The sequence below is a fragment of the Nyctereutes procyonoides genome, unplaced genomic scaffold (genome assembly GCF_905146905.1).
Source record: "Nyctereutes procyonoides isolate TBG_1078 unplaced genomic scaffold, NYPRO_anot_genome, whole genome shotgun sequence".
NCBI classification, from domain to species: domain Eukaryota; kingdom Metazoa; phylum Chordata; class Mammalia; order Carnivora; family Canidae; genus Nyctereutes; species Nyctereutes procyonoides.
In genome coordinates, this window is record NW_026574960.1 from 1 (window position 1) to 62,378 (window position 62,378).

Here is a 62,378-nt window from a genome sequence, read left to right on the forward strand (position 1 = left end):
TAGGAGTAAAATAATCATGGGACAAAGGCAATCTGTAGAACATGGGTATTTTTTGAAAGTTCTACAGGCTTTTTTAAGGGAAAAGGGGTTTAAGGTTTCTCATAACTCTTTGGATAAGTTCTTTGATACAGTTAGAATAATATGCCCTTGGTTTCCTGATCAGGGTTCGGTGGATCTTTCGGATTGGCAGAGAGTTGGACAGACTCTAAAAAATGAATTAAAAATAAGAGGGGAACAACTGCCTCCTGATATATGGACTACATGGAATTGTATGAAGGAGGTTCTGGATCCTACAGACTCTATTGAGATTATCTCTTTGAATTCTAAAAGTGAAGAGTCACCACCCTCGATGGAGGGGAGCTTAGAAAATCAAAAAATCCATACTCCCCCTTTACATAAACTGTCCCTTGGAATAGATGATGAAGAAGAGGATCTGTTTGATGGTCCCTACCTTGAAGATAGAAGGGAGGAGATTTTTGTTTTAAATCATGCTGAACCTCCTCCCCCACCTTTATTACACTCCTCTGCTGTGCAAACTGAGAAGGCTCCTCGAAGCCTTTTTCCTGTTCAACCAGACGATTCTTACCCAATAAAAGGAGCTACTCCATTACAAAGAGCTCTATATCAAGCCTCACAGAGGGGAGAAGATGTATCTGAGTTTCAGTTATTTTCTGTTACTGTGCAGGGGGGACAAAGAGCATACACTGCCTTAAGCTTTAAAGTACTAAAGGACATAAAACAAGCATGTACTCAGTATGGCCCTACAGCGCCTTTTACTCTATCTATGTTAGACAATATGACACGAGAAGCGTTATGTCCTGGAGATTGGAGGGTCATTGCACAAGCATGCCTCTCCCCGGGGGACAATTTGTTATGGAAAACGCAATTCTCTGAAAATGCTGAAAAACAGGCCAGCTACAATAGGGGAACTAACATTCCTGTTGATTACATGTTAACTGGTTCTGGTCCGTATTATGACGTGGGCTTGCAATTGAATTTTCCTGAAGTAGCTTATACCCAAATTAATAGTTGTTCTCTGTCAGCATGGAAAAAGCTGCCTACCACAAATACAAGGTCACAGGAACTGTCAAAGATCAGGCAAGGTCCCGAGGAAAATTATTATGATTTTGTGGCCAGATTGTTAACCGCAGTCAGTAGAATAGTCACCGATGCGGAAGCTGGCACTTTAATAGTTAAACAACTGGCCTATGAGAATGCTAATGCCGCCTGTCAAGCAGCCATAAGACCTTGGAAGAACCAGGGAACTCTTGAAGATTATGTGCGCCTTTGCGCAGATTTGGGGCCCTCAAATTTGCAGGGAGTCACCTTGGCTGCTGCTTTTAAAGGCATCCCTCATGCAAAATTGCACGCTCAGATACTAAAACAAAATAAGAACCCAAACATGAAAATGAATCAAAAATGCTTCTTATGTGGCCAATTGGGGCATTTTAAAAATCAATGCCCTCAGAAAAAGATTTCTCAAACTACAAAAAACCCTCAAAACCTTTGCCCTAGATGCCACAGAGGATATCATTGGGCTAATGAATGTAGATCAAAGACTGATTCTAAGGGGAATCCCCTTTCGGGAAACTGGAAGGGGGGCTTGCCGCGGCCCCAACAAACAATAGGGGCCCTCTTTCCCCAACAAACATCACTCCCGTCTCCAACACCCATGACCTCCCTCGAATTGACAGATTATACCGCGGTACCCCCGCCAGTGCAGGATTAGATTTAGCCCCTGTTCATACTCACTATTTGGAGGGAGGCCAATTACCTAGAAAAATTCCTACAGGCATATGGGGGCCGCTGCCTAAGGAAACTTTTGGATTACTCCTTGGGCGTTCTAGTTCCACCATGAAAGGTTTAATTGTGTATCCAGGTGTTATTGACCCTGACTATACGGGTGAAATTAATATTTTGGCATCCCTGAAGACTGGTACTCTCTCTCTGGAACCTGGGATGCCTATTGCTCAACTAATATTGCTCCCTATAATAAAAACCTCTAATCAAGCGCTTACTGGGGAGCGAGGAAATAAAGGTTTCAGATCCACCAATATATATTGGACCAAAATGATTTCTCCTGATAAACCTCTTTTTAATCTGGAAATATACGGAAAGGTTTTTTCTGGGCCTTTTGGACACTGGGGCAGATGTTTCAGTCATATCTAATCATAATTGGCCTAAAACTTGGCCCAAAAAGACAGTTGATGTGCCTATTCGAGGGGTCAGCTTTGCCTCCTCCCCTGAACAAAGTTCTGATTTACTTACATGGAGAGATTTGACGAATGATTTACAAGGAGTATTTCAGCCCTTTATATTAGATATAGAATTAAATTTATGGGGCAGAGATGTTTTGTCTCAAATGAATCTCTCCCTTTCCAATGATTGGTCTTTTAATCAATTGATACAGCATGGATATCAGCCTGGAAAAGGTTTAGGTAAAAATTTGCAAGGGGACCCAGCCTTTATAGCCCCCATTCCTAATCAGGCCCGACAAGGTTTGGGTTTTCCCCAGGGCCATTGAATCCTCCCCATGCATTGCCTCTCAAGTGGAAAACTTCCACTCCTGTTTGGGTAGATCAATGGCCCTTAGTGAAAGAAAAAAGAGAGGCTGCTGAGGTCTTGATACAAGAACAATTAAACCTCGGCCATTTAAAACCCTCTACTAGCCCATGGAACACCCCCATTTTTGTCATTAAAAAGAAAACAGGAAAATGGCGGCTTTTACAGGACCTAAGAGCAGTCAACCGGGTAATATTTCCCATGGGGACCCTACAGCCTGGCCTCCCTTCTCCCTCTGCCATTCCGCTAAATTTTCAGATGTTGGTTCTAGACCTAAAAGATTGCTTCTTTACCATATCTTTAGCCCCTGGTGACGGGGAGCATTTTGCATTTTCTTTGCCCTCTACAAATTTGCAAGAACCCTACTATCGATATGAATGGACTGTTTTACCTCAGGGAATGGTTAACAGTCCCACATTGTGTCAAGAATATGTAAAAAGAGCTATAATCCCTTTCAGGAAACAATTCCTGAGGTATATTGTATTCATTATATGGATGACCTATTACTGGCAGCAGAGACCAGTGAACACCTGGCTAACGCCTTTTGGGTTCTTTCCCAGTGTCTTAGCTCTGCTGGACTTCAAATAGCTCCTGAGAAGGTACAGAGAGAAGCTCCATTTGAATATTTAGGATATCTTATTAGTAAACAGAGTATTAGGCCACAGAAAATCGCAGTTAGAACCTCGCAATTAAAAACTTTAAATGACTTCCAAAAATTATTAGGTGATATAAATTGATTCCGCCCTTCGCTGTCTCTCACCACTTCTCAGTTACAGCCCCTTTTTTCTATTTTAAAAGGGGACTCGTCCCCTTCATCTTTGAGACAGCTTACTCCAGAAGCAGAGGATGCCTTGGCTTTCGTAACAAATAAAATTTCCTCTGCGCAACTCCAACAAAGAGATTTGACAAAGAATGTTAACTTAATAATCTTAAAACCTGATGCTCTCCCTATGGCAGTGTTGTGGCAAACCCATGGGCCTTTGGAATGGCTCCATTTAGCTATGCACGTTTTGCATGTCATCAACCCGACGATTTCCCTTATATCTTTATTAATTGCTAGGGGACGGAAGAGATGCATCCAGTTATTTGGACATGAGCCTCATAGTATTGTATGTCCTCTTTTAACCGCCTCCATGATAGAGGATGCATATCAAACCTCCCTGGAATGGCAAACATCTATGGCAAATTTTCCTGGTCAATTTCTTTTTCATCTTCCCAATGACAAACTCCTTCAGGGTCTCTCCATCATTCCTACTATATTTGTTTCTCCAATTTCGAGTCAACCGATTAAAGACGCTCCCATCATATTTCCGGACGCCAGCAAAGACGGGCACATTGCCATTGTCTATCTGCATAAACAACATAAAAATATCATTCTGTTGTCCTATAAAACAAAATCTGTCCAGAGGGCTGAACTTTATGCTGTCATGAAAACTCTTGAAATTTATCAAGAACCCTTTAATCTCTATTCAGATAGTCAATATGTCGCCAGGATATTACCCATTCTTGCTGATTCTTTCATAAACTCTAATGATGAGGAACTTTCGTGCCTTTTTCATAAAATACAGCAGCTGCTCTTAAAAAGAGTTTCACCCGGGATCCCTGGGTGGCGCAGCGGTTTGGCGCCCGCCTTTGGCCCAGAGCGCGATCCTGGAGACCCGGGATCGAATCCCACGTCGGGCTCCCGGTGCATGGAGCCTGCTTCTCCCTCTGCCTGTGTCTCTGCCTCTCTCTCTCTGTGACTATCATAAATAAATAAAAATTTAAAAAAAAAAAAAAAAAAAAAAAAAAAAAGAGTTTCACCTATATTTGTTTCTCATATTAGAGCACATTCTGGTTTACCTGGACCTTTCGCCTCGGGAAATGACTTGGCTGATAGATATGCTCATTTATATTCTGTCATTGCTAATAAGGATTCTGTCGGTATAGCAATGAAAAGTCACTCTCTTTTCCACCAAAACGCTCGATCCCTACGAAAGCAATTTCATATAACTAGAGAACAAGCTAGGCAAATTGTTAAAAATTGCTCCCTATGTCCCCAATATGTTAACACCCCTTCCTTTGCCATTAATCCGCGAGGCCTTTTACCCAATGATCTCTGGCAAATGGATTTAACACATTATTCATCTTTTAATAAATTACAATTTGTGCATGTTTCTATTGATACCTATTCTGGCATGATCGTAGCTTCTGCTCATTCTGGTGAAAGTTTTACTGATGTTCAAAATCACCTTTTTCACGCTTTTGCTTACATGGGAATGCCTAAACGATTAAAAACTGATAATGGGAGTGTTTATATATCCCAAGCTTTTAAAACCTTTTGTGAAACATTTCACATCCAGCATACCACAGGCATCCCTTACAACTCTACAGGTCAAGCTATTATTGAAAGAGCTCATCTTACACTTAAAACTACCTTACAAAAACTAAAAAAGGGGGAGATTATGGCAGGAAAGATGAAATATTCCCCCCACATGCACCTAGACTTAGCAATATTCATTTTAAATTTTTTGATTGTGCATGATGATGGATATACACCATCAGAAAAACATTGGGGAAAAAATACTGATCCACCCCTTATGGCAAAGTGGAAGGATCCTATGACAGGACAGTGGAAAGGCCCTGACCCCTTACTTAGACAGGGTCGAGGATATGCTTGTATCTTCCCACAAGATGAGGAAGCACCGCGCTGGGTTCCAGCCAAATTTGTTAGAGATATCAAAACTGAGAAGGAAGATGAGTCGGCTGAACTTATGCCCTCCTCGGAAGAAGAAGACTCGTAAGATGAATCTGCCATCATGGAGGCAAATGAGGAAATTAACCTCGCAAGCCACAAGTTTGGTAATATCCTCTGGTAAACAACTAACCCCCTTGACTCATTTTCTGGCTTGCCTCAGCCTTCTTATTATCCCTCCCCCTGCTGAAGGAAAACTGTTCTGGGCTTATTTGTCCAGTCCTCCTGTAGCACAGCCAGTAACTTGGGAGGATCCAACCCCTAAAATTCATATTAATTTCTCTATCTTGGGGAACGGGGTCCCTAGTTTCTTCCCTTCTGTGCAATCTCCTATAAATTATTCCGGATTGGCCTTTCACCCTCCGATCTGTTTTCAAAAAGAAACCCATCCAAAGAGACTAACACTCTCTTGCTTGGGATCCGTGCCTGTAGGCAGAGTCCTAAATTATTCTACTTGGTCTCTCTTTCATGTAAAAGGTAAAATGCAATGGGCACAAAAGTATATACAGGCCTATTGGCAGAAGTTGGAAATCATTGGAGATGGGGTTCATGATTCCAAGAGTGCCCCTATTGTTATGAATCAATGTCCTTACAAAGGAAATGCATTAGAAGGAACCTATGCTTTTGATGATTGTCAGATGTATTCACCCAAGACCTTCTCTCCACATGAAGTGGACTTCCCAATATTTGATCTATCTCGATCAGCACGTCATACTTCCACCTCCACATTGGGTCCCATCCTAAAACCCCTTCGTTTAATTCCTAGCTATATGCGCATACCCAATGCGGAATTGCAAGAGCACACTCGAGCTATCCCGCGATCCATTTTATTGACTAGTACAGGAAAAGTACACAGAGATTTATGGAAGCTTTATGCTGCTTTTGACCAGATTTACACAAATGATAGCATAGGCTTTCCAGAGGCTATTCTAAATCCCACGTTCTGCGTTCGCACATGCGTGCCCCCTCCCTTTTTCTTAGTAATAGGAAACGGCCAGGTAACTGTCGAAAAAACTAAAACCTCTACCTTTTATCGACTTCATTGTCCCTCGTGCATATTAACAAATTACATACCTATAGATAAGAAGATTGATTTCAACACAAAGTTATTCCTGGTGCAACAACCTCCATATTGGATGATTCCTGTTGATGTGAGAGGACCTTGGTACGCGAACTTTGGCATGCAGTTAGCTCAAGAATTGGTGAAGAAGCTAAGAAGAACTCCAAGATTTCTTGGACTTTTAATTGCAGGGATAGTGGCTACTATTGCTCTTATTGCTTCTGCTACTGTATCTGTTGTATCTTTGCATGAAAATGCTCAGACTGCTGAACATGTAAATGAATTTGCTAGAAATGTAACTGTTGCTCTCGATGCTCAAAAGAGAATTGATGAAAAAATTGAAGCACAGATTGAAGCTTTAAAAGAAGCCATTTTATATCTTGGTGATCAATTTGTTGTACTAAAAACTATAACCCAATTGACTTGCCATGATGCTTATAAGCATATTTGTGTTACCCCTCTGCCTTTTAATGGGTCATGGGAAAATGTACGTATGCATTTACAAGGGTTTGGAATCATGCTAATATTAGTCTGGATCTCTTAAAATTACAACAAGAAATAAACGTCATTAGTCAAAGTATGTTGCATTATGAAGACCCCGGCGATTTAGCTGGTGAGATCTTAAATCAGTTAAATGGTTTTAATCCCTTCAATTCATTGAAATATTCCTTTTGGATATTTTTGGTATTAATAATCGGATTAATTCTGATGTATGTAATGTTTGCCTGCTCTTGCAGAAAATTCAATAATCAATTAAATTCCTCTAAGGCACAACTTCACTTTTTGCATTTGAAAAATATAGGGGGAGATGTTGGGAGCGGTCCCGCAGTGCGAGGCAAGGTTCCAAGTTGAGCCAAAGCTCCCTGTCTGTCCCTAGCCAACCCGCAGTCCTGCGGCGCGAGGCAGGGTTCTGGGTTGAGCAAAGGCTCCTTGTCATACCTGGCCAACCTGCTGGGGCTGCACCTAGCTCTTCCCCCTTATGGAAGTAAATGTACATATTTGCTTCTCCTTTAAAATGTTATCGAGACAAGTTCCCATAAAGTAAGCAAGAAGGTGGCCTGACACATGACCACCTTGGCAGACATTACTTAATAAACAAACTTCACTGTTTAGTCTATATGTGGCATTCCTGCTCTATTGCTTAAACAAATAACAGGTGTTAGTTTTAAAAACAATGTATGTTTGTGCGCGAGATGTACTTCTCCTTAAAGAAATAAGCTGCCTGCTTACAGAGGCTATATAAACTCTACATGCAAAAATAAAGCTTGTCCATTGCGGCCATCAGCTGCATGGAACCTCCTATCCCATGAACTTTTAGTCTCTTGTTTCTTTCTCATCCCCTTGCCCTCGGTTCCTGAATCCGGACCTTCTCGCGCCGGCCGCGACAGTGAACCAATGCATACCATTTACATTTTCCATTTTTGAAAGTTGGAAATATGAATTATCTTTTCTTAGTAAGAACTAATAGCTAGGATTACAAAATAGAGCTGCGGGAAGAGAGCTTAATAGGAAGAAGGAAAAGAGGAAAGAGAGAGCAGCTGGGAAGCTGTCCCAACCCATGTAAGGGCTTGAATTCTCTCAGATGTTGGGCTCTTTTCCAGACATCAAGAACTGTTGATGTTTTCAAGGGATAGTGTTATTTAATTAAATAGAAGGAAAGGAGAAACCAATGTGTCAAACAATTTGCTCATACAAGTTACAGTTCCATGGATATATTATTTTTAAAGTAAATTAATGTCACAATTACAAAATATATGTGTAACTAATATCTTCTTGGATTCTGCATGATTTACTATTTTGCAAGGAGAGATGTTAATGATGTAGTATTTTAAAAAATGCTTTGAAATATAATTGACATGACATCACGTAAGGTTAATAAAAATGGTGTGTTCACTGGATTCATTTATATATTGTAATACGATTCCACTTTGGGGTTAGCTAACACCTCTATCACATCACATAATTATTTATTTCACGAGGAAGAAATTAAAATCTAGCCCGTTAGCAACTTTCAAGTTTACAACATGGTATTGTGGTCTATAATCACTATTTTGTGATCAGAGCTCCAGAACTCATTTATGTACTAGTTGCACACGATTTACTCTTCTACTATCCCTAGTGCTTTGTTATTTGTTTCTTCCTGTTGTTCTCCACTACCCTCAACAGAAGACAATGTAGGAAACCCACAGGAGGTGAAAGAAGTGTTTGACAGGAAAAGCTTCAGAGAACTGATCCCAGTTAGCTCCAATTTTTTCTGTTGGGGAAGATTGCCACTATTCTCCCTTTTGTCCTATAATACACAGGCCTAGCTTGCAAAGCAGGGTGGATTTTTAGGCAATCTCAAAGAGATACAACTAGAAAAGATAGGCTCTTTAAATTTTCCAATACAATTGTGGAAGTTGTGGTTTCGTGAGAGAATAGAATTGGAAGCCTCTCAGTTCTAATTCAATCTCAATACCCACCCACTTAATTCTTTCAGTCAATGGTTCATTTCTTCTTAAATGGACAGGCAGATGGGTTTATTTGATAGGCTAAAAAGGGGTAAGAGTTGAATTTCTAGGCCAGTCCCACCTACCATTTTATTGGAAGTCAGCTGTAATTGAGCTAAAGTTGTTTTTCAGATCAACTTGGAGCAAAATATCGCCTCTCTGACAGACCTCTGGGAGGAGGTCAGATCTAGATCTGTTCAGATCTAGGTGGAACTTCAAGCTGTGACTAGAGAGCTCCATGGACCCACGGCAGAAGTTTCCTTTGAACTTCAGGATTCACAGATGGGCAGGGGAGAAAATTAAGGGGAAGACACAGATAAGCCTGATAACTCCCTTCTTGACAATGGGTAATTTCAGATTCATTGTATTAATTTCCAGGCCTTGAAGGAGGAAAAAACTAAGTACACTTCCTCAAGCCAGAAGCAGAAAGCTTGTAAGTCCCTCCTGTAGCAAAACAGGAGGGCAAAGGGAAAATCTGTTAAGGGTGAACTACATTATTGAACTATGTTAACAATGCATTGTTAAAAAAAAAACGCACACACAATGCATTGTTAAGAACAAGACAACAGGGATCCCTGGGTGGCGCAGCGGTTTGGCGCCTGCCTTTGGCCCAGGGCGCGATCCTGGAGACGTGGGATCAAATCCCACGTCGGACTCCCGGTGCATGGAGCCTGCTTCTCCCTCTGCCTATGTCTCTGCCTCTTTCTCTCTCTGTGACTATCATAAATAAATAAAAATTAAAAAAAAGGACTTGATTCTTGATTATTTGCATCCTAAAATATTGGACCTGATTCTTTGCACCTTCCCCACTGTTATGTTCTTTCATATCATATGAATTTCACATAATATAGATCATCTTTTTCTGTAATGTGTCATTGCTTTTTTTCTGCCACAGTTTTTTTTTAAAGTTAGCATTTTATTTTTTTTTAATTTTTATTCATTTACGATACTCACAGAGAGACAGAGAGAGAGGCAGAGACACAGGCAGATGGAGAAGCAGGCTCCATGCACCGGGAGCCCGATGTGGGACTCGATCCTGGGTCTCCAGGATCGCGCCCTGGGTCCAAAGGCAGGCGCTAAACCGCTGCGCCACCCAGGGATCCCTCTGCCACACTTTGAGGTGAGTTATTCTATCCCCCCCCACACACTTTTTTTCCCTCTTGTCCTTTTTTTTTTCCTGCATGCTCTACTTTTTACCTCAGAAACAACCAACCTCATTGGGTTGAAGTTTGTTAGTTAGACTGATGATTTGCTTGACACACATCTCTTTCCTATTATTCTATATAAGATCAAAGATGTTAGGATGCTGTTTTGTTTTCTTCATTTTCAGAGGATAAGTCTATGAAGCAAGGTATGTACATGAGATTCTTAGAGTGTGTGATATACAAAACCATTAAATTCCTAGGGCAATCAGTGAATACCTATCATCATGAATGCAACATTCTTCACAAATAAATTTTATAACAACCAAAACTTGGCTTTATTATAACACTATTTTTAAACCATTTTCTACAGAAAACTTTCTATTTATATAAACGATAATAAAATTAGATCACTTTGTAGGTGTTGGAGCATCATCACTATATACTGTATATCAGGTACTTTTCAGAATTTTTGGGTCATTGAGTCATTATGCCCTTAGGCTGAATGAGCACTATGATTCTTTGTTATTGCATTTAATATATAAACTTTTTTTTTGATATTGCATTATATGTGTGTCTTTAAGCCACTCACTTTTCTGGCTGTCTTAAACATGTGCTTTCTCTCTTCTCTAATTTTATGCTTTTAATCTGAAAAAGCATATCTGTACTAAGCAGAAATCTGTCTGAAGTAGGATAATAGTCACTGGGTAATATTTAAAAACACAAAGTTTGTAATGTAAGAGTTGAGCTTTTGGTACAGCTTGGACCTCTATTTTGTTTTTTTTTTTTTTCTGCTGCCTCGAGCCCCTTAATAAAACACTTGGTTTCATGGTTCTTATTAGGATTGCAGAGATTTGAAGTAGGTGACTATTTCTAAGCAATGCCCATATTAATAGGTAGATCAACTCTCAAAATGTTGTGAGGTTTAAAGGTACCCTATATGTGAGCATCTGATACATGACAGTCACATAGGGTGTGTCTGTGAGAGAGAGAGAGAGAGAGAGAGAGAGAGAGAGAGAGATGGAGAGGAGTAGGAGTGCAAGGGAGAAACCAGATCCATCCTTTCAGGAAAGAATTGACCAAAAGGGGTGGTTTGCAACTTCTTTGGTAGCCATCTCTAGCGTATTTCACTGACCTGAATCACAATTTTCAGCACTATTGTCAGACAAACAGAAATGCCACCCTCATCTTTGTTTTGTTTAGGACACATCCCCTCCATCTCTTTTATTTAGAGAATCTATTTAGTTTGGGGAATGTAAGGTGTAACAGAGTATGAAAACATCCAATTGGAACAGCGATTAATTTGATTTTAATAGTCAGATGAATTTCTTTAACACAAAAAAAGGAAAGTGCAATTGGCAGATGCTTGCTGATGATCACCTATCATCATAGCAATGTCTTACTACTGAATAATTAAAAGCACACTTCCAAACTAGAGAACCCCTTCCAATTTGGACATAAACACATACTAGGATTCAAGTACCATTTTAGATTTCAATAAAACCTTAATCAGAAATCAATATGTTAGGAACTGAAATTTCAATAGTCAAATATTCTACTCTATAATGGTAAAATAAAATAGCCTTATATATATATTTTTTTAATTTTTATTTATTATTTATGATAGTCACAGAGAGAGAGAGAGGCAGAGACACAGGCAGAGGGAGAAGCAGGCTCCATGCACCGGGAGCCCGACGTGGGATTCGATCCCGGGTCTCCAGGATCGCGCCCTGGGCCAAAGGCAGGCGCCAAACCGCTGCGCCTCCCAGGGATCCCATAGCCTTATATTTTTAAAAAGATTCTTCAACCACAACAAAAATGTATATTTTCTGGGAAACTCTCAGCTAGCCAGGGTTCATCCTTCCATTTCTGGTAGGATATTGTTAACTGAGTTTTTACTGTAACAGTGTTTCTAAGGAAGAAATTTTTACTCCTTGAAGACAGTGGGCCTATCTGCATCCTTTAAATTCTTGCAAATTAAATTCTGATTAGATACATTTATAGAAATTGTCTGATGTATTTTCTATATGAAGAGAAAGATTTTATATTAGTCTTCTTTGTGCATGTGCATTATTAATCGGAACAATGTCATTTGAAAAAGTATTTTACTTAGATTCTCACATTTATTTTAACAAAGTAAGTAAATTCTATTTGATGTTCAGTGAAACAGGCTAAGTTATGTTGTTGGATGTTTATGGTAAATATGTGCCATTTCCCACTCATCTTTGTTTAGGCAAACATTCATTTCTGACATTTATCTATCTTATTTACCAGTCACTGCTATTTATATTAGTAGGCAATGCTATTTCCTATTTAACTTTGGTTTGGTCACTATGCAAGTATAATTTTGAGCTCAGCCACCTGTTTACACATTCTGTCATACGGCAAAACAAAGCCCTTTCTAAAGTAAGTATTAACAAGGAAAGTGGCAATTGTGTGAGTGAGACATTTGGCAGTCCTAACCCTAAAGCAGCCTTAAATTAGGTTTTTTTTTAAACTGTTAGCCTGCATTAATTCCCGAGGATGCTTATTGGTAGGCAGTATAATTGAGATGCTGGTGAGTATGAATGGAGTAGCAGGACCATTATTGATAACACTTGGATGTAAGCTTTTAGCTTATAAATATTGAAAATGTGTTAACATGTATTGATGTTTGGTCATGAACCCAGGGGCAGTGGAATGCATAAAGGACACACTGAATACATAATAAATGAAGGAGCTGCAACTCTCCTGTTATATTGATGATGTACTTCTCACATGGATGTTTTTTTAACATGGAGAATATTCTCTCTTGTCAAATTTTTGGAAAGGAACTATGAAATCTTCTAGTGCACAGATTTGCCAAATTTCGGCAGTTTCCAGAAAAATCTCAGAGTAAGCTTCCAGTGAGTGTGGTGGACTAGGGATTTTAGAGATCGGAGTTTAATCCTATTACCTGTGTTGTTTTCCACCTTAACACCAGGAATCCATTTTGGACACTGATTTCAATGAGCTATTATTAGGTGAATGTCATTTTAGTGAGTGATCTAAAACTGAATGAAGTCCCCGAGTCAAATGTTTTGCCTTGTATACAATAGTAAAAGATGTATGAGAAGAATAATTTACGTAAGGAATATGGAATGTGACGTGGGAGGCTCTGTTATAAAACAGGGACCTCTCTTTTCCTGAATTAGGGGTAATCTGAAAATTTAAAGGAGATGGAATTCGGGTGAGCAAAAATAGTTAAAATATTTTTGCTAATGAAAAACAGTTATGACTGATTTTCTCTCATTTTTTAAAAAATTTTTTTATGATAGTCACACACACACACACAGAGAGAGAGAGAGAGAGAGAGAGAGAGAGAGAGGCAGAGACACAGGCAGAGGGAGAAGCAGGCTCCATGCACCGGGAGCCCGATGTGGGACTCGATCCTGGGTCTCCAGGATTGCGCCCTGGGCCAAAGGCAGGCGCCAAACCGCTGCGCCACCCAGGGATCCCTTCTCTCTTTTTTTTAAGGTGGGCTGAAGGAAAAGCTATTCAGTCCAACTTTAGGTAGTGGAATGAGAGTTTTGACCAAGGTTTTGTCTTCCTATCATTAAAAAGAATTTTCTGAGTATGAGTTTCTAACAATATGGGTAATCAGAAATTTGGAAAAGAAAAGGCTAGTCTTGTAGGATGTCAGGAAAGGGCATGAGCAAGCATTAGATAAAAAGAATGCACACAAAAAAAGACACTTAAAGGGATGAATACCCAGCTTGTCAAAAAACAAAAAAAAAAAAACAAAAAACAAAAACAACACTTAATGATGGAGTAAAGATAAATCTGTCAGTTTCTCATATGTTGAATATTCATCATATAGTCTATGCAGCTGTATCTCAGAATGCTGTTTCCATTTTTTTTAACATAAAGCAGATTACTAGTTTATTCTTAGATACTGAATTGTGTCCCTTGTATGCCTAAATGAACTGTTATAAGACAGGCCTTTAAATAGTATTTTGTTATTCTCAGTATTTTTTTCTTATTCTATGATCAGGTTTATGGTATATAGGCTACATTATTTTTGGAGATAGGCAAAAGATTATATGAAGAGCATATTCCTAGTTGGTATGCAGATATTCTGATGGATATTTATTCAGTGTTAAATAAAACTAGTGCTATATTAAATCATATGTCCATATATGTTAAGGTATGGATGTTGTACTTGTTGATTTATTAGTAGAGGAAGTGATCTTATTTATTTCTCTAGTAGGCTTGTTTCATAGGTTAATTCAGAGACTAATCATATCTTTTCAGACTCAATAACTTATGTTTCAAATTTTACAAAACTGTAACTTGGAAGTAATATATCAATTCTTATATCCTCCCTGATAATATAAGTAATATATCAATATCTTACTGGTACTTAAAATCTTATACTTCAAACTAATTTAAATGACCAATTTAAACATTTAAAGTAATTAAATATATCTATATAAATATATATAAAATACCTGACTCCAGAAGTGAATTTAAGGTGAAACTCATGAAACTGAAGCTCCAGACCCCAACTTGCACAGGTCCTTTTCCTTTTTCTTTCTTTTTTTAAATTCCTTAATTTTTTATTCCTGGTACCACTACCACAATTTACAGGGCAATATACCTGATGTAATTAAAAGAAAAAGAAAAAGACAAAGCTACAACAGATAAAAGACCTCAGGAATGTACATTTAATTGACACTACATTGCATTAATCAATAGCTGCAGCTTTTTGCAAACTGTGGCTTTCTTGCAGCTTTTTGCAAACTGTGGCTATGACAGTCCTGAACAAGAAGAGTTTCCTATTTAAGCTGCAGTAACTTTTCTGACTATGGATCATCGTTCCGCTTGTGGCAGATTTTTACAGTTCCTCTAATGCATTTGGGACGACTGTCTGAAAGTAACCTGCAGCTTTCCTGACAACTCCTCTCTTTCTCTCCTGCTAAGAACTGTAGCCCTTTTCTTCTGAAATTTTTTTAGAAACTTTTGCTACCGTATATATAAATCTGTTTTCTCTGTAATACCAACTATTTCTTGATTACCCAAGAGAAAAAAAAATTAAAAATCCTAAACATAGATTACAAAGAACATGCAAAGTCCATATGCATTTTGACTTTTATATCTATTTTTGAAGTATAATAATGAGAAAAGTGAACATATGTGTAGAGATGGCAAATTTTCACTGATGAGCAATATCCCATCAAGAAATAGAACGTTACAAAAAAAAAAAGGAAAGAAATAGAACATTACAAGCACCCTGAACCCCCCATGTAGTTTTCTGGTGTCTACCTCCTTTCACTCAGAGTAAGCATTCTCTCCTGACTGCTAAAAGCACAAATTATTTTCTCCTGTTTTGAACTTTATAGTCATGGAGCGACACTATATATATATATATATATATATATATATATATATATATATATATATATATATTGTGTCTGGCTTCTTTCACTCATATTGCTTTTATATCTACATAATATTTATATCTACATACTGCACTAAATATGCATATAAATACATATATTTATCTTTTATAAAACTCATCATTATGTTTGGGAGAGTCATCAGTATTTTCTGTGTAATTCTAGACTATTCATTCTCCTGGCCGCATAGTGTGCATTGTGTGAATATACCACATTTTGTTTATACGCTGTGCTCTTGATGGACATTTGGTAGTTACATTTTTTGGCTAATACAAGTAGGTGTGATATGACATAAAAAATTATGTCTTTTCATGGACATATGTATACATTTCTAAGAGCCAAGTTACTGGGTCATATGTTTCTATATGTTTGGCTTTAAAAGATACAGTTTTCCAATGTAGTTGTGCGATTTATACTCATACTAGCAGTGTGTTAAAGTTTTGGTTGCTCTAGATTCTTGATAAAATTTTCCATTTTTTAAATTTTAGTCTTTGCAGTAATATTGGTGATTTTTATTGCATTTCCATAATAAAAAATTTCATATTTTTTGTCATTGAGGTATTCTCATTGGTTCAGTACATTTTTGTGCACGTTTTAGTTGGATGTTTCTGTTTTTTTTCCTAGTGATTTGTAGAAGTTCATTGTGTATTCTGGTATTAGCCCTTTGCTGAATATCTGTATTAATATTTTCTCTCAGACCTTTTGTTGACATATGACATATAAGACTCAAATAACATACTGCTCACAAAAAGTCACTTTGGGTTATCCCCCAATCAAAGGATGAAGCTTTTCTCATATATTTGTTCCACCACCACTTAGGGGTCCAGGTACCATATTCTCCAGCCCTGTCCTGGCCTCCTTTCAATCCAGAAAGATTTGAGAAGTGATTAGCAAGGCTAAATTCATAATGTTTGCTAGTATATGTCATAGTCTCAGGAATATTATAGAGATTAGAGTACAGAGTCATATTTAGTCAATTTTAGAAGATTAAATTCAAGTTTGTAAGGATGAGTTGGATGTGCATTTGAAGTAAATACCATTTTTTTAGGAGATTTAGGTGGTTTCCACTCAAAGGAAGAAGTGGCTTTTAGAAAAGATGCCCTTTTTGTTAATAGACACGTGACATGTTTTATTTATTCATTTATTTATTTATTTATTTATTTATTTATTTATTTATTTATTTTTACATGACATGTTTTAAATCCAAGAATGAAAACACTATTGTTATGTTGAAGCCCAGTCCTGAAGCTCCTTGATACTGTGGCCTGTCTTCTGTTTGTACAAAATGTAAGAACCTTTCTCTGTTACTCTTCCTCACTCTTTTTTTAAATATATGTATCAGGAATGTGTTCTGCTGTAAATAGCAATTTAAACCCATGAGGGGTGATCCCTGGGTGGAGCAGCAGTTTGGCGCCTGCCTTTGGCCCAGGGCGTGATCCTGGAGACCCGGGATCGAATCCCACGTCAGCCTCCCGGTGCATGGAGCCTGGTTCTCCCTATGCCTGTGTCTCTGCCTCTCTCTCCCTCTCTCTGTGTGACTATCATAAATAAATTTAAAAAAACCCATGAGGGCTTATTGGTTTTATGAAACAAATTTAGGGGTGAGGTGTCTGAAGCTAGTATATCAGCTTAAGACGGTTGCAAGGGACCTAGCTGCATTACATTTTCACACTCTCCTCTCTTTAGCATGTAGGTAGGTCTTTGTCCTTCTGCTTATGGGCTCTGGGTCATAAGATAGCTACTGTACCTACAGGGAGAAAATATGTTATCCAGGCAGGAAGAAGTCAGAGAGCAAAAAACTAGTAGGCTAGTCCCTAGTAGGCTTCACATTCAGGTTGAAAATCTCTAGGAACTTTTGCCTGGTTCTTACAGCTTGAACTCTGACATATGGCTGCATTTGGCTCCAAAGCAATCTGAAAATTGAGATGTTTTGTTTTCTAGCTGAGAGAGGATGCAGGACACGGACAAAAAAAAAAACTGTAGAAGGGATAGGGTCCCCAGAATAGGCCACAGAACCATCACCTCCCTCCCTTCTTTCTTACATATTTTTTAAACTATTGGTTATCATTATACAAGTATTAGAGGCTTATTAAAGAATATATGAAAAATATTTAACATCCTAAACAGTCACTATAGGTATCTTGGCTTGCATTTCCTAGTCACCTTGGAAAACAAGATTGGGGTGCTCAGTGTCCTCATTGGTTTGGGAGTGTCACTGCTCACAGGCATTCCCGGTGGACAGAGGTGGGTTATACATGCAGACTTTCCATCTATATTTATTATCTTTAGTTATTTCTACATGTATCTGTTTATTATAAAATAAGTGAATTCACATTGATTTAGCCAAATTCAATCCCACGTCATTCTAGCTGTATTTTTTTTTTCTATTTGTCAGCCCTAAACACTGTGAGAAACCCGGCTCTCATTATCCTCTACTTGTTTGCTTATGTGATCAGTCTCTCTGTAACCAGTCTCTTGTCTCACCACTTTCGTCTACCATCCCTCCGGATGTCTTCCTAGCTCTAGTTAGCCTTCAGCAGCATGTGCCAGGCTGCTCCCTCTCTCAGACACGACCTTCTCTTCCTGCTTGCGCTCAGACAGCTATGCTAGGCTGCTCCTCTGCCCCCACTCCCTTCCTCCTTCCTAAAGGAAGCCCCTTCCCCTAGAGGAAGCTGAACGCTGCAGCTTCTCCCTGGTTCACTGGACCAGCTACACCTACCTTGATGGGTGCTGCCAGTTATTGTTAGACTGAATTTCACAAGAAAAGAATGGAAAGGAGAGAAGGATATGAAAGAAACCATTTGCCTTTTTGTTCTATGCTTTTTTCTGATGTTAGAAATTTTATATTTTCTTTAGGTAAATTGATTAATCTTTTTGGGTGATTTAATATATATATATTTTAAATATTTTATTTATTTGTTTGAGAAAGAGAAGACACTAGAGAGAAAGAGAGAGAGAAAAGCATGAGAGAGCGTCAGAGAGAGAAGGAGAAGCACTAGAAGGAGCCTGACCTGGGGCTTGATACCAGGACCCTGGGATCATGACCTGAGCCAAAGGCAGATGCTTAACTGACTGGGCCAACCATGCGCCCCATAATATATTATTTTTAAGTCTAAAATAAGATGCCCATAGAGATATTGAAAAATATATTAGTTTTTCTAATTTTTTTGCATTTAGTTATCTAATCAATTGCGCATTTATTTTGTCATTTAATGTCCAAGAGAGGGAGGATCTAACCATTTTTTTCTGTTATTGTAACACCACCTTCCTTTTTAAAAATTTTCTTCGTATTCTTTTCTTGTGACTTCCCTTATCGCTGTTCTGTGTCCCTCTACTTGTATTTACTTTTCCTCTTTGCACCTGTTTCTATATTCCCTCAAATCCCACCACCAGAGATCACACATGCTGCCTACTCCCCTGAGAGCACACTTTGCTTTTCCCTCTGCATTCTTCATAATGCTTTCTCTATGCCTTGCATGACTGTCAGCAAGGTTTTAGGCAATCAGGCTGAGTCATTCACAGTAAGGAAATGCCAAATAAATCACATATCTGTAAGGCCCTTCTTCAGAGAGTTGAGGGAAGAAGAACCCTCTGATTCTCTGAGATCTTCCAGTCCCAGCTTTCAGTCAGCAGAATCATTTTTCTCATTCTTCTCTGTGAGGTGACTATCTCACCTTAAGCAAAGTGCGCCTTGCGATTCTTAATAGATTTCTACGCTTGGGATACACTGGTCCAAAATGTTCCCCATAATGTTTAGGTGAAATATACCTGTTGGAAAAGGCAAGTTTAGAGGTTCCAGAAGCATTCCAGGACAGCTGCACCAGTCCTCCTTTTCCTTTCACTCCTCTTTCTCAGATAAACAGAACACGCTTACTTCACAGGTTGGAAACAGTCATGGATGTGAACCGCTTTATGCTTATGTTTCGACAAGATCCCATGAGATACCAACTACTCATTTCACTACTGCAGGTTTTATGTTACAGTATTATTCAAATTTTCAAATAAATTTCCAGTCTCTAAAATCCTAGGGCATAGTTCTCAGACCACAACTTAAAATAAGTAGGGGTTAAGCAACTAACGAGATAATAATGAGGTTTAATGAAAAAGAGTTCAAAGGACTAAAGGACCATGAGTGATTAAGTTTCTCTCCTGCTGATTCCCAAGTGAATGCATTTGTGAGGAACTTTGTTTTAGAAGGATGTTCAGGTCCCGAGTAAAGTCAGAGAAATGGCTAAAATGATGTGGTTATAAATAGGAAGTGTTTGGGGATGGGGGAGGGACCTGGAGAGCATGGAACAGATTTGTGAGCTGAGTGATTTTTGAAACTACCTTCAAGGGGAAAGTAATAAGACGACCCTATGTCATTCTTTCTGGAATGTACTGTCAACTCTTGATTATGGAAGGGAGCAGTGGAGTGGATAATTAGCAAAGAATGGATAGTTCCCTATGTTTTTCTATTAATGGGGGGGAAAGGGCGATTGGTTCAGGTTGTTTCATAGAGGAGAGAGAGAATCTTTTTTTCTCCTCAACCTTCTCATTCTAAACTATGACTTTCTCATTTCATAGAAGTACCAGGAGAGAATTTCTTTATCTTCCTATCATCACATCATTCAACACCCTGCCTCTGTACACATGAACTCTTCCTCTGTGGATGAAGTGTACCTTCTGTCCCCCTCCCACCTGCACAATTTACTCTTAAGACCCCATCCTCTCCAGCCTAGTCAAGGGGGTTAGTATAACAAATCTTTTCTCACTTGCTCTATTATTTCTTGCTTTTTACCAGATCTTTGTGATGAGGACACACATAAGCTTTAATCCATCTTCAAAACAAATAAGAGGAATAACAATACTCTCAAATTCCCTTTGCTCCATTTCTTTGCTCTTCTTTTGAGTAAAACTATGAGAAAAGGCTGTTCTATACATATTACATACTTCTTGTCCTCATTCGTCTTTGAGTCCACTTGATGACCCTGACACCACTGCCATAAACTATACCTGACTTTTATGGGGCTAAATGGAATAGTCCATTATCAGCTTGTCTTAGTCAGCATCTCAGTATCCTTTTACACAGTTAAACATGTCCTCACTCCTAAAACACTGTAGCTGATTTCTAGGATGCCCCTTTAATCTTGGTTTCCTACATCGCTATAGATTCCTCCATAGTCACTCCTTGCTACCCTGACCTTTAAAATTTGGAGAGCAATTTCTCGTTGTTCTTTTCATTCTTGTGGCTTTAAATACTATCTCTGTGCCAAGGGCTTCTTTACCCATATATAAACAGCTTGGTTTTATTTATTTATTTAACTTTCTTGAGGTCCCTGATCAAACATTGGGTTTTTAGTAAGTCTCCCCTGACCTGCCTCCGTAGAGGAGTGTACCTCCCTGCTCACTCCTTATAGCCCCTCATCTTCCTTTTCTTCCTCAGGCCTAAGCAACATCTGACATGCTGTGTATTTACTTGCTAAAGTTGAAATAGAATATAAACTTACTGAGTCAGCCTTTTTACTTTATTTACTCCTGACTCTGTCATGGAGTACCCAGAACAACATCTGTCATGTAACGGGTACTGAGTAAATATTTACTGAATGGATGAATGACTGGATGGAAATGGAAACAAGCACACTTCTTATTTTGCCTAAAGTTGTAAGGGCTAGAGTTCTATCATGTTTGTGTAACAGGATGGGAAGGACGTGTTGTGGGAAGAGAATGGAGGCCAGAAACCGGAGCCCAAGCGTCAGCTGGTTGGCACCAAACCAAACTCTTTGGAAGGGAATTCTGGTTCTGTCTGAGTGATGATGAAGTGATTCATGCAACATAAAGATGGGTGATAGACTTTGTTAGGCACCAGGGTAACCAGTTAGGATAACCTCGTGTGGTGGGGGATAGCCCCAGAGATTTTTGGCCAAAGCAAACCTGAGATGTGCCAGGTAGAAGAAAATATTTTCAGGACTCACTGGCCCTGTGAATTCTTCAAGTCTATTTGTCACAAACTGCAACTTCTTCAATCATTTATATTTTTTAAAAAGATGGGGGACTAATGTTCTTTTCTTAAGAAGTGTTTCTGGCTTACAAAGAGGCAGCAGAAAAAATAACAACACATTATATATATGAAAAGCAGCAGCTGCAATGAGATGAAAATAAAGCAATGGTATTTTTCAATTAAAAGTATTCTAATTTCAAACCTCCTGTCTCTTACTATTAAAAAAATTCTCTAAGGCAACAAGCTATAGCTATAAAAGCTCAAAATCTGTTTTAATCTTGGCTCTACTGCAAAATTAATGGATTAGCAAAACGGGGGATTACTTATATTCTCATTACTTTCGTATTTTTTATTATTATCATTTGTACATTGAGGATGCTGGACTGGAGTAGAGTTAGCAAATATATTTCATCCTTTGTGCCAACAGTGATCTATTGGTAAAGGCCTCCGAAAGGGCTGTGTGGATAAGCATTGGAGACCACACCTAGGCTCAGTGAAAAATAAAGCTGAGATTGATTGGTGCTGTCTGCCTTGGGTTTAGGAAAGATTAATGGCAGCATGTGTCTGCTGTCCTGCACTGTACAGTCTAGAAGATATTTTCAGCTCTAAAATTCAGTGATTGGGAATGCCAAGTATGTTATGTGCCGTCTTTGCAATAAAAGCAACAATAAGATTTTATATGTAAGATATTAAAACATTATTTTTAGTGTTTTTGGAGAATGTGAATATGTTTGCTAACCATTTCTCCTAAAGGTCCTGTGATTTATATATTAGTCATAGTATTTTTTACATTGTGTGCTAAGTGCAACATGGTATGTTGATACAAGCAGCATATAGAAATAATAGCACTATTTGGCCATGGAAAACTCAAGTTGGCATAATGAGTATAATTTTTTATAGATCGTAGTTTATTTTTATTTTTATTTTTTTATTATAAATTAATTTTTATTGGTGTTCAATTTACCAACATACAGAATAACACCCAGTGCTCATCCCGTCAAGTGTCCCCCTCCGTGCCCGTCACCCATTCACCCCCACCCCCCGCCCTCCTCCCCTTCCACCACCCCTAGTTCATTTCCCAGAGTTAGAAGTCTTTATGTTCTGTGTCCCTTTCTGATATCTCCCACACATTTCTTCTCCCTTCCCTTATATTCCCCTTCACTATTATTCATATTCCCCAAATGAGTGAGAACATACACTGTTTGTCCTTCTCCGATTGACTTACTTCACTCAGCATAATACCCTCCAGTTCCATCCACGTTGAAGCAAATGGTGGGTATTTGTTGTTTCTAATGGCTGAGTAATATTCCATTGTATACATAAACCACATCTTCTTTATCCATTCATCTTTCGATGGGCACCGAGGCTCTTTCCACATTTTGGCTATTGTGGACATGGCTGCTAGAAACATCGGGGTGCAGGTGCCCCGGCGTTTCATTGCATCTGAATCTTCGGGGTAAATCCCTAACAGTGCAATTGCTGGGTCGTAGGGCAGGTCTATTTTTAATTCTTTGAGGAACCTCCACACAGTTTTCCAGAGTGGCTGCACCAGTTCACATTCCCACCAACAGTGTAAGAGGGTTCCCTTTTCTCCGCATCCTCTCCAACATTTGTTGTTTCCTGCCTTGTTAATTTTCCCCATTCTCACTGGTGTGAGGTGGTATCTCATTGTGGTTTTGATTTGTATTTCCCTGATGGCAAGTGATGCAGAGCATTTTCTCATGTGCATGTTGGCCATGTCTATGTCTTCCTCTGTGAGATTTCTCTTCATGTCTTTTGCCCATTTCATGATTGGATTGTTTGTTTCTTTGGTGTTGAGTTTAATAAGTTCTTTATAGATTTTGGAAACTAGCCCTTTATCTGATATGTTATTTGCAAATATCTTCTCCCATTCTGTAGGTTGTCTTTGAGTTTTGTTGACTGTATCCTTTGCTGTGCAAAAGCTTCTTATCTTGATGAAGTCCCAATAGTTCATTTTTGCTTTTGTTTCTTTTGTTTTCGTGGATGTATCTTGCAAGAAGTTACTGTGGCCAAGTTCAAAAAGGGTGTTGCCTGTGTTCTCCTCTAGGATTTTGATGGAGTCTTGTCTCACATTTAAATCTTTCATCCATTTTGAGTTTATCTTTGTGTATGGTGCAAGAGAGTGGTCTAGTTTCATTCTTCTGCATGTGGATGACCAATTTTCCCAGCACCATTTATTGAAGAGACTGTCTTTCTTCCAGTGGATCGTCTTTCCTCCTTTGTCGAATATTAGTTGACCATAAAGTTCAGGGTCCATTTCTGGATTCTCTATTCTGTTCCATTGGTCTATGTGTCTGTTTTTGTGCCAGTACCACACTGTCTTGATGACCACAGCTTTGTAGTACAACCTGAAATCTGGCATTGTGATGCCCCCAGCTATGGTTTTCTTTTTTAAAATTCCCCTGGCTATTCGGGGTCTTTTCTGATTCCACACAAATCTTAAAATAATTTGTTCTAAGTCTCTGAAAAAAGTCCATGGTATTTTGATAGGGATTGCATTGAACGTGTAAATTGCCCTGGGTAGCATTGACATTTTCACAATATTAATTCTGCCAATCCATGAGCATGGAATATTTTTCCATCTCTTTGTGTCTTCCTCAATTTCTTTCAGAAGTGTTCTATAGTTTTTAGGGTATAGATCCTTTACCTCTTTGGTTAGGTTTATTCCTAGGTATCTTATGCTTTTGGGTGCAATTGTAAATGGGATTGACTCCTTAATTTCTCTTTCTTCAGTCTCATTGTTAGTGTATAGGAATGCCATTGATTTCTGGGCATTGATTTTGTATCCTGCCACGCTACCAAATTGCTGTATGAGTTCTAGCAATCTTGGGGTGGAGGCTTTTGGGTTTTCTATGTAGAGTATCATGTCATCGGCGAAGAGGGAGAGTTTGACTTCTTCTTTGCCAATTTGAATGCCTTTAATGTCTTTTTGTTGTCTGATTGCTGAGGCTAGGACTTCCAATACTATGTTGAATAGCAGTGGTGAGAGTGGACATCCCTGTCTGGTTCCTGATCTTAGGGGAAAGGCTCCCAGTGCTTCCCCATTGAGAATGATATTTGCTGTGGGCTTTTCGTAGATGGCTTTTAAGATATCGAGGAAAGTTCCCTCTATCCCTACACTCTGAAGAGTTTTGATCAGGAATGGATGCTGTATTTTGTCAAATGCTTTCTCTGCATCTAATGAGAGGATCATATGGTTCTTGGTTTTTCTCTTGCTGATATGATGAATCACATTGATTGTTTTACGAGTGTTGAACCAGCCTTGCATCCCGGGGATAAATCCTACTTGGTCATGGTGAATAATTTTCTTAATGTGTTGTTGGATCCTATTGGCTAGTATCTTGTTGAGAATTTTTGCATCCATGTTCATCAGGGATATTGGTCTGTAATTCTCCTTTTTGGTGGGGTCTTTGTCTGGTTTTGGAATTAAGGTGATGCTGGCCTCATAGAATGAGTTTGGAAGTACTCCATCTCTTTCTATCTTTCCAAACAGCTTTAGTAGAATAGGTATGATTTCTTCTTTAAACGTTTGATAGAATTCCCCTGGGAAGCCATCTGGCCCTGGACTCTTGTGTCTTGGGAGGTTTTTGATGACTGCTTCAATTTCCTCCCTGGTTATTGGCCTGTTCAGGTTTTCTATTTCTTCCTGCTCCAGTTTTGGTAGTTTGTGGCTTTCCAGGAATGCGTCCATTTCTTCTAGATTGCCTAATTTATTGGCGTAGAGCTGTTCATAATATGTTTTTAAAATCGTTTGTATTTCCTTGGTGTTGGTAGTGATCTCTCCTTTCTCATTCATGATTTTATTAATTTGAGTCTTCTCTCTCTTCTTTTTAATAAGGTTGGCTAATGGTTTATCTATCTTATTAATTCTTTCAAAGAACCAACTCCTGGTTCTATTGATCTGTTCCACAGTTCTTCTGGTCTCAATTTCGTTGAGTTCTGCTCGAATTTTAATTAACTCTCTTCTTCTGCTGGGCGTCGGGTCGATTTGCTGCTTCTTCTCTAGCTCCTTTATGTGTAAGGTTAGCTTTTGTATTTGAGTTCTTTCCAGTTTTTGAATGGATGCTTGTATTGCGATGTATTTCCCCCTCTTTTTTGAAGCCAGGAAGGGCATCTGTAAAAGTTGGCTGCCTGCATTGCAACCATGCAAAATGCCAAGGAGAGTGATTTATGTCCCATTTGCTGAGACTAAGGAGGAAATACACCCAGATTTTAGTAACGAAAGGTCAAGACAGTGAAACATTTTCATTACACTCTTTTCAAAAAATCTAGGCCAAAGATACGCAGTTTCCACAATTTATAAATTTCTACTTCCTGTGGCACTTTTTGCTCTAAGATCCAAATTGTGATAGCTATTTAACTGTAATATCCCTTTTTTTTCTTTAAAATGTTCATTTCAGTGCTTCTATTTGTTTCTCAAGGGTAAAAAGGTAGGCTACATCTCTTTTCTTTAACCTATCCCTATTTTGTTAAGTAAAATCATTAATTACGTAAAGTGTTTTTTAATCGGGTGATTATATACAGTCAGGACACACAGCATGGATAGTCACTGGACTTAAGAATTGGAAGTTTTAAAGTCAGAAAGAAACACGTAAATCTTTCAGGAGTCAACTCCCTTCTCTTTACAAAATTGTAAACTTGTGCCTCCAAGTTAGACTACTTGCTGAAATTTCCCATTAAGGAAATAAAAAGGGAGTAATAGAAACGATTGACTTTTCCATATTACTACATTGCTTCTAATTTTGATGACATTTGCTAACATAGAAGCTGGAAATACACGAGTTAATGGCTAGTGATCAGTCCATTTTTATCTGAGTTTGAGTTTCTTTATTTGTCCATGTTCTCAGGAATTATTTCTCACTACTTAACTCCTAACATCACTGTGCTAGGTCCCATGAAAGACACAGATAAACAAGACAGTTTTAAAGACCCTGTCCTTTTAAAGAAAGAACGTCTGAAGTTTTGATAATTCACTCAAAAATCAACCATCAAATGTAGTCATTTGAGTAATTTATGTGTTTATCATCGTTCTATTTTTGTAGTTTCTGAACACGCAAGAGAAAAGGATAAAGGAGGTTCTACTGTGTCGTGCAATCTAGTGGACAAGAGAACACATGTACAGTCATGCACGTGCCTGCATTTTAATTCTTAATTGGATGATCTTTTTTAGCTGGAAGAACAGAGCTAACAAGAAAACAAAATGATATGTACATGGACACATCATGGTCATAGTCATGGAATGTCCAGTTGACATCAAGATTCATACTTCGTGTCACACATTCTATAGATTTGGATAAATGCGTAGACGTGTATCCACCATGGTATCATATAGAGCATTTTTCACTGCTTTAAAAATTCTCTGTGCTCTGTCTGTGCATTCCCAATCCCCTAACCCCAGCGACCGTTGCTCTTTTTATTATCTCCATACTTTAGCCTTCCCTAGAATGCCAAAGAGTTGGATTTATACAGCAAGGAGTCTTTTCGGCTTGGCTTCTCTCACTTAGTGATCTGCAGTTAAGCTTCCTCCATGTCTTTTCATAGGTTGACAGCTCATTCCCTTTAGCACTGAATAATCCTCCATCGTCTGGAATCCATGCACGTGATAAAGGACAACTTGGGTGCTTCCAGATTTTGGCAATTACGAGTAAAGCTGCTATAAACATCTGTAGGTAGGTTGTTATGCAGATGTAAGTGTTCGGTCCTTCTGGGTAAACACCAGGAAGCACAATTGCTAGATCTTCTGGAAAGAGAAGGTTTAGTTTTGTCAGAAACCACAAATTATACTCCACGGTGACTGTGCCATCTTATATTCTGCTCCAGAAATGAGTGAGAGTTCCTGTTGCTCTATATCCTCGGCAGCATTTGGTCTTGTGAGTGTTCTGGAATTTTGACATTCTAATAGGTGTATTGTAATACCTCGATGTTATTTTAATTTGCATTTTCCTGATGACGAAGGATGTGGAGCATCTTTCCATATGCTTATTTGCTATCTATATATCTTCTTTGGTGAAGTATCTGTTAAGGTCTTTGACCCAATTTGTAATTGGATTGTTTGCTTTCTCAGTGTTCCTGTAGAGATTGCTACACTTCCAAATATTGTGCTTCCTTTTGTCTTGTAAAATAGATATATATTTTTTTCAATATTTATACCATCTAAATAAATACTGGGAGAAATGTTCTGTTACCAGAATGTTCATCAAGAAACAATCATTAGGGTTTGTTGGTCAGTGCCATCTTAAGTAAGAAACACTCCTGTAACTATAGAGTATAAAATAAACAATAATGGTTAAACTTAAGTCGACAATGTTTCCAATATCAAAATACGCTTTAATTTTAGAATGGGAGATAAAGGAGACATGTGGGTTGTGGTAAAGTAAATGAGAAACAGAGTGGGAAGAATAAAATTATGAGGTAGAAAAAGACCAGAAAGAAGATAATGAGTCACACACTTAGAGGATGTTTATTTGGGAAAATTATTCATAATAACACCTTGTTCTTCACTAGGCTATGGGCTTAGTGCCATCCCTTAACTTCGAAATGATAATTATTTGAATATTCATTATTTATAGTTATCCAGTGCTTCATCTTTAAACCTTCAAAATTTATTCTGAAGAGTATGGTCTACTGTGCCTAGGTAGGAGAAAAAGGATTAGAGCAATATTGCTCTTAATGTAGAAAAATTGATACTAAAGCAGTATTTGAATTTTGTAATAGGGATTCCTTCTTCCTACAGAAGATATTTCAAAAAACACTAATGAGACAACATGTTATTATTCAAAAATGAAAGCAATAATTTATGTATATCTTTCATGTAATCTAATTATTCAAATGAAGTCCCTTATAGATTTCCATATACAGCTATTGGTTAAGTTTTTTGGAACATATTTCTTTTCAATGGAAAGCCATGTAATACCATGATAAGCATTAAAATTAAATTTCATTTTACTCTTTATGTCCATGGCCACAACTTCTCACATATATGTATTTATACTGATTAAATAATATATACCGTGTAAACAGTTTTGCATGTAAAAAATAGCTTATTTTTTTGTATATTTTTCACCTTCACCTGTAGGAAGAGTATAGTCTTTTCAGAAGCCATTTCATATGGAGCAGATGGGACAATTAGGGTGAATTATTTTGTCTGGGACAATTAAGGTGAATTGTTGTGTCTGAATTTTCATTTCACCTTGATGGAAACATGGTTGTCTCTATCCTATTAGTTAAGTGTTATTTTTTCTTAGTTACAGCTACTTCTATGTAAAGTGTTTTTATTTTTATAGGATACTAATTTAACCTGAGATTTCAGTATGGCTTCAAATAATAAATTTAAACTTTGGCCCCCAAACCAAAATTTCAGGAAGTATTGTTTATTATGTTTTTGAAATTAGATATGGAAAAGTACCAGGAAAGGAAATAATTTGTCATGTCATTTTTAGTTATGTGAATAATTTCTCTCAAAGACACCAAAATACCTTTAAATTTTGGAATTGAACATGAGAAACATCTTGACACATTCTAAACAAGTACACAATAATTTGAATGTCAGACTTAATCATTTATTAGTTATGTAATCTTGAGTTTGTTACTATTGCTCTCTGGGTATCAGTTTTTCGACCTGTAATGTTGGGATAACAAAGGCTACTTGATGGAGTTCATTGTTGTAAGATAATGTAGGTAAATTACATATAGCTCCTGATATAATTAATAAACATAGTAGTTTTCTCTGCACATGATTAAAATACAGAAACTTGTTATAACGCAAGATGAAGAGCCTAAAATAGTCTAATGAATCCAGTGCTATACCCATCTAATAGCTGGCCAAATAATTATTTTGATGATTAAGCTTATACAGATATAAGCAATTTTGAGCAGTTTCAATATAGTGAGCAATAAAAAGGAAACAGTTGTCCCAATCATTGCTTTCAACTGTGCTTTGTGTACTTTTGTTTTTGCAAAGACTCTATGTTCAGTTATAATAAAAAATGATTTAAAACTAAACTCAATGTTAATTATAGCTCATCTAATCCCTAAACTTGACCCTTGGCTCAAGGGACCTGCATACTAGGACCATAATCTATTTTCCCCTCCTTTTCCCATTGCAGAATCTTGATATGAAAAAAAAAAAAGTGTGGTATTCAGTGGATGGGAATTTGCCTCCAGTATCAACATGCCCCTCCCCAAATAGGCTCTGGCTCAGCCGTTCTTGAAGGGTGGTCACACTTAAAAAGCATTAGAGAAACATGGGCAGTTTTTATCAGCTATCACGTGATTGTTGGGCACCACTGGCAGTTGTTAGGAGGATGGCAATATTCTGCCATGTATGACATACTCCTATGACATTTCTCCTACAAATACATATCAGCAGTTCTTTAGCACAAATAATATTGAAAAGTTTTATAAGAAGGTGAATAAAAATCCTAATAATTTTGAGGCGCACAGATGGGGCAGTCAGTTAAGTATGTGACTCTTGGTTGTAGCTCAGGTTATGATCTCAGAGTCATGAGAAAAAGTTCCACATCAGCTCTATACTCAGAGTCTGCTTAAGATTCTCTCTTTTGGGATGCCTGGGTAGCTCAGTGGTTAAGTGTCCACCTTCAGCTTAGGGCATGATCCCAGGGTCCTGGGATCGAGTCCCATGTCGGGCTCCCTGCTTGGAGCCTGCTTCTCCCTCTGCCTGTGTCTCTGCCTCTCTCTCTCTCTTTCTGTGTCTGTCATGAATAAATAAATAAAATATTTTTAAAAATTAAAAAAAAATTCCCTCTCTCCCCACCCACCTCAAATTGGTAAACATATCTTTAAAATACTAATAATTAAAAAAATAAAATAAATAAAATAAAATACTAATAATTTAGGGAAAGTTATATACGGTTGGAAATTTAAATATTAGAAAAATATTTTTTATATTATTGAACATCATTTGTATCATACCTTTTGCCTATATACTGAGATATTGGTACTGAGTTAATAATGTCACCTTTGTGTAATATATTTTTTAATAGCATTAGTGGTACATTATAGGATGCCATAGTGTCCCTTGAAGTTTTTTTTGATAATACTAATAAAGCAAACTATGACCTATAAACTAGTTTTGAAAATCTAACAACTATAATGGTAACTTATTTTACTAATCATTTTCAAGATATGTTTTATGATTTTATTTATTCATGAGAGACAGAGAGAGAGAGAGAGAGAGAGAGAGAGAGGCAGAGACACAGGCAGAGGGAGAAGAAGGCTCCATGCAGGGAGCCCGACATGGGACTCAATCCCAGGACCCCAGGATCACAATCTGAGCTGAAGACATATGCTCAGCCGCTGAGCCACCCAGGCATCCCTCATTTTCAGAATCTTAACAAAATTCTTCCATGTTAGGGCACCTGGGTGGCTCAGTCTGCTAAGGGCTGACTCATGGTTTTGGCTCAGGTCATGATCCCGGTGTCCTGGGACTGAGCCCTGTGTCAGGCTGTGCACTCAGCAGAGACTCTGTTGGAGAGTCTCTCTCTCTCCCTTTCCTTTTGTACCTCCCCCTGCATGCTCTCACTCTCAAATAAATAAATAAATCTTTAAAATAAATTTTAAGAAATTCTTCCATGTTGAACATGTAGTTTTCTCAACATTTTTTTTGCAAAAAAATAGAAACTCATTTCATGATGAAACTAGCAAATTAAATTATTATAAACTATTTGTAATAAGGTTTAGCATTGGGTATCATATTCCTGATTCTTCCAGTATTGAAAGTTTAAGGGTAAAAGAAAAAAAAATAATATCCATCATGGCTGCATGCAATCTTTGTGCATTGTTTCTCTTTCGTAAGCTATCACTATTTTGTTGTCACATATTTCTCTTATATACTGCTGAGGAAAAAAAAGAAAGGAAAAAAAAACTAAACTAAAAAATAAAGTAAAACTCAGTGTCCTAAAACAATAATTTTAGTATTATTTTGCCTACCATTCCTTTTGACTAAGAATTTGAACAGACTACACGAGGATGGATCTTATTTAATTTGTTGGTGTTCTGGCCTAAAATGAACGAGCTCAAATGACTAGTAATTGCTAAGATGACTCAATCAGTGCCATGTATCTGGAAACTTGGCTCCAGTGTTCGCTGAGTACCTTTTCTTCTCCATGTGACATCTACTGGTGCTGGGAAGTTCAAGACGACTTCTTTATTCATTTATCTGACACTTCTCCTGAAATAACTGGAACCGCTGTGGCAAGGAGTCTCTGTCTTGCTATATGTCCTCTCCGAGATGTCTAACTCAGTCATTCTCACAGCATAGCTGACCTATCGTGGTTCATCTTCCTATGTGGCTCTGACATCCCCAGAGTAATTCCAAGAGACCAAGGTAGGACTTACACTCAGGTTATTCAGAGTCACTTCTGCTACATTCTGTTGGTTACCGAGGATTTCGATGAGGAAAGGAACCAGGGCATGAGAAGCAAGAGATATGGTTTATTGAGATTGGAGAGGAAAGGTGTGAGAGGGGGAGTGCGTATCTTTGAAATTAGCTACTTACCACATGTACACCCCCTCTGTTCTGGCTGGTGGGGTAAATTAGTGTGTTCTTTCAATTGCCTTGTTTGACCTCTTTTCCATTCAGAAATTCTACTACGAACTGTCTTCCACCAACAGTATGCTCCTTAGCATCTTACTTTTTATAAAATCCCATTACCTGGCAGGCAGCCTTTCATTAGAGGTGCCAGTGAAATGATCCATAATATTCTATGAAGTGCCTAGTTAACCAGTGGGATAGCATCCTTTCCATAACAAATTGTGAAGTATATCAATTTAGGAGCTCTTCTCTCATTTAGTCTGTCTCTCTCTCTGATATACCTTCTTTTTTCAGGTTTATCTAGTTTTTTCCCCACTCCAACCAATACCCACCCAGCTAGACCCAGAGGCAGAACAAATATTCTATTTAGGCCAACATTTAACCTCTAGAAATGATTCTCAGAGAGCAATCCTTTTCTGGCTTCCAATAAAGTACCCTTCTACTTTTCTCATTTAGAAGAAAGTATTTTTTTATTTGTAGAGAATATTGTGCCTACCAATGGGCTGGATAAAAATCTTTTCACTTTCTTCTCTTCATCCTTCGGCTTTCAGTACTTTAGCCAACTATTGTGAGTAGAAGGGGGTTGCTTATTTTTTGTGATTATGATAGGGCCAGTGCTCTTGCCTCTTAGGCTCAAATGAGAATATACAGCTCCAGTTACAAGTAGCTTTCTACAGAATGCAGATAATCAGTGCCCTTGGTTTTCTTTTACCCATCTGCTCTAATAGTAATTCCAGAGGAACAAAAATTTTCAGTCAGTATCATCTTATGTAAAGCTCATGACCTTTTGTCTATACATTCCTGATTTATGAAAATGTTCTGATTGATTGGAGTTTTCATTCTTGGAAAAAGGTGTAAAAAATGTCTTCCAACTGTGTTATCACATAGACAGGATGGTGCAAATCAATTTGGAAGGAGTAATAACAACCAACACACATCTAATTAGATAAAATGACATGCTGATAGCCAAATTGCTAGGAGCTAGAGACTTACCGTATAGGCCTCTAGCAAAGGTTTTCTCCTTAAAGAAAATGTTATTTAAGTAATTTGAACATACAGGGTGAAAATACTATAAAGGAAAAAGAAAAAAAATATTCTTTTCACTTTGCTTTCTTTATGTAAATATAATATCATCTTATTTAATTTGTCACTTCATTTAATGTACAAATCTTCTGCTAAAACAGTCATCTCATATCATATGAAAGAGTTTTTCAAGGACTATCTTCCATTCTACTGGGACTCAAGTTTCCAGTGTTAACATGGGTAGCCCCAGTTAAAACTAGCAGGAATCGCTGTGCAGGGAATAAAGATGCTCCACTCAGTGCATCCAAATTCAGTTTATAGCTGACAGACAACAATGCATCACTACTGTCAGAAGCCATCAGTTTTAAGATGGGTCAATTTGGAATGAAGTAATGAACTTTGGCTTAAGTAAAATGGCAAATATTAACTAACAGATGGCCAAAATATTAGTCATTTCTATCGCATCTATTTATAAGTGGAAAGAGAAAGAAATTTGTGATTATAAATGAATGGGATGATATATTCACTATAACTCTTTTGTTTCCAAGTGACAGAAAGCCAATGTATTATTGTTTGGGATTAAGACTGTGAGATCGGGAAAATACAAAATAATGATTGCCCAATAAGAAAGGAAGTTTTTATCATTCACAGAAACATAAGCACTTCAGAGTCCGAATGGTGGCTCCAAAGTTCCAGAGAGCTAGCTTCCTTCAACATTTTGTACCATAAGATCAATGCACAGCTTCTACGTTGTGTACCTAGATGACCATTTGGAGCCTCACCCATCATGTCCATGTTGTATCCATGTAAAGGGAGAAAGAAGGAGTAAGACAGTCCTGTCCAGCTTCAGAAACTTGGAAAGTCTATCCTTTTGTCCAGTGAGAGTTCTACATACCTGTTCTACTACCACGGAGGGAAAGGACAAGAGCTATTGGGAGGTTAACTAGCTGTTATGTACCACTCTCAACTTAAACTAGTTTAAGTAACAATGGAAACATTAAGATGTAGGATGGTTTACAAGAACCAAGAATGAGGGGAGACAGACATTCCAAAGCCATTCAGACTCTGTCTCCCCCTGTGTATAGGCTTTGTATTTTCTTCTCAGGCTCTTCAGTTTCTGTTATCCCATACATGATTGCTGACAATGCTGAGGCTTTATGACTTTACAGTTTATCCCCAGAACGTCTAATTCTGTTTCTTACTTCCAGTTTCAAAATTCCCCCAAAAAACAAAACAAAACACCCCACAAAATTCTCTGATGGTCCTTTTATCAGTTCAACTTAGATCAGCCACAAATTTTTGAACCAATCAGCTACCACTGGTGGAGCAAAGTATTTAAAATAGCTATTCTTGGGACACCTGTGTGGCTCAGCAGTTGAGCATCTGCCTTTGGCTCAGAGTGTGGTCCCAGGATCTGGGACCGAGTCCCACATCAGGCTCCCCGCATGGGCCCTGCTTCTCTCTCTGCCTGCCTCTCTCTCTCTCTCTCTCTCTCTCTCTCTCTCATGAATGAATAAATAAATAAATATCTTTTAAAAAAATAAAATAGCTATTCTTTTTGTTAACCATTGGTGGGAAGGTAGCCAGTTTCCAGAACAAAGAGGAAATTGGGCAAAACAAATGAACAATGAATTCTACATACATAGTTTACTTACATATGCAATAATGATACTAATTAAAAAAAATCTCTTGGTAGGTAAGCTCTCAGAACTATTCTATTTGGTTTCCAATAGCAAAGGTCTTTTGTTTTTCCTTTCTAATTCATAAATCACAATGGAGTTTGATTTTCCAATTTCAATCCTGGTCATTTATTATTTTAATTGATGGGGTATTTTGAGATGTCTTGTGTTAGACTATTTGAACACGAAACACCTAATCTTCATTACAACGTGAAAAAATATGGAATCCGTGTGATATAAACTAATTTAATAGTTCAGAAATCCTGATTAATGGAAGTTTCTTTTGTCAAGGTGGACTTTTGTGGCATGACTTACTCTCTTGAAACAATAGATAGTGATTCTATAAATAGTCTGAGCATGTTCTGCAATTTCAAGTCTAACCACAAATCTGGAACTTGTATTTCTTGTATTCTGTTGACCTTTTTTGGCCAAGATTTCTGCTCATTGTATTTTTTGATCAGAAGTTAATTAGCCTCACACAGTAGGCTATTTTCTTAAGACTTTCACTGTCAAATTGAGTTAAGTTTATTAAAGATTGTAGTTTAGGGCTTCATTCTGAAGTTCATGCCAACCAGAAAAATAATACTTTTTTTCCCCTAAAAAGAAATTTTGATTTTTCTTATATATGTGTACTGTCTAGTATGCGATAAGAACCCCAGTGATCAGGATGGAATAGGAATCCCACTAAGCAGTATAAATACCATTTCTGTTGCTTACTGTGGACCCCTCCATATTCCACTCTACCCAGAAGAAGATATTATGTTTTGTAGCTGCAAACAGAGGAGGCAAGCAGGCTTCAAAAATACTTATAAATCACTGAAGTATACAACTACAATCATTTGGCCATAGAAGTATATCATATACTACTTAAGCTAATCATATATTGATGAATTTTTTAACCACCTACAATATACCAGCATTTGCACAAAAACTTTACCAGTGTTGCCACATTAATGTATGAGGACGTGGTACACACTACTGTTTGTGGAAGAGGAAGGCAATGAATTAACAAGTATTATGCCCAAACTCACAACTAGATATAAAATACAGAATCACAATCTGGACCATGATATAAGTAATTTAAAACACTGTGCTCTAAGTCATGTTCTTTTATCAATTAACAATGCCTCTCATCTGTGTAGATTTATTAACATTACTCTAATATCTATCTAAAGCAACCATATAATTGAAACTTCTGTGACCATCCTAAATTCTGTACCAGCGTCACATTGCACTTATTGAATAGATTTTTTTTTCCTTTAGGTCAATTTATTCAGCAAATATTTAAATGAATTGTGTATTCAAGCACTAGCCAAGGTAGTGATGAACAAAACAGTCACTTTTAGTATCTTATCCTCAAAGAGCTTATGTGAGGTTAAGTGAATGATTAATTTTGCATTGCTTGAACATATACTTTATTATTAGGTACTAAAAATACAGTGGTAAGCAGGACAAACAAATTTCTTGGCCTCACGAGGTCTGTAATCTGTGAGATTATGTTGAGTACTTTAACCGACATCTGTGACAAAATGAATTTTAACAACCGACTTCACCATTAGATGAAAGGTGTAGGCCTGAGTCAGGAGTAGTACTCCATTTAGAGTAGGGTGAGCAGGAGTAGAGATGGTGGGATGACAAGGTTAGAGAGGTGGGTAGGGACAGAGCCAATAGCCTCGTTGAGTGAGAATTTGATTATTCACTGATAACGGAAAGTTTCTGAGCAGAGAAGGGGCATAATCTGACTTATGTTCTTAAAAGATCACTTTGGGAAGCTGAATGAATGTGCTTCAGGAGGACGAGAATGGGGCAGGAGACCCAAAGAGCAGACTTTTGTAATGTGTATGTTTAGTTCCATAACAGCAGTTCACCAGGTAGAGTCATGAAGCAATTTCCTAAAAGCCAGCTAATTGTGGGTTTAAAAGAATACTAAAAACAAACTATGAAAATAAAACCATGGAAATACAAGCATCCATAAATCTCACTGACTTAAATATATAAATCAGCCTTTGTTTATTCTTTTTTTCTTCTTGCTTTCTTTTTTCTTTCCAATAAAGAAGTCAGGAGCACTTTGCAGTCCGCATAGATACAGGGTCCATTTACTAGAATTCACCAATACCACAATTCTTTTTAAAAGTAAAACAAGCAGGCTATGTAATCAACTTCGAACAATTAAGTATAAATCGATCTTTTACCTGAGAGAACCAACTTGAGAAATACTAATCTTTGCAGCAACATTGGTCAATTTTGCTAATAAAAAATATGTTATCACCAATGTAAGAATTTTCTTCGATGGTGAAATATATGGGATTTCGCAAGATGGCCAAATTAATTTTTTTCCTCTGCTGAAATGTCTTACATATTTCAAGAATTTCACTAAGGGTCTTACGCAGAATATGGTGCCTACTGCCGAGAATCCATGCCTTTCCCTTTGCTCACACTTTGCTGCTTAATCTCCAAGAGGCCAGAGCTCTTAATTAAAGACAAAGATGGATATGCCTTGGTGCAAAGTTGTTTTTATTTCTGAATGAGCACACTTGTGAAACTGATTTCCTCAATAGCAGGGCCAGGTGGAGAGATGGAGGTCACCTCTGTGTAGCAGCATGCTCCTCCCAGGTCGATAGGAAGCCGGCAATGCTGTCTTCCTCAGTGACCAGATGGGCCAAGTCCTGCAGAATAGTCCACAGCCATTATTCTGTGCATCAGGCTGTGCAATTGATTTCAAGATAACAGGCAAGAGGGAGAGGGCTGTCAGGCTTGACTGCCTCCTGTCAGTGCAGGAGCCCTGGAACAGTGTCATTCAGAAATTTTTTGTCAATTTGGGTAAGCTAAGGTGGAATCCTGACAGGGCAATTCTTTATTTGTCATGCGGTTTGAAGGTGCAGTGGGAATCTGTAACTCGTGCCTGGGCAGTGGCTGGCCTGGCTAAAGCAGGACGTCAGGATCCAGGGCTCAATCTCACAGCAAGCCCCACGGAGGATTTTGTTTCACGGGCAGGAAAGAATAAGGAAGGTGGAAGTGAAGGGCACAGTTTATTTTTCTTTATTTTTATTTTATTTTATTTTATTTTATTTTATTTTATTTATTTTTATTTTTTTTATCAGTTTATTTTTCAAAGCCTATCTAAGATATTTCATTTTTCTCCATCTCTGCATCACCTTTATATTATAAACGTATTTCCTTTTTTTTTATAAACGTATTTTCTTGTCATTTTCTAGATTTCAGTGATCTGCAGAGTATAAAGTTCCCTCTCTGTGATCAGATCAGGAACGTGGGAAATGGAGACACTAAGGACTCAGGAACAGGGAAACATACTCTAAGTGTCGTTACAGTTATATTTTGACTCGGATTGGGCAAATCAGGTTACAATAATTGTGACATGTATGAATGGATTTAAAATTGTGCATCAGGCTGTGCTAAATCATGTGAAAAGTGTTTGAATGAAAACATTAATTACATCTCATAGGTAAACATCAAAGCGACTAGACAAGTCATGCTTTTTTGCTTAATACTAGAGATACCAGAGAGCTACTTGACTACAAATTCTCTAAGGCCCCTTCGTTTTGCGTTATTTCATCTGTTATACAACTTTATGAACGTTTAGGTTGTTGCTCTCTGGTTTACGAATAATGATAATGTCAACATGGCTTTTGCCCAAGTTCTTCCTAAAATTTTAAAATGGGAAGTGAGGGGCCCACTGGAAGGAAAGGTCAACATTCTGATTTATTAAGGGTCCTTGAGCAGAAGGAATTCGAAGATCACTGTACATCACAAATTTTTTGACAGCAGCCTTAGTGAGGAAAATTTCATGTAACAAGTGAGAGGTAAGCAAAGGAATAAAAATGTGGTGCATATGTTCAGGAAACAGGGAGAAGCCCCAGTGTCCTAGAATGAAAGGACTATTTGGAGGGCAACAAGGATAAAAATACATACAGATACACCCCTACACACATATAACCCAAGCATCCATATCGCCATTTAAAGAGGAATTTACATGTTAATATGTAACAAAGTGGATGCTACCATAGGTCCCTGAGCAAACAAAATGACAGATTATTATCTGCATGATGTCTAATCTGGTACAAAAATGAATGGTGGTGGGAAGAGGGGTAGGTAGGAGACTATGGCAATTGTATAAGAATGTGGGTGTATGACTAAGAGATGAGTGAAGTTACTATTTTGAACTTAAAAATAGCAATTATGTAAAACTAACAATTACATGTTTAAAGCCAAGATTGTGGATTCTGACTTAAAATATATTTTTAGAATGAAAAGTATCTAATAAGATTCTATAACCAATTTTTTTAATATTTTGAGTACAATAAATTGATTTTACTATTTCAGCTGTCACTAAATTACATTTTACTGTATATTTCTTTTTATCCTTCATATATTAAGTGTGAAAGTATTTTGTTAACTTAACCCAGGCCACAAGCCATCAGAGAAAGGTTTGGTAACCTTCTCAATGTTTCTAATTATTCAGTCAGGTTCCCTTCTCCCCCGATGTTTCAGACACATCAATAGTAGGGACATCATTAAAATAAAGTTTCTCTGTGTGGTACTTAAATGCTTCAACTAAAATCAATTGAGGCAAAATCTTTAATGTGATGATCATACCTGGTTTATCCTCTTGACACTTGTTAAAGTTATCTCGACCCCAAATTTAACAGCTTAAAATGATAACAATGTATTATTTAACACAATTCTTTGGGTTGACCAGTCAGTTCTATTGCTTTACTCCTTCATTTCTGCTGGCATGATTGGGAGATATGAAATGTCCTCACTCTCAGGGCTGATAGTTGATTCCGATTATTGGCCGAAAGCTCAGTTGATGTGGACAGCAAAAGGGCTTCAGTTCTCCTTGGTTTGTGTGCTCCTGCGGAGCAGCTTGGGCTTCCTCACAATCTGGTGGTCTCAGGGTAATTGAACTTCTTACGGTAGCTGACTTTCAAACCCTTAAAATCAGAAATGGCTACACTTTCTCAACTATTTGGCCTTGAACTGGAAGACTGCCAGTGGTGCTGTATTCTCTTGGTAACATCATATCGTAGGAACAGCTCACGGTCAAGGAGAAGGGTCTACACAGTGTGTGAGTAACAGAATATGACTGAGGGGTGGCAACAAAAGATGCAGTCTAATACAATAATGTTCTATCAAAAATAGCTCATCTGCTTCTTTTGATTAGTTTTCTGACTTTATTTTACATCCTGAAAGATTATACTTGTTTTGCCACTAATACCAATATTATAAATTGGCTAAGCTTAATAATATTCTAGAAATATCTAAGCTGCAAAGCTTTATCTAGAAATTTCCTTTTTCTAGAACAACATGAGTATAACAGATTCTGAATAATAAAGAAATTAACATTCTTTACATGGCTCGTGTACAATTTTTTAAAAAATATATCGATGACACTTTCCATTAAATATTGCATTTTCATAATTTTCTTAAAAACAGCTAAGTCATATGCTAGGGTACCTTTTACTGTAGAGTGGAAATAATTCATAGCATCATGATATGTGTGTATTTGTATCTATATATGTGTGTGTATATATATAAATATATAATTATGATGTAACTGAATTATACAAATAAATGTGAAAATCTAATTAACATTGTTTAAAATAAACATTCTCAATTTCCTTCAGTTCATGGAAAGGATGTTATAAGAAATTCCTTAAAAAAGAGGGAGGTAGATTATAGTCTTTTTTAAGGGCTCAGAGAATTATATTTTGATTTTTTAAGTGTTTTTAATATTTATTTTACCTTTTTATGAAAGGAACTACAATTAATTAGAATAATAAATCGAAACATAAAACACTCTAAATTTTTGTCAGCTCAAGTGTTTACACTTTTCTGTTTATTAATCTCCACTCTCATAAAAGCAAATAAACTGTATCCACCAAACAACAAAGGCTACAGAGTGCAGAAATGGTACTAAGTCTTTTATTTTTATATTCATTACAACCATATCCAAGGGACCTGTATTTTTGTACCTGCTTAATATCGCATGTACGAGTAGTGAATACAAATGCTGCTGACAAATAGTTTACAAAGTTAAGTATATCTTGAGAGTTTTTCTTTGTTTGATTGAGGGTTTTTCAGTTTCCTAAGGCAAAAATTGCTTCCAGCACTTGAAATGTGATCGCATTGGTTAGATACGGATCCTCAAGTGTCCTGAATCACAGATATGTGTCTTAAATGTCAGTAGGGACTGTCTGTGTTAGTCCATCCTTTTTAGACAAACATGCCCTTGGCAGTTCTACTCAGGATTCAATGATGCTGTTTAATTGACAATTTAAAATTTGCAACATGCAGTGCCTCTACTCCTAATCCCCAAACCATATTTATGTCTCTTGTAAGTCATAAGCAGGCCAAGGACACTGAGGTCTTTAAGTTTCAAGAGCCTGTGGGATCTGGAATGTATATGAGCCCGTACATATGTAACCTGCTGAGAAATAGCAGTGGTGCAGAAAAATATGGTTCTATTTCTTGATCAGTATAAGGTAAATTGTTCTTTATTTCCTCTCTTTCATTATGTATTTCTAGCTCAATGCTGTGAAACCCACTGACAGTAAATCCCCGGAAACTAGGGTGTGAGAGAAAAATTTGTTTACTTGTAGGGAAATTGCAATTACCTCCTACAGTTTTTTGGGATACAATTTGCAGACCACTTGTATTGAGTGTATTTTTCTTTAAACAAGGACAATTTTTTTTATTGTGATGGAATTTAACAGTTTTCCTTAATATGTGGGGGGTGGGGGGACTTGAATGGAGGAGGTTGTTGTTATATTATTAAATAAAAATATATATGTAACAGTTAGCATTTATGGTATCTTAGTTTGCTGAGCCCTAACAGGGTAAAATTAGAGAAAAGGCAATTCATGAAGATAAGGAGGACAGAGAATGACTTACTGAATAATTAAAAATAAGCAAAGGACAAGGTTATGGTCCCAGTTTTCATACATAAACATTACGAAAGTCAGTATTTTTGATGATTTCCGAATACATTTATGATAACATTGGAGTAAAAGGTTTAATTTTTTTGTTTAATTTCTCTGTAAGAATTGTGTAAAAAAGAGATAGGAATATCTACTTAACTTGAATGGCCCATTTTTGTTTCTGTCAGAGACACAGAAATGAAGTTCTGAAGCAAATGATAACAAGAAAATTGATATTTTAAGGAAGCCTGCATTATCTAAAACTTTAGAAGAATATAATAAAGTAAAAATTTAAGCAACTGGGTGTTTAAAGTCATTTCTGATGTAATTTGTAACCATTATGATTTGTAGATAATACGGTGTTGCAGAAGTAGAAAACACTATAGTGTAATAAAGAAAAGGAGTATATGATGAGTCATGGATTCTAACCTGAGAACTTTAAAAGAATTTAAGAACTCTAAGAATATTGAAATATTATTACTAAAACAACCCCAATGATCTATCTTTTGTAATTTGAAGAATGGAGAGAAAATAGGAAAGGAGACCTGCCTTATCGGCTTTGATAGTTTTTATGAAGAACGGGTAAAATGTTTGATTAGAAAAAAATTTTGTTTAAATTAAAAACAGAGTGACGGTCCATTCCTGTAACCAGTCCAGAGTAACAAGTACTAGACATGATCTTTCACAATTTAACAAAATACTGAAAAGTAGACAAAATACATGTTGCAATTCATTTTAAGCATTGGGCAAAAAGCAACATAAGACTTTTATCCTCTATAGAAGAGAAACATGACAGATGAGCCCAGAGTTCAACTTTCCTGACTATGGCACAGGGAAGTGAAGCCTAACAGAATATGGAATTAGGAGGCATAGAGAGGTTTTCTGGGATACAAAATGGCTGGAATTTATGGGCAAGATACTGAAGAGAAAGAAGTTGCTAGGGGAAATTGGGTTAGGTAGATATTTTTGAAGGGCTCAGCCCTAAGTCCTGGTTGATTTCTGGGATGTACATTTACAAGGTGAAACTCTGCAAGGCTGAGAAGAAAATAGCTGCTACTGGAACACAAAATGAATTAAGGGGTACCTGGGTGGCTCAGTCGGTTAAGTGTCTGCCTCTGGCTCAGGCCATGAACCTGGGGTCTTGGGGTTGAGCCCTATATCTGGCTCCCTGCTCAGCCATTTATCATAAAATAAATAAATAAAAGCTTTTTAAAAATGAATCAAGATTCCTAAAGTATAATAAGGTTGAAAGACACTGGAATTTTACTCCACCTAGACTAGAGAGACCTTCTGAACAATGGGACATTCAATTGAGATCATATCTTTAAAATAAAACACATGCCCTAGAGTAATTACAATATTGTTGAACCTAAGTAAAAACTATGCTTTCCCTAAAAGTCGTCATCGTCGTCGTCATCATCATCATCATCATCAAGAAGAACAGATTACAGGAAATCTACCAGTAACTCAAATACCTACCAGAGACAAAGTCAACACTTTTCAGAGAAAGATAGTGGAAGCTAAAGTCTCTGCAATGTATCATTAACAATGTCCAGCATGCAATCAAAATCTGCTTGTTACGTGAAAAAATGGAGAAGTATTACCCTTTGACATGGGAGAAGACAATCCATAAAAACCAATCCTGAGATTACCTAGAAGTTAGAATAAACAAAGACTTCAAAACAATTGCTGCAAATATGCTCAAGAAACTAAAGAAAAGTAGACATAGTGAATAATCTTATGGGAAAACTCATTGCAGATAGAGAAATTTTAAATAAGAAACAAATGGAAACATGAAGTACATAACCATGAAAATGAGGTTAAACATATATAGAAAAAAAAGTGTATAGGTTATTTTAGTGCCCAAGATCAAATGAAAAAGAGCTATAAAAGGTGAAGGAACGAGGAGGCACCTCAGTGGTTTAGTCAGTTGGGCATCTTTAGTCTCCCAGCCTCCCCTATCAGATTTTGAACTCACCAAGCCACCCATGATCACATGAGACAACTCCTTAAAGTAAATCTCTTTCTATGTATATATACATCCTCTCATTTATGTTTCTCTTGAGAACCCTGACTAATAAAATGTGTAAGTATGAAATTCAATAAGATAATATCTACATTATGTACATGTACATTATGTGGAATTTACATAAATGTACTTTACCTCGAGTAGAGTTGAAATCATAAGCAATAAAATTAAGAAAATTGGATAGAAAATAGAGTAAAAAGCTGCAATATATTTTTACATTCATATATCCAAGGTAAAAGTAATTTAGATATCAGGTATAATTTTGCAAAGTTACTTATATATGAATTAGATAATATATTTTATACTTGAAAATAGATAATCTTTAAAGTTCTCCTAATATCTTACAGTGATATTTTGAAATTGTGGATAGGTGAATTTTATATATCCTAATTATCTTTTATTTCATATTTCACCATATTTGCTTGACAGAGCCTATTGATTTGACAGAAAAAAAACCTTCTACATAATTGGAAAGATACCATTTTAGCATTTTTACACAGATCATTTATCCTAGTGTGTATCAGAATAACTCTTCCGTGGAAACTAAAATAAATAAACATCAGTGTATTTGTCTATTTTTTTAAGAATTGTGCTTTCAAATCATATCCTCATGAATGTATTTATTCATGGAATAGTAATAACTGGTTCTACAGGACTTCAGTTTCTATGAATACATTTTCTCAGATGTTCTGATTTTGATATATAGCAAAAATAATCATTTCTTAATGATGTGTGTGAATCATATAAAAATACAAGGAAATATGCATGGTTTAGAAATATAGTTTAAGAAATGGAATGAACTGCTAAAATTGAAGGGAAATTTAAATTATTCAGTTAAATCCAATGGTAACATGCCCTTCTAGTAGCATAAACACTTGAAAAGTGTTTCAAAACAGAAATAAATTTTCTACCTAAGCAAAGAGAAGGCTAGATTTGGGTTTAAGTGAACTTAATATACAGAGTACATTGGGTAAAATGACTTGTGCATATCTGAGAATTTGGGGAGTTCTCGAGAGCACAGAACAATTTTTTGTTTAATTTTTGTGTTTTTTTTTTCATTTATTTGTTTTTGTTTTATTTTTTTGTTTTTGTTTTTTTTATAGGAACAATTCTTGACAGGTCTGTTACTGGAAATGTTTGGAATTCTTTTAACAACATGGCAGGCATCCTAAGACTCTAGAATGCTATACTTTGTAAGAGGTTCCAGCTTTTGGAAGAAAAGGTGGGAATGACTTAAATAATCCTCCTGGTTCATATTTTGTTCAAATTTATCACATATCTCATTTGGTCACTGAAAATTCGTCAAGCACCTATTCTACGTCAAGCTGAGGTTGTTTTTATTTTTTTTAAATACTTTGTCTCGATATCCCTTAATATGTTATTAATTAAAATATTATTGCTACTTATTAATAACAATAAATTATTAAGTCCATGCTACATGATCCTCACTAAATACTTTACATCCATTGTTTATTTAATACTTACAGTCTATGAGAAGGGAACCAGGACGGCATAGTCAATTAAGTAAGCATCAGACTCTTGGTTTCAGTTTGTAATCTCAGGGTTGTGATCACAGAGTCATGATTTTGAGCCCCAAGTTGAGTTTTGAGCTCAGTAACATGTCTCTTTAAGACTGTCTCTCCCTCTTACCCTCCCACCTCTCTCTCTCTCTCTCAAATAAATCTCAAAAAAAAAAAAATACAGGGCTCCTGGGTGGCTCAGTCAGTTAAGCCTCGGACTCTTGATTTCAGCAAGGTTTCAGTGTCATGGATCGAGGTCCATGTCTGGCTCTGTGCCCAGCATGTAGTCTGTTTGAGATTCTCTTTCTCCCTCTGTCCCTTTCCCCTGATCTCAGTCTCTCGCTCTCTCAAAAAAATATAATTCATAAGGTAATTACTCTTTTCTAGACTATTGTCATTATTATATTACCAAACAGAAGCCACCAGCATAATTTGGAAGTGCTATAAAACTCAAACCATTTACTCTTACAGTTTTTAGTCAATTTTCCATATAACTTTTGTAGATATCTTTAACTGATTATGGAGACTCAGGAATAAGAAATTTACCACAATTTCTCATTGCAGACAGTTACATCAGAATGAGACATTGAGTGAAAGATTGGAAGGGTGTTGTGCGCAGTTTGAAAATCAAAGGTAAATCTTTTAAATTCAAGACATCTTAGTTTGTAGAAATAGAAATCGTGCCTGGAGTGAGACATACTGAAGGTGTTTTATGTTTGGGGTTCTCCAAAACAGTACATTGGTTATTTTACCAAGAGAATAGGCAGGGTTTTTTTTTCTTTTAAGTTTCCTGAGTATATTAGTCCTACTTAATTCCACATTTAGTCTAGTACCAAGGGTGTCTGTTGTATACATATTTTATGGAATTAAAAACATCACTTTTTTGATGGCATGACACAATACAATGATATTCATTAGATGAAAGACAAAATTTATCATTCTTACAGATCCAAACTAGAGAAGACTGTGAGACAAGGACATGCTTTAGGGAATGGAGAATGTCCCTAAGTGTCTTATATGTTACTCCTGGACGGTGGGGGCTGTTATATAGTGTCTCTGGTGTATGCGAGGCACATAAGAGGAGTGGTTAAATGTAGACACATTCAGCTGCTCAAGAAGGGTTACTGAACAGCCTCAGTCCAGTGCCTCAAAACAGGATCAAGGCAGTACTGCAAAAATATAAAATAACAACAAAAATTATAGTACAGTTAACCCCTTGATGTCCTGACATTCGTTTTGAGCTTGATTATTTGGTGCATTTGAGTGGCCCAAATACTAGAGGAGAAATTTAGAGTATGACATCATAGGTTGCTCCAAAGAACATTAAAAAACCCATTTTTAAATATTTTTTTAATTTTTTTATGAGAGTAGATGGAGCAAGACAAGTGGAAGTATAAGAAGTCCTTAGAGGCCAGCCCATAACTAAGTTTCCCATTAGATGACATCAGCCAAGAAAACAGATCAGGAATTTTAAAGCTTTCAATAATATCTTTGCAAGTTGTAAAATGTGTTAAAAGTACAAGTTAATATTTTTATTACAGTAATATTTTGGTGTATTCCTTGAGTCGGAATGGCAAGCCCAACAGTTATGTTGTTGGGGAGTACGAACTGATAGTTTAGTAAGGTGAATTTGTGGTATTTGTTTATAACCAAGGGGAAAGAGTGATTTTGGTGGGCATGGCCTATATGTGGAGCTTAAGGTCATGGTGAAAAGCTGGGGTTGGGAGTAAGACAAGATACTGAGGAATGGAAGTCTTCTTCCTGGGGGTTAAGGGGTGACTGATGTGAAACAGGTCACCCTGGGGAAAGCAATAATCTCCTTAATTGATTGTGTGACACAGATTCTACTAACTGCTATCGGATTTCCTATTAGACACAGGAGTTTAGAGGTATACATTTTGACAGAGAACAAAAAGTATAAGAAGATCAGGAACAAAATAAAGAGTGAGTTCATGAGTTGTACTAGAATCTCTAATATCAAAGGAAGAAAAGCGATACATGTGCCAAGTCTAGCTTGTCAATGTCTTACAGGCACAATCTGTAGACATTGCAAGGTCAGTGATCTCGGTGTCTGAGCTGAAGGTGTCTCTGGTGCAGAGGAAAGGTCACCTCTAATAGGGAGGTCTTGGGTGGGGGCAATGACCTCTGAAGATGTTATCTCCTAGGTGATGAAAACATGAACTCTGGGGCCAGGGTGGTGTCATCTGAGATGTAGGATTAGAGTATCCTTCTCTGGTGGATTTGGACTTGGTTTGATGTTGGTCATGTTTTTGTGTCTCCATGGAATTATCAGAGGGCTGAGCCAATTGTGGAATTGGAAAGCAACCATGGGCCTGGGAACTTGACTTGCAAATATCTGTTAAATCAGGGGACTTTTTAAGGCCACAACTAGCAAAGACGATGCCGGCCCCCATGACACTGCTATAATTTGAGCAAAGCACTGGAACTTGATGCAGTTAAAGCCTTAATTGAGGGTAGCCAAATCGAATAGATCACAACAGTCCACTGTTTTGCCCAGTTGATGATGAGAGGGATTCTGCTGAAAATAAACTTTAATCATATGGCCTGATTTGGGTGCATATTGTTAATCGAGTGTTGGTTGTTTGCCAATTAAAATATCTGTGGCTGAAGTTGGACCTTTAGCATTAGCCTACGAGCTTGCCTTCCAGTTTAGTCAATGACAACAAGCCCTCTGTTTCAATGGTTGGTTTGATTTAGGTAGCAGGCAAGCCAGGGCGGTTTTTGAGGGCCTACATCAACTAATTTTAATGGCATGGGGCTTCTGCATTTCATGTGTTTGGTTGAAACATCAGCTTTTTAGAGGGTCTAGGCCTCTGGGTCACATATCAACGAAAGTACCCAGACCAAAAATAACAAGACCAACAGTCAACAGAATGGTGTGCAGCTGATGTGACAGGTTTTTGCTGTTTATGCTAATTTTTCTCTATCATATATTGTTACCAAGAAGGGGTTATTTGGGTTCTTTATTATGAGATATGGTGTTGATTCCAATATTATCTCCAAGTTTTATTTTCATTTACCAAGTGGGGTTTTGTTTTGTTTTCTTTTGATGTTTTTAATCTCTCTTCTTAGTGGTCTACTTTGTGAGAATGGCCTGTAAGCATTAATTTTAAAACCTGATTATTAAAGAAATATTTCTCGAGTAGTGGAAATTTAGACTTAAATAGATTTCATACAACATAATGTTATGAATTTGTTGAATTAATACGTAGTAAGTGGAGCACAGGGGGCCAGGTGGTGACCCACTGTTTAACAGCAGACAATAAGAAGAGGTAAATAGAGAAGTTTATTACGCACAGATCTAAAAAAAAAAAAAAAAGCTTGTGTCCAAGGGCATATGGGGAGATCAAGGCAGGCACATGGCTTTATTAGGGTCCATGAGTGGAGTGCCTTGGGGTTGTGAGACTAAGGCTTGATTAGTCCATTAAAACCAAAGAGCAGGATTTGGGAAAATCACACAGGAATCTTATTTAAGGAGCACATTAGATATAGGCGCTGGGCCACAAGTGAGACTGGTAATCACAAGGGCTACTGAGTAAGTCATATCAGGAACTTGTATTTGCTTGTGACTCTGTGGGCTGCTATCTGGGACATGCACTTGGATGAGAGGGCTACAGTCAGTTAAGGTCACGGCAGTCTACTTGGCCAAACAAAATGGATGCCAAGGCAGCAATACGAAGAGTATAGCTTAGCTAAACTCTTGGTAGATGCACAGGTGCCTGGCCTACCTGCAACAGATAGCCCTCAGATGATCTATGCTTAATACTAGAAAAGTTGTGTCCTCCATCTGGCTTCCAGCCCTTCTGAGATGGAGGCAGGATCAAAAACCCATAAAGGTAAAAGAATAGAGTATTAAAGATCCTCGTATATGATAAATATTTATATACATAGAGACAAAACATATTCCTCTTTAAATATAGGAAAAGGTGATGGGAAGTGTTTGCTCACATTAATGTGAGGTGTGAATTGACCAGGAAGACTTGAATAAAGAATGATTCAGGCCTGGAACTAGGTAGAAAACCATTTAATGATGCATTTGTTATTTTATAACTTTCATAGTTCTGTGAGGAGCCCGTTAGAGCCTTTCCATTAAACCAATTCCCTGGGACCTATCAGAGAAACGGAAATTTCATGGAATATCCTGTTCAAGAACCCAGCATTATATGTTCTGAGAAGCAAAATGTATATGTTGACGATTATTAGTAATGTCTAGAACTCCAAAGGGGATAAGGGGTGTCCTTGTTATATGCAGAACTTGTACGTATTGTGGCCTTAATATATGCAGAAACATATGTGACCTTAATTTAGATTTTGGATATCTGTGAAGCAAGGGAATCCCAGAGTTCACCACCATGAATGGAACAATGCTTGGACAGTAACTCAAAAGCTGGTAAAACTGTACAGATAAGACCATATACTGACCAGGGCAACACTAAGATGACTGCTTGAAGTTTGCCCAATTGTCTTAACCTTTGGATCCCACCTTTTATCAGAGTCATCCTGGTGAAGGGATGGAAAGCCACAATACCCCATTGAGCCTCTGTGACTTATAATAGCTGCAATGCCATCTACAATGGTCCGTGAACTTCCAGTGCTATTCTCTCAATCCCAAGGGACTTTCCAAGTAGTCAGGGGGTGAGGGTAAGGGTGACTTCCTCTAGTGTCATGGTGTCTGGAAGGTACCTAGAACAGGGAAGACCATTCCCTTCTGCCAGTCGAGCATGTGAGAGGGCTCAGGTTTGGCTTTATCTTGTATCTAGAAGGCCTCAATCATTCAGTGGTGAGCTACTGGGGTTGCTTTCATGACCCAAGGCATAATGAGCAACTAGGTGAGGAGAGTCACAGGCTCTCGATCTATGAGAGTTTTTATTTCCAAGAGATGCCAGTGTATGGTAAACAATTGTCACTCTTATTATATATAGCACATAAATAAAAAGATGGGGGCAGTTTGTTTTACATCAGAAGCCGATGGGCAATTTAGGACACCCCAGGTGATTCAGAGTTTCTAGGAGGCAAGCAAGGAGGTTACCAAAGCTCTACAATGAAGAATCCTCTGGGGACATTAATAGGAGTGCCCAATGGTTTTAATTTGGACATACTTTAGGACCTTCTGTCAGAAGGAGCTCCACTGAAGTTGGGCTGATTTGTAAATAGGAGGAGTGACTACATTAAGCAGAATTTGTAAATAAAGAGTAGGTTGCTTCCAGAACTGAAAAAGGACCAAAATATGTTGGGTTGGTATGTCCTAGTGAATGTGTTCAATGAAATCTCATGGAAGAGGATGTTATCCATCTTACCTAGGTTCCTGGGAAAAATGGATGTGTTAGGATCTTATCTATAGGATTACAGGTCTGTACAGGGACTCCATGGATGACCCAGTAAAGGTGTATTGTATCAATACACAGATGAAAGCAAACTGTGCTTGAGACACTATTGAAATAATCACGGTGTAGACCATACTGGCCAAATCTGTGGTAGCAAAATATCTGCTAGTTGCTGATCAGATAGAGTTGGTAGTTTCAATAATACTGTGTTTTCCCAGGTGGACCATGATTAGTAGAAAACAATATTGAAATATTAACTATAAAAAGTGTGTTTCATCAATAAACTGGAAAAAACTTATAAAACTATCCACGTAATTGTGATTTGAGTATTCAATACCTATTTTCCATAATAAATGGATTCTATATTCATAAAAAATACTGGGTTGAATTAGTTTGCTAGGGCTGCCGTAACAGAGTACCACAGACTAGGTGGCTTAAACGATAGAACTTAATTTTCTCATGATTCTGAAGGATCGAAGGCCAAGATAAAGTGTTGGCAAGATTGGTTTCATTCTGAGGCCTCTCTCCATGGCTTGTAGATGGTTATCTTCTCCATCTGCCTTCATATTTCTTTCTACTGTACATATTTATATCCTAATCTCCTCTTATAAGGACACTGGTCATATTAAATTAGGTCCCACCCATATGACCTCATTTTACCTCTTTAAAGACTCTACCTCCAAATACAGTCATATTCTGAGGTACTGGTGGTTACGGCTTTAACATCAATTGGGAGCAAATTTCAGTTTGCAACATGGATATTGAGTGGGACCTTCAAGTTTTGGACCACATCAATAGGATTGCAAGAATTCACCATGAGGTTCCATTTACTCTTCCCATGTTTGAGAATAGGTAACATCAGGCTATTAAGGGAAGATGCAGTGGAGATATCACCCCTTAACAAATTAGGTCTTATATAATAAATTTTAATTCTTGAAATCCCTGTTTTTAGTTACATTAGGACATGCTTACCATCTTAACTGGAAGTCTATGGGGGGGGGTCTCATTTAATCAAGCCGATTTCTCAGTGCTAAAGACCTAATTTTACTTCATTACGCATTACGTCGGAACATCTATGGCCACTGCATTACTCAGGGTTCTCCAGAGAAATAGAACAGTAGGATATATAGAGAGGAAGGGATTTATTAGGGAAATTTGACTTACCCGATTATGGAGATTGAAAAGTCCCACATTGTGCCATCTGCAAACTAGAGAATGAGGAAAGCCTGTGGTATAATTCAGTCCTAATCCAAAGGCCTGAGAAATAAGGAGAGTCAGTGGCATAACTCCCAGTCTGATAATGAAGGCCTGAGAAGTGGGGTACCACTGGTGCAAGGTTGCTGTGAGACATTTTAGAGCAATTGGTACTATGAAGGGGAAATTTAAGCCACGTTACAATTAAAGTGATACATATTTATTTTTTCTCTATTTTTTACATATTTATTTTCCTAAGATTATAGTGGATTCTATGTTAAATTTAGTGGGTTCCTTGGGTATAAACTAATTTGAGCCCCAGTATTCCAGTCCACACACACAGCTTTGTCAGTTGGTGCATTGTAGCAGATGTGAAGTTTACAACCTATTTTGTAGAGGCACAAAAGTCAATCAGAAAAAAAAAAAGGTCAATCATGGCCCTTTTATGCTTTTTAACTTTTTTTGTTATGTAAATTCTTCTGGCATACTTTAGATTTTCAACTGGGTCACGTTATGGATGTTGTGTGTGTGAGAGAGACAGATAACACACGTGTGTATCTATACAGGGAGAGAGAGAGAGAGAATCTTTTTTGTTTATTCTTAAATGTTCTGCTATCAGGAATAATTTTTTCTTCCATTTCTTTTGTTTTTCTTTTGAGCTTCTAGCAATCTGAAGAGGTTTTTGTTTTGTTTTGTTTTGTTTTGTTTGTTTTCTTATCCGTGATAACTCAGTATAAGTAAAAGGAGGAGGTAACAAGGAGGAGGAGTTATACACATCTGTCTCTCCTTCCGAGGCTTCTCTGTCCAACTCCCCAAGATTGGGATTCACATTTAGCTAAAACAGCCTCCCCTTGGCATAGCGTAGTTAGCCCTCTCATCCCAAGCTTCATTCCCTTTGCTTGTTAATAGATAGTTGCATTCACTGAGGCCCAGGCCCAGTGGCTAGAAGGCTTGCATTATTTAGACAACTGGATAATTCTAGCAGTTCTTGGGTGGGGTGGCATTCAGGGAGAAGATATTCTTCTTTTGTTCCAGAGTCCTGCTTTTGATTAAGCCCTGGGCTCCTGGACTTGAAGGCTGGAACTCATCGTGCCTTTAGTCAGGGTTCATAAAGTTTTCTGATGAAAATAGCAATATATGTAGCGGCAAAGAAGACAGGTAGGCCAGTCCTGCTACCTCAGCAACACCAATAAGATGAACAGAGCGCCATTTCTCTACTGTTGGGCAGCCTAACCAATGCTTTGCTCCAACCCAAACACACAGACACACTAGAGTTCTGCCCTAAAGAACTATAAAGAAACACCACACCAAAGGAGTGATAGGTCCCCAGAATAGGCCTCTGCTAAACACAGCCTTGATCTGAAACACTCCTGAATGCCAAACTTGAGAAGATGTGACTCAAGTGGCCTATCACTCCCATCCCCCTAAGGTAGGTTTCATCTGGGCTAGTTTATAGCCCAAGAAACTTAGCTAATTAACACTATGAAGTTTGAGTATCCCCATACCCAAGGTGTTTGGATAAGGAAAGTCTTGGCTCCTACCTACAGGCCAAGTGGCAAGCCTGTTGGCGAGCAACAGCATTTTAGCTCAGTTCATGTGGTGGTAGCTTAAAACCAATTAATAAGACAAGACCAGTCCTTCATGAGGCTTTCCAGGAGTTAGTGGCCAAGCTCATGCCATCTTGCTCTCAAAGTATCAATTGTCTTATAAGATTAAAAGGTTCTTTTGATGGTGGAACACAGCACAGTGCACGAGACTCATGTATCCAAGGCAACACTCTTACTTAGAACTTCAAATGAGAGAAGACTGCCAGGCAAGGCCAAACAAGGGGTTGTATCTGGGACAGGTTAACAGGAAGCTGAAACCTTAGGCGCCAGCTTATGTATGGCAAAGGGGATGAGGGTAGCTAGGTTTCTCTGGATTCCTGTGAATTGGCGAACTTTTATACTTTATCTTGGTCTCTGGGGCAGAGGGACTGACCCTAGTTGTTTGGACCTAATTCACCTGGCCCCAGGGTGATTGTGGCTTATGCTAGTAGCTCAAGAGTGTAAGAGCCAGGTTGGATGTTGATATAACTGTTCAAGAAGGGAAGCCAACCAAATTCTAGTCTCAAACTGGGGCTCAAAACTGGATCAAGACAGCATTAAAACAAAGACACAAACCCCAAAACAACATATATTATTTGATAACTTTTAAGGAGCAATTTTACATTAGGAAAGGCCGACTGATAAAATATGCCTCAGTGTAAATGTAATAATTAATAAAGTACATGACGTGGCAAAGACATGGATAGATGAACTGACTTCTTTGGTCTATTGAATCTTTATTGACAACATTGCCCTTGTCCATACGTTCTATCCACTCTGATAAAAAAATGAATTGTCAGTTGGCTTTCAATGCAGAATTAATGCACATGAAACTCAGATTAGAGATGTTCATAAGTGGGTGCAAATGTAGAAATTATTAAAACAGGAAGAGACTTCGAGAAAAAATATTGCACAGGGACTTATTCAAGACCTTATACAAAGCCACAGAGTTTACAAATGCCAGAATCAAGATTTGAAGTTGGCTCTCTTGGTCTCCAGATTCGTCTCGAATTATTCTCTATGTGACACTATTCTTCAAGCTTTGTGAACCGAGTTTATTTAATCAAAACTATTTAATTTTAAGCAAGGTCTTAATCTCTGGAAATTGGATATTGTTTGTCTTCATCAAGATGAAGATTTCTTGACATTATTTCTCAGGTTTATATTAAGGACATTAAGAGAGTTGAGAAGCATCAAATAATAAAATCATATTGTCAGCCTGCTATCTTTGGGGCGTAGACATAAAATAATCATAAACATATGGATCATATTTAATTTTACTGAGGAAAGCCTTAAGAAAATGGTAGAGCCATCCTTGGGGGCTTTTATGACTTAGCTTTGCAGAGTCTGTTTATCAGTGTTAGCTAATTTCAATCAGAATAATAATGGTGATACTCATATATCTTATTCACATCATGATTTATGCTATACTCTACCTGTCTAAATATACGCTTTGAAATTTTTTATAGTTTAAATATATTAGGCCATGAGTATATATTTTTAAATATTTTATGAAAGTCAATATAACTTCTGTTCAGGCCACTCTCAATATCTTCCCTCTTAATATCTTTAATGTCAAAATAATGGCATTTCAACTGCCCCTTTCCTTTTTCTTCTTTTCTGTCCAATTGATCCCTGTGTTCCTGATTGCTTTGTAGTAGAACAGCATGAGTTACTACTCCTAAGCAATATGATTCCACTCAAAATGATGCCTTTGGGCTACCAATCATAGGCAAAGCACAGCATGAGGGTTGTAATACAAGATTGTGAACTCTACTCATGATCCACAAAGACGTGCTTTTTCTATGTATCTTAGCAATTTTCCATAAAAATTGGCTCCAAAGAATATCTTCATATTTTAAAACTCCAAACGTTTTAAATGGAAACTTCTGTAACAACTTTTCTTAAAGTCTTTCTTGAACTAAGAGCTGCCATTTTATTTAATTACACAAACAAATGGAAATTATCCATAGGTTTTCTTTTTATATGTACGTTAGTGCAATAACATAGTACAGTACTTGGTATAATAGCTTTTTTAAGTACAGTAACTTTTAGTGTGAGGAAAGGAATAAGATGGTTGTACTGCTTCCTTTCTGTTTTGTGAGTTTTTAAAATTTGCTTATTTGTTTTTTACCTCAAGAGTAAAGATTGCTAAGTAAACTAAGCTTTGATAAACCCTGGAATTCCAAAGACTTATTTTTTTACTTCTAATTCATTGGTAGCTGTATAAAATTTGACTCTGATTATAACAAAGTATAGAAGCACTCCAACAACAAAAGATGTTGAAGAGACAAGGCCAAAGAAATGATCTTTTACCATTTTCTTAAGAACAAAATTAATAGTCATATTCATGGTTTCTATTTGGCAATAGGAAGGTGCTGGTTAATTTTTTAAAAAAATATTGTTTGCTCAGGGGGTCTGGGTGGCGTAGTTCAGCATCTGACTCTTGGTTTCAGCTCAGGTTGTGATCAGAGTCTTGATACTGCTCAGCATCGAGTTTACTTGATGTACTTTCTCCTTCTCCCTCTGCCCCTCCTACTTGTGCTCTGTCTCTCCCTCTAAAATAAATAAACAAATCTTTAAAATATATATATTTTTTATTTACTCAAACAAATGGAACAGAGTAGAGAGCCCAGAGTTAAACATGCACATATATAGTCAACTGATCTTCCGAAATGGTGCTGAGAAAATAGACAGGGAATAGTGTCTTCAATAAATGGTCCTGGGCAAACTGGATTTCCACATGCAAAAGAATGAAATTAAACCCATATCTTAGGTCATACACAAAAAATCAGCTCAAAATATGTTAAATATTTAAATATAGCACCTTATATCAAAAAAGTTTTATATATAAATACAGGAAAAGAAAACAGAATAAGAGTTCCTTGACATTGATTTTTTTGAAATTGACACTACAACACAGGCAACAATAGCAAAACTAAGTAAGTGGAACTACCTCAGACGAATAGCAAAGGAAACAACAGAGTGAAAAGATAAACTACAGAATGGGAGAAAATACTTATAAGCCATATATCCCATAAGAGAATAATACACAAAGTATGTGAAAAACTCATACAACTCAACAGCAAGTAGTAATAATAATCAGAAGAAGAAAAAGAAGAGGAAGAAGAACAACTACCACCACCACCACCTCATTAAAAAGTAGTTAAGGGACCTGAATAGACATCTCTCTAAGGAAGACAAACAAATGGCCATAGAAGCCAGACGTACTCAGCCAAATTAACCATCAAATCCCTGAGTCATTTATCTAGTGAATATTTATAGTGTAGAGAGTAGAATATAATTGAGTGTTTCAGGTTTAAAAGTATATATTGTCAGTAAGATTTTTAGTTACTGAGTTTCCTGGGTTGACAAACCATATCTCTAATAACTGGGCTAATTTGATACAATTATGTTTTTTGTTTTATTGCGTGGTATAGTAATAAAGACATATAAAAGCAATTTACCATTAATTCATTTGGTGGGAGCTGGCAAGAGGGAATTATTCTCCTTAAATATAAGGTTAAAGCATGAATCTTGGAAGGCTAAGTTTCCCTAAAACTAATTTATCAACTTCCAAGTGTTTTCTCTTGGCTCAATCTGAGCAAAGCCCTAAAGACATGTCTAGTATAGTACATTTTTATGTGATTTGTTTTATTTGACTGAAACTATAGCCATTGCCCATTAAATTTTATTTCAGTTTTTATAACAATTATGTATTTGTTTTATATATATATTTTTATATTATTTATAATTTTATATATATATATATAATAAGTCTTGTGGATTATATTTCTTCTTATAAAAAGTGAAGGTAAAAAAATAAAAAAAATAAAAAAATAAAAAAAATAAAAAGAAAAGGTACATGACTAATGCATTTCTAATTTATTTTAACATGACTTTGTTACTCTTTAGTGAACCTTTTCTTGGTTCCGTGTCTTACTCTTGGAGGTCAACTGGGAAAATTTATCAAGAGGATATTATATCTGACTCTTTAATTCTGGTTTTTGGCAGTATGGGAGACAGAATAAGATGTCATATCCTTTATTTTTAAAGATTTTATTTATTTATTTATTTATTTATTTATTTATTTATTTACTCATGAGAGACACAGAAAGAGAGTGGCAGAAACATAGGCAGGAGAAACAGGCTCCATGCATGGATGTGGGATTCAAACCCAGTACTCCAGGGTCACATCTTGACCCAAAGGCAATGCACTTAACTACTGAGCCACTCAGGAGCCCCAAGATGTCATATCCTAATCCTCAAACATGTGAATAGGTTTTGTTATAAGGAAAAATGGAATGAAGTTTATAGATAGAATTAAGATTGCTAATCAGCTAACTTAATAAAACAGTGAAATTGTCCTGGTTTATCTGAGAGGGCCTATTCTAATCACATGAGCTTTTAAAAGTAAAGAGGGGAGACAGAAAAGTGGGTAAAAGATATGAGACTAACAAAAGAAAAAGCCATGAGAAGTACCTCAAATAGAGGAGAAACTCTCGAGTTAACATCCACTTAATCCATATACTTGATTTACCAAAGTTTTGCACTTCCTCTCCTCCATCATTTGCATTATTTATCAATTAATATATTTGGTTTGCAGACCCTGAAATCATCTGAAGTAGGCAAATTAAGACATTAGGGTTTACTGACATGTTTTCAATGAAAACAAAATAATGTATGTTTTCAATTAAAGGACTGGGATGCAATATTCTATGATGATATAAGTATATAAATGTAAGTGGTGTTTAATGATACGATAACATGTATTGGGGTGTACAGAAGGATGGCCCAGTCTAGTTGGCAGATAAGGAAAGTATTCTCTGGAAAAGATACATAAAACCTGGTATCTAAAGGATAAGTTAATCATGCAAAGGGCTCAAAGATTATAAAATGTATTGCATACTTGCAATGGTGTTCTGTTGTTTGCTTTTGCTTATTTAAAACCATTTACTCCATTTATACTACGTTGAAATACTGTAGTAGGCCCTGAAAATATGAGTAATTTAGATACAGGCCTAACAGGGAATGTATTCTCTCATGAGCCATTTGCCGTAGAATAGCAGTAATCAAATTTCTGTTTCTCACCCTCACAGTTCTACTCTTCATTTTATGTCCCTTCTCTTGCATGGAAGAAAATTGCAAATACTTGTTTCCTTATCAAATGATACAATAATTTGCTGAATATTTTATCATTTACCATTTTCTAGTCTTCTCTGGTCCTCAGAGTGCACTGAACATTTTTGGCAAGATTTAGCACTCTTTTAGCCAGGTCACTCATCATTGGTATTGTAATGGGTGAACAGAAGTAGAGCACTCTCTTTTAGCTGATTTTTTTCAGGTGTGCTCTTTATAGCAGTCCTAATGGGCAGACAGTTCACCGCATCTCTAGCTGTTGGCATATGGCATCCAGGAGGACAAGGCAGCCCAGACAGCCCATCAGATCAACCATGTAATAGACCCAGAAGCTGCTTTAAAGCTGTAAAACAAAATTGCTTATGGAGTCTGCCAGCACGCCAGATGCTGCAATTGGAAGAAATATCTTCCAGTGCTTAGCATCTGGGTCTCATGGTTGCCAGAAAAAAAAAAAAGAGAGAAAGAATTGGCAATTCACTACCAATCAGATGGTTTCTGCAATGTTTTTTTTTTAAATATTTTTTCAAAATGTCAAATGCATTATATTGCAGCAAAGGTTAAAATTAGGTATCTCTCATCTATGCCACTATTAACCCACATTTTCTTAGGCAGCTGGTTGGCTATTATCTAAATAAATCAGAACACTGAGAATCTTGAATTTGAATGTGAATGTTCAGTCTGTTTCAAATATGCTTATTTTATTGATATTTCGCATAATAACATTCTTGCCGACTGAATGTAAATTTTATATTTAAACAAGGTAAGAAGTAATGTTTTCATATTAGCATACAGTAGTTTGTTTTCTGACTGACAGTTACTTAATTGAGTATTACAACTAAAGATAAAATTCCTGAATATCAGTCAGCTGTTTTTCAGTGGAACTGTTTTTCTAAGCTAAATAAACAATGGATTTGATTAGTTTAATTTAAAGCCAATTAGATTTAGTCTTAACACCCAAACACAAGGTGACTCATTTCTTGTCAATTGTATAATTTATCAATATTGCCTAAATTCTGAAGAAAACACTTAATATATTTAGACTTCTCAAAATTGAGATAGGTTGTCCAAAAAAATAAATAGCTGGTGTTAACTCTCACATAAAGGCTAGCATGTTTTCCTTGACTCACATGATTCTTTCTATACTGCTCAAGACAAGTTCAGTGAGCATAGACATTGAATGTAAAAGCTCATCTCAAATTTTCAATTTTGTATTCTTCAGCATTTAGCACCTTGATATACGATACCAAAATAGATTAATTCTCAAATTTTGCCATCATGATTAATTATACAGTGTTTGTCAGAAAGCTACTAGTTTAAAATACTTTTAAATCCAAACACTTGATCTTAAACGACCAATACCTTCAATAGTCGACTCCAGTAAATATAAATACATTGTGACTTTTAGTAATTACTATCCATAGGGCTAGTAAACTATTCAAATTTAGGTTATTTTGGATATGGAAAACACTGCTCACCTCTTCAAATATAATTATGAAACTCTTTTGCCGATTTTCTGGGGAAAAATAAGTAACAGGTAGAACTTTATTGAATCTGAGTTTTTTTGTTAAAGTTTTCATAAGTTCTTACACGAAACAAATAAATATTTTTTGTTGAAAATTTTGAAAACCATGTGGCAGTGTGTATCCAATTTACAATGCATCATACCCTTGGGTATAAGAATTATAGTTTCAGCAATGTAAACTCTGTATTTATTTTCACATGGGCATAATTTAACATATGTGAATGTGTGTGTATATTCATTATTTGTTGTAGTAAAAATGGAAATGATCTAAATGTTTATCAGTGGAGGATGAATTAATAAGTTAATTACATAATATGTGAGATTATGTTCTCAATAAAAAGATAAAAATGACATAGATTTCTTTGTAATGATACAAGAAAAGCATTAAGTATTGAACAAATACAGCAACATACACAATTTTTTTAGAATATAATCTGGTTTTTAACTATTACATTCCTAAAACTAAATATTCAGGTTTACATATTTATTTATATATTTATAAGAGTGTCTCTAGGGAAGATGGTGCAGTAGGGAAAGATGCTGAGGGCCCACAATCTTGCACTCCATGTATTTCCATATAAAATAAAATAAAATAAAATAAACATACACTAGAAAAATAATAAATAAAAATAAATAAAATAAAATAAGCATACATTTATATACTGAGTGTAATTATGATAAGGATTTTTTTTATTTATATTCAACTAGCCAACATAGAGTACACCATTAGTTTCAGATATAGTGTTCAATAATTCATCAGTTGCGTATAACATCCAGGACATCTATCAACAGATGAATGGATAAAGAAGATGTGATTCACACACACACAGGACTATTATTCAGCCATCAAAAAGGATGAATACTTACCATTTCCATCGACATGAATGGAACTGGAAGGTATCTGTCTGAGCGAATAAGTCAATCAGAGAAAGACATTTATCGTAAGGTTTCACTCACATGTGGAATATAGAATCAGAGCAGAGGATCTTAAGGGAAGGGAGGGAAAACTGAATGGGAGGGCACCTGATGAGATGAGTAGTTTTTAAACATTGTATTTTAAAGGATAGGCCCATGTACCAATTCCATTTATTTGCCCATTTATTTTTTGGTTAAACACATCCCGTGTATTTGCTCTATCAGGAGTACATGCTAGACACACATACATACGGCCTGCAAATTGCACACCAAATTTTGAATGAACTGAAATGACCTTGCTTGCCTGTTCCAGTGCATATCCTAATTTAAAAGACATTCTGACATGAAAAAGAGGAAGGTGTTTAGAAAAGGAAGAGAAGAATCGGGATAGCCTGTGCAAATGATATGAGAAAATAATATTAAAAACCATAAGAGTAAAGCCTTAATGAATGAAAATTAATTGAAAGAATTAAAATTCCCTAAAATGAATGGAAAAGTAGTTTGATGACGGGCAAAGTCTGAGTATATTTGAAAACTGAATATGATGTCTCTATAAATACAAGTTATACAGTATTAGAAGGTTACCTAGCACCTAGTATCTGATTAGTCAGATAAGGTTCTTTCTCAGGTTAACATATAATAAAGAGTATTTCTGCATCTTGAATTTTATATTTTTATTTTCCCTTTGATTATGCTTATGATACAATGACTTGTCCTAAGATTCGCTCTTTACTTTCTACTATTACAGGTGATTATGATAAAACCTATCACTGACTTAGATACACTTTGTGTCAGCAGCTGTTGTTTTAAGGACCAGAGGGTAAATTTTGTTATTTCCGTCTTAAAAGTGAGGGCATCCAAATTTAGGAGCTGAAGAGATAGATGAGCCAAAGTTCGTGGTTTCCTAGCTACAAAGCCAGAAGTTAAACCAGTATCAGTCTGATTCTAGACCAGTGTCTCTCTACTCTACAGTGTTAAGCGGTTTAAAGCAAATTGAATTACGTGTCTGATCATTAATTTTCATGACAAAAGTTGGTCTTCTAACAAGATCCACACTCAGTTAAGGAAAGCTTGGTGTGGCAGTTTAAATTGGGAGGTTTTTAGATTGAAAGCTTTCATTCTGACACAAACTTAACTGACTAGATTCGAGTAATAGGCCTAATTATAGAGGTGGAGTGATTAACGTATATATCTTGGCTGTAACAAGACTAATGTACTATATATACCAATAAATTTGTTAAAACATAGGGATGTCTGGGTGACTCAGTCTGTTAAGGGTCAGACTCTTGATTTTGGCTCAGGTATGATCCATCTGCGTTGGGCTCCTCTTTCAGCATAGAACATGCTTCAGATTCTCTCTGACTCTCCCTCTGCCCCTTCCCCTGTCTATATGTGTGCGTTCTCTCTGTCTCTGTCTCTGTCTCTCTCTCTAAAATAAATAAAACATTTAAATAAATAAATAAATTTGTTAAAATACAACTTGGGTCACCGAACTGTTAGCCAAAGAATTATTAGTGTTTGTTAAGATAGT

At 36.9% G+C, this 62,378-nt stretch overlaps 1 protein-coding gene across 1 annotated transcript; it reads left to right on the forward strand.

Annotated features, from left to right (window-relative positions):
- Positions 1 to 5,346: 5,346 nt before the first annotated feature.
- On the forward strand, positions 5,347 to 43,063 carry LOC129506228 (endogenous retrovirus group K member 25 Env polyprotein-like). Its single transcript, XM_055319750.1, has 3 exons — positions 5,347 to 6,843; positions 26,947 to 27,070; positions 42,996 to 43,063. Exons 1-3 carry the CDS (start codon positions 5,347 to 5,349, stop codon positions 43,061 to 43,063), a joined length of 1,689 nt encoding a protein of 562 aa, XP_055175725.1.
- The last annotated feature ends 19,315 nt before the right edge of the window (positions 43,064 to 62,378 follow it).

What these genes read in the sequence shown, in the direction of transcription:
- LOC129506228 (XM_055319750.1), top strand. Translation starts at nt 5,347, where the DNA reads ATGAATCTGCCATCATGGAGGCAAATGAGGAAATTAACCTCGCAAGCC. An exon ending in TTAATGGGTCATGGGAAAAT is followed by an intron (nt 6,844 to 26,946) that starts GTACGTATGCAT and finishes GTCTTTTCATAG; the next exon opens with GTTGACAGCTCATTCCCTTT. An exon ending in TAAAGCTGCTATAAACATCT is followed by an intron (nt 27,071 to 42,995) that starts GTAGGTAGGTTG and finishes TTTCCCTAAAAG; the next exon opens with TCGTCATCGTCGTCGTCATC.